The 72,089-nt window shown below is 36.4% G+C and overlaps 2 protein-coding genes across 2 annotated transcripts in view; one reads left to right on the top strand and one right to left on the bottom strand.

Annotated features, from left to right (window-relative positions):
• Positions 1–4,025, top strand: part of htr6 (5-hydroxytryptamine (serotonin) receptor 6) — an 8,933-nt gene extending 4,908 nt beyond the window's left edge. Inside the window, exon 3 of the mRNA XM_056449586.1 lies at positions 3,565–4,025. Within this exon, the coding sequence (XP_056305561.1) occupies positions 3,565–3,924 (360 nt within the window). The 3' untranslated portion in view covers positions 3,925–4,025. The remainder of the gene's footprint in view (positions 1–3,564) is intronic.
• A 7,433-nt stretch (positions 4,026–11,458) lies between these two features.
• On the bottom strand, positions 11,459–49,580 carry tmco4 (transmembrane and coiled-coil domains 4). Its single transcript, XM_056449796.1, is given in 14 exon segments — positions 11,459–12,233; positions 26,156–26,273; positions 29,692–29,809; positions 30,033–30,117; positions 32,897–33,033; positions 35,372–35,536; positions 38,243–38,362; positions 44,633–44,776; positions 45,454–45,551; positions 46,408–46,537; positions 47,601–47,628; positions 47,723–47,758; positions 47,760–47,898; positions 49,459–49,580. Coding segments are annotated over 14 exon segments (2,004 nt in total). The 5' UTR covers positions 49,575–49,580; the 3' UTR covers positions 11,459–11,663.
• Between the last annotated feature and the right edge of the window lie 22,509 nt (positions 49,581–72,089).

Below are 72,089 nucleotides of genomic sequence, written 5' to 3' on the forward strand. Positions count from 1 at the left end.
CAATGGGGTAAGCAAAATAATCTGCTAATGGGGTAAACAAAATAATTTGCCAATGGGGTAAACAAAATAATCTGCCCATGGGGTAAACAACATAATCTGCCAATGGGGTAAACAAAATAATCTGCCAATGGGGTAAACAAAATAATCTGCCAATGGGGTAAACAAAATAATCTGCCAATAGGGCAAGCAAAATAATCTGCCAATAGGGTAAACAAAATAATCTGTCAATGGGGAAAGTAAAATAATCTGCCAATGGGGTAAGCAAAATAATCTGCCAATACGGTAAGCAAAAAAATCTGCCAACGAGGTAAACAAAATAATCTGCCCGTGGGGTAAACAACATAATCTGCCAACGAGGTAAACAAAATAATCTGCCCGTGGGGTAAACAACATAATCTGCCAATGGGTTAAACAAAATAATCTGCCAATGGGGTAAACACAATAATCTGCCAATGGGGTAAACAAAATAATCTGCCAATGGGGTAAACACAATAATCTGCCAATGGGGTAAACACAATAATCTGCCAATGGGGTAAACAAAATAATCTGCCAATGGGGTAAGTAAAATAATCTGCCAATGGGGTAAGCAAAATAATCTGCCAATGGGGTAAACAAAATAATCTGCCAATGGGGTAAACAAAATAATCTGCCAATGGGGTAAGCAAAATAATCTGCTAATGGGGTAAACAAAATAATTTGCCAATGGGGTAAACAAAATAATCTGCCCATGGGGTAAACAAAATAATCTGCCAATGGGGTAAACAAAATAATCTGCCAATGGGGTAAACAAAATAATCTGCCAATAGGGCAAGCAAAATAATCTGCCAATAGGGTAAACAAAATAATCTGTCAATGGGGAAAGTAAAATAATCTGCCAATGGGGTAAGCAAAATAATCTGCCAATACGGTAAGCAAAAAAATCTGCCAACGAGGTAAACAAAATAATCTGCCCGTGGGGTAAACAACATAATCTGCCAATGGGGTAAGTAAAATAATCTGCCCATGGGGTAAACAACATAATCTGCCAATGGGTTAAACAAAATAATCTGCCAATGGGGTAAACTAAATAATCTGCCAATGGGGCAAGCAAAATAATCTGCCAATAGGGTAAACAAAATAATCTGCTAATGGGGAAAGTAAAATAATCTGCCAATGGGGTAAGCAAAATAATCTGCCAATACGGTAAGCAAAAAAATCTGCCAACGAGGTAAACAAAATAATCTGCCCGTGGGGTAAACAACATAATCTGCCAATGGGGTAAACAAAATAATCTGCCAATGGGGTAAACAAAATAATCTGCTAATGAGGTAAACAAAATAATCTGCCAATAAGTCAAGCAAAATAATCTGCCAATGGGGTAAACAAAATAATCTGCCAATGGGGTAAACAAAATAATCTGCTAATGAGGTAAACAAAATAATCTGCCAATAAGTCAAGCAAAATAATCTGCCAATGGGGTAAACAAAATAATCTGCCAATAGGGCAAGCAAAATAATCTGCCAATAGGGTAAACAAAATAATCTGTCAATGGGGAAAGTAAAATAATCTGCCAATGGGGTAAGCAAAATAATCTGCCAACGAGGTAAACAAAATAATCTGCCCGTGGGGTAAACAACATAATCTGCCAATGGGGTAAACAACATAATCTGCCAATGGGTTAAACAAAATAGTCTGCCAATGGGGTAAACTAAATAATCTGCCAATGGGGCAAGCAAAATAATCTGCCAATAGGGTAAACAAAATAATCTGCTAATGGGGAAAGTAAAATAATCTGCCAATGGGGTAAACAAAATAATCTGCCAATGGGGTAAACAACATAATCTGCCAATGGGGTAAACAACATAATCTGCCAATGGGGTAAACAACATAATCTGCCAATGGGATAAACAAAATAATCTGCCAATGGGGTAAACAAAATAATCTGCCAATGGGGTAAACAAAATAATCTGCCAATGGGGTAAGCAAAATAATCTGCCAATGGGGTAAACAAAATAATCTGCCAATGGGGTAAACAAAATAATCTGCCAATGGGGTAAGCAAAATATTTTAGATTTTTTTTATAAACCTAATATTTTAGGTTTGAAATAGGGCTGTGTAGTATGGGCAAAAAGAAACCTACAGTATCATGATTTTCTTCAACAATATTTTTTAATCACGATTTTGTCACAGACAGACCGAATCTGTGTTTACAGTGTGAATCTGAAACATATTTCAAAAGAAAAACCATTAGATCTTTATCAAAGACCTGTAGCATGTCTCCAAAACAGACATAAAATAAAATGAACAAACTATCTTTAGAAAAGACCTATGGTAAAACAAATGTGTGTGTGTGCGCGAGCACATGCGCCGTCAAATTATAACTATAAACTATAAATAATAGACCTTTTTGTGACACTGCCGTTAAATAGGCCGTTCACATATTGCGTCTTTTGCGCACACATCTCTAATGGAGGCGAGTGGATTGCATGCACATATTAAGAGCACGCATGCGTATTCCAGGTGCCCCAGCTGAAAACATCTCCTTTAAGACAAACTTTAAAAGGAACTTTTCAGAATGCCGCACCGCGAGTCACATAACAAGAACTGACTGATCAGCTTTATACTTTGTATGGAATATACACCTTTGGTTACCTCAGACAAACACAAGACACCCGAACACCTTTTTAATTTTTTTCATACATAAAACTTGTATCAGAGCTGCAGCAATGTTTTTTTAGGTTGTCATCCTCTGAGAAAATGGTTGATGGTCATTGAGCAATGACAAAGAAGCGACCGCAAAGCCTGTTGAAAATGCTGAAGGAATTGACGCACTCATGCTTTCCACGCACTTTTAGACACAATCTATGACTGACCTACAAATGACCTGGCTATTCAGTCTCCTGTTCTCACTCTATTTAGGCGCGCTGCGTTATGATTGGTTGCAATACCATACTGCTGGAAAATTGTGCTGTAGGGCGATTTAGAAATCGCGCATGTCCAAATGGCGATTTCGATATGATTTCAATTAATCGCACAGCCCTAGTTTAAAATAAGAATATTTTACTTACCCCACTGGCAGATAATTTAGCTTATTTTAAAGGGGATTTTGTACTTGTCTTGAAAATTGATTTAAGAATTTTAGATAACAGGACAAGTGACAAAATCTCTAAAGTAAGAAAAGCATTTTTTAGCAATGACTCAACCAAGATCAAGATAAACCTTGGCCTCAACAAGCATGCAACAAAAAAGACGGCGAACTTAATTTCAACACCACAACTTGACAATAAAAGAAGCTTCTCATTTAATTCAGTGATGATTCCTTGTCCTGCTCTCAAGCTTTAAATGATCCCGTCCCCCATCTGTGTCCCTCACTTTGCTCAGATTTCAAGCTTCTGGGCAAGCCTGTCTCTAGCCCTCCTTCACACACAATATGGTGTGTGAATAGCACTCCATCTCCGTCTCCTACTCTCACTTTCTATATTCGCGGTCTCTCATGAACTAGACATCTTTGACCTTTTCCACCACTCCGCTATTGAGTCTCTGTATTGACGTTGTGCTCTAAGACCTTTTCTTCTGTGCATTCAGGCGGTGTGTGAGTGCGTACCACCTTCCTTCTTCGATGCCATCACCTGGTTGGGTTACTGTAACAGCACCATGAACCCAATTATTTACCCGATGTTCATGAGGGATTTCAAGAGGGCTTTGGCAAGGCTTCTACCCTGCTGCTCTTCATCTCAAGCACCACGTAGGCCTTCGCTGCCACTTTCTCTTTCTCTACGCAACTCAGGGGAGCCACAACTACCCAGCGAACCCCCCTCGCTCGTGTCTGATCCGCCTCAACTACCTGCAACGGCAACAGATGCAGTTAACCTTCTGGATGCAGAACACGCTGGGATCGACCTGCCGCTGTTGTTACCCAACCAGGTCGATACTTTGGACGATTGATACGTGGATTGAAATCACAAATACTGTGGACGGAAAGATGTGTGACTTTTGTTATTATCAGGGTTCCTGATCAGGTCATAGAATTTCTGGAATATGATGTCATTTTGAGAAGGTCTATTCCAGACATTCCAGATGTTTTTGATTAAAGTTATGGAATATCAGGGATTTTAGTCTGTCATTTAAGATGTTGCCTAACATTGATCAAGATTGAGGGGCCATTCACATATCATGTCTTTTGCGCATACAAGTTTGTTATTTCCAATGGAGGCACCCGGCTAGTTTACCCAGCTAGTCAGCTTTTCAGATTGCCGCAAGTGCACTGTGAGTCATGTGACTAGAACTAACCAATCAGCTTCACACGTTTTGCATCGAATATACACTTTTCAGTAATATTCATTCATTATCCTTTGGCCTAAGGCTGATTTATACTTCTGCATCAAGCGCACGAGTATGGTCCGGCATGGCCTTCGCATAGTCGCATACCGTTCGCCGTGGCTGACACCCATAGATATATACACTAGATATCATATACGAACCCTGAGCATGCGTCAATAGCGCCGCCACATTTGCACAGTGCTCCCAGGACATATGTCATTCAACCGCACTAGTCAAGACTAAAAGCCAATGTGAAGATGCTGGACTTTAGCGCTGTGTACGGGTGTAATAATGAGCAAACAAGGAAAATAAAGCACAAAGGCAGAACATTTCATAGGTAAGATTTCGATTTTTACGATTTTTGTATGTTATGAATTTTTGTGCTTAACAAGTGTTGATGATAATACAGTCTCTTATGGCACTGATCACAAGGCAAAGTAGCCCCAACTCACACTAAATACTAGGCTTATGCTAATTTGGTTGAATAAAATCAGCAAACAATGTAAATGAAATACGACAACAACACGTTGTGGTGCCAGAAACTTGTATTATTGTCGGCTAAGCGAATGAGTTGTTTATAATAGAGATTCATTCACATACAAATCGCTCTCTTCGTTAGAATGAGAAGTGAAAGCAGGAGAAAATTTTACAGGGAGGAAGAATAATACATTTCCATAAACACAAACACATGCTCTTTGTCGGCAATGCCCGTGCAGTCACTGATCCGTCAATGTAGAAATGTGATGTAAAATTTTCATAATAAAAAAAAGATTTGCATACTGACCACCGGGTCAACTCCTTATCATAGATATATGTATACATGTGTATATATCTCTGGCTCTGGATGGCCAGTCCTCCACTGCACCTTGGTCCCACATTCATTTCAAAAAAGCGCTACCCTGTACTAAAATGGCGGCTCTATTGACGCATTCCTTCCAATAGACACCAATAGCGTAGGCGACATCTAATTTAAATATCTATGGTTGACACAGACGTGCACCTCTCAAAATATGTAACTATGTCACAACGTCTCGAAGCGCAAGCTTAGTGTGGGTGGTGCTGAGGGCCCCGCAAACCTGTTGGAGCAAGTGTTTACAAGTGTTGAGTCCCGTGAAGGAGCTCCAGATAGAAAACTTTTGTTTTGTGTTTACCTTATGATTAAAGTTGTTGCATGTCCGCCAGTTCTTGCCTCTGAATGAGTGAATTTGAGCCACTTGTACTTTAAGGTAGCACTCAGAAAAAACAAAACACCAATGAAGAAAGAACACAGAGGAACATAAATACCTACTGCTAGCTAGCGGTTCGGAGGTGTTATTGCAGAGCAACACACACAGCACACAGAAGTATGAATGCATGGCTACACGCAAGGCATGCGTCGGGTCGCGCCGATCACTCGTCGCAGAAGTATAAACCAGCCTTTAGTCCTTGATTTATGAGGGGAATTAACTGCCAACTACTCTGGCATGTGTTTTACGCAGCGGATGCCTGTCCCAGCATTGTGTTGGGGCTTTTTAGTAATAATGGTTGACTAATTACCTCAGACAAATGGAGCACACCCATACGCTGCAGTGCTTTTTCATTTTCTCCTTAAATCTTAAAAAAGCTTAAATCCGACTGCAGCAATGATTAGTCATCCCCTGAGAGAATTGTTGATGGTTGCAGATACCACGGTAGCACAATGCAAATCACATTAAAATTGGTGAAGGAAGTGATGCACTAGGGCTAAGCGATAAAATCGGTATCGGTATTTATTGGCTGAACACCATTGTCAATAATGATAAACAAAAGTTTGGCATGAAGTTTCGGTATGAAGGCTATAGTTTTATCAAAATGTGGCTGCTGAGTGCGCATTTTAGAAGGAATGCCAATAAGCTTTATGCTGTGTTCAGAAGCGCAAGTGATTATGTTAAGTCAATGCAAAGGCGAGAATAGACATCATGCGGCATGATCAGCGCGAATGATGCAATTCGCACGAATGAAGCAGCGCAAGTTGAGCATTTTGCGCGATTGACGCGCTTAACGACGCGCTTCACATTCGTGCCGCGTTAACCAATGTGGAGCTGTAATTCACATCTTCATTAAACAAGCCGCTTCTAATGAAAGAGGGCAAATGGTACACACAAAAATACTGCCAGTGAATTTGACGCGCGAATGAAGCGAGTAAGCAAATATCGGGATTCATCCGCACATTCCGCGTCTGGTGTGAACACAGCATTAGGGTGTAAGTTTGTCATTTCCAATGGAGGTGCTGCATGCACATTTTCCACCTAGTTGTAAATATCAGCTTTTCTGAATGCACCGAGCGCACCGCAATTCATGTACAAGAACTAACCAATCTGCTTCACACTTTATATTGAATATACACATTTCAGTAACGTAATTTAGTAATTTACTATGATCTTTTATGTGAAGCTGCTTTGACACAATCTACATTGTAAAAGCGCTATACAAATAAAGGTGAATTGAATTGAATTAACAGTACACTAATTACCTCAGACAGACATAGCGCATCCAAACACTGCAGCGCTTTTTACTTTTCTCCATAAGCTTGCATCAGAGCTGCAGTAATGGTTTTTCCATTTGTCATCCTCTGACAAAATGGTTGATGGTCGCCTAGTTATGAGAGACGCCAGGGGAGCGCGAGCGCAAAGCCCAAAATGGTCAAGGAATCTACGCGCTCGCGCTTGTCACTTCAGGTCAGAATACCAACACATGCGAAAAGGAGTGCCGTATAGCAGCAGTGAGGAGATTGTAAATAAAAAAGATGTAAGGATGTCGCCAGATTAGCTTTTTGGTTTCTTTTCTTGTGCATCCCAGCCACTAGCTCCCTATCTGAAAGAATTTATAGCTTAGGGCAGAGATGTCAAACTCAATTCCTAGAGAGCCGCAGCCCTGCACAATTTAGTTCCAGCCCTGCTTCAACATACTTACCTGTATAGGTTTCAAACAAGACTCAAAGACTTAATTAGTTTGATCAGCTGTGTTTACCTAAAGTTGGAACTAAACTGTGCAGGGCTGTGGGCCTCCAGCAATTGAGTTTGACATCCCTGGCTTAGGGGTAATATGGTCATCCAGCTTCACAATTTGTAATGCTGCAGTATGTATTTGAATAATAATAGCTGGTTCCTTTACTTGAAAGCTCAGATTTGATTATCATAATTTGTTTTGTTTACAGAGTTTGAGGTTTACTCTATCATTATTATTGACACCTTACAGATGTTGATCTACCTTGACCATTGCACACACTCTGAACATTTTATTTATCAAGTTTAAGAGTCTCTTTAACACTTATGTTTATTTTATTATGAAGAGATCAGATATTTAGTTTAAATATTTTGGTTTTTGACTGTTGAAACTATCTGCCTTAGTAATATTGGTAAATTAAAATAAAAAGTCCTAATATTCCTAAATATTTTGTAAAAAAATATTCAATAATTATCGATACCGAATAATATAAAACATGATACTGTGATCTTTTTTGCAATATCGCCCAGCCCTACGATGCACCTTGTGCTATTAGACATGATATGTGAAAGGCCTGTAAATATATTGATTTGGCAGCAAATTTACATGAATATTTGCAGGGTTTCTTGAGTTATTTTGCTGTGAAAATAAACACAAAGTTACACATCTTAGTTCTTAATGACTTTTTTGACCTCAGGAACCATTGGTCTCTTTCATTCATATAAAGGGAATGCTGAGAGAAACAAAGAGAGAAAGCATTTACCTTTTAACCATATAAAGGCCTACTGCACCATATTTGACATGACTCTAAATCAGTGTTTCTCAACCACATATCTCCTTAACCAAACACACCTAATTCAGATCATCAGCTCATTAGCAGAGACTGAAAGACCTGTAATGGGTGTGACAGACAAAGGAGACATCCAAAACATGCAGTGTTGGTGGTCCTCCAGGGACATGGTTGAGAAACACTGCTCTAAATGATGAAAATAAATGATTAAAATCTAAATCTAATGGAACAATTGAAATATAATCGTAATATAAAACCATGCAGATGGTGTGGAAGGAATTTGAACAGTTTTCTTGATGGCCAAAGGATAGAAGCAATTAAAATATAATAATAATGTAATTTAACGCTTAATTTTGAGCAGAATCATGGAGATTCAGCATTTTAGTCATTGAAAGTGAGGGTTAAAGTCATGGAATTTGACATCTGGTTAAGAGTGGGAACCCTGTATTATTTGATTATGAAAAAAATGTGTTAAAATCTGTGGGATAAGTGTTAATGGGATAATAATGGCCAAACTGGAAGGCTGCATCGCTCCTTAAGGCAGATCACGGAGATTGTACATCTAGAACAGATTCAACACGCATCCCATTCATTACCATAACAACCAAAACAACAGATGGATAAAGCAGACGAGAGGGAAAGAAATCGCACTAATACCTCACACAATGTCAAGTGGGTTGTCTGTGGAGCTGTAATTCACATCTTCATTTAACAACAAGCCGCTTCTAATGAAAGGGGGCAAATGGTACACACAAAAATACTGACAGTGTTCACACAGCAGTTTGCGTTTTGCTGTGCTATTCAGTCTAAATTAGATGATATCCAGTAATAACTTTAAGGGGTTAGTTCACGCAAACATTTAATTTCACACTCAGCTCATTCCAACCCTCTGAGACCTTCATTTATCCTCAGAATACAAATAAAGATATTTTAGGTAAAACCTGAGAGCTCCCTCATTCTCCATATACTGCCATAGGTTACTGACTTGTTCAGAAAGGTACCAAAAACATCCTAAAAACAGACCATATGCCTTCAATGGTTCAATTGGAATATTATCAATCTACGAGAATACTTTTGTGCACATAAAACTAAAATATCCAACTTTTTACTGTTTGAAACTAAGCACAGGTGTATCCGGGGTAATATGCCAAAGGTACAGCCAAGCACAAAACATGAACACATGTCCTATTGATCTTATTCTTAACTAGGGTGATTCTAGGATTTTCATTTAGAGCTGAGCCCCCAGTGGGGAGTGGGGGGTTGTAGAGTGAGTATCAATGTGGTGGTGGGGGACTTGTGGGGTTGGTGAAAGTTTTAGGGGGGCTGAGTAGAAATATACAGCCCCCTTAAAATAGGTCTACCAACGCCCATGTTCTTGACGTCCGAGCGGGTGCAGCCATTAGAACCTTTTTGGCACGAGACTTCTGGTCTCAATCACTTCCATTCATTTTTAAGTGTTAAAAACAGCTCGTTATGCTGATTGACGTTGCACACTGGTCATTTATAAAAGTGTAATGTAATGTGTGTATTTCTATAGCCTGTTTATCATGTATGGCCATACACCCAAAGCGCTTCACAAAATTATGTGGGGAGAGGGTCTCTCCACACCACCACCATTGTGCAGCATCCACTTGGATGATGCGACGGCAGCCACAGGACAACGGGGCCAATGCGCTCACCCCACACCAGCTATAGATGGAGTGGAGAGACAGTGATATAGCCAATTCGATGGATGGGATGATTGGGAGACTATGATGGGTGTTATGAACCGCACAGTTTTGCGTGTATGTTCTTTCTGTCTCTATCCGTCTCTCTCGATAATTTTTACAGGTACCGCCTACTTCGAAGCACTATTGGCTGACAGGACTGTCAATCTAAATCAACCGTGTGATGACGACTTCTCTCTCTGCCAATAACGCTTGTTGCAGAGCCCTTTAAATAGGAAGCGGCAACGGAAAGAGAGCTGCTGCTGCTGCTGTTGTTGTTGTTTTGGCGTGTTGTTTGTTTGGTGGGGCCAATGGAAGGACACCCCCACCCCACCCCCCCATTCCTCTTCAATTTCATCCGCAACACACAAATCACCCCCGCGACAGTGACTTTTTCCTTAAACATGTAGAATAACCTGCCAATGGGGGAAGCAAAAAAATCTTGTTTCTCCTTTTGACACAAGATCATTTCGCTTCCCCCATTTGGCAGATTATTTTTAAGGAAAACCCACTTAATTTAAAAAAGTTTTAGATATTTGGACTAGAAACAAGACACAAAATTCGAGCAAGAAAATCATGTTTTGCAGTGTACGAGATTATTAACCTTCTTCTGCTAAATGTCTTTATTTCCAATACTTAATCTCTTTATTTATTTGAATCTGACACAACCATAGACCCAACCATACCCTTAATAGCAGCAAATTCAACTCTCAGAAGTTTTACATTCTGTGAGTGAAATATGGAAACAAGTCATGATGTTTTAGTTTTCATCAAGACTACACTGCAAATAAATCTTTCTTGAACTTTCTGTCTTGTTTCTAGATCAAATTAAATATATATATATACATATATCTTAAATCAAGGGCATTTTCTAGACAAGCAAATAATATTGTCTTGTTTTCAGAAGTAATATGCCAAACCCCATTCCCTAAAACAAGCATAATAATCTGCCTATGGGGGAAGCAAAATGAAATTGTTTTTCTTTTGACATAAGATTAAGTTGTTTACCCCACTGGCAGATTATTTTGCTCTTTTGATAGAAAAACTCACCTAATTTTGATTTATTATTACTTAAAACAGAGTGATATGTTTCACTCATCTAGAAAATGCGTCTTTATTTACATTTTTTTTACATATTTGGACTAGAAACAAGACAAAAAAGGCATTTTTTTTTGCAGTGTACACCATTTGTAAATTTCAAATTCCAAGCCATGTTTGGGTGGTGTCAAGATGGTGGTGTCAAGATAACCCTACACCCAACCATACCCTAATAGCAGCAAATTCAACTATCAGAAGTTTCTCTAAAATAATTCACCATCCAGATCCACATTCTGTGAATGAATTATGGAAATAAGTCATGATGTTTTAGTTTACATTAAGTCAACACTACAAATAATGCTTATCTTCAGTTTATTGTCTTGTTTCTTGTTCAAATATCAAAAAATCAAGAATATTTTCTATAGACAAGCAAAAAATATTGTCTTGTTTTAAGGAATAATCAGCCAAAATTAGGTGACTTTTTCTTAAAACAAGCAAAATAATCTTGTTTATTTATCTTTTTTAATAATCATACAATTATAATCAATTATTTTGGTGTTTTAAGGAAAAACACTTAATTTAAGAGTTTTTAAATATTTAGACTAAAAACAAGACCAAAAAAAAGTTTTTGCAGTGTACCTTTTACTGCTAAATGTCTTAATTTGCAACACACAAACTCTGTTTATTTGCTTCTGGCACAAATCTATGCCCAACCATACCCTTAATAGCAGCAATTTCAACTCTCAGAAGTTTCTCTGAAATAATTCACCATCCAGATCCACATTCTGTTTTACAGTAGTTTACATTACGTCTACACTGCAAATAATGCTTATCTAACTTCAGTCATGATGTTTTCGGGTTTTTTTTTATCTTGGCTCAGAAATAGCTGGTTTACCATTGCCTAAATGGTCTTGTGCTTGAATGTGGCTTGTGTTTGTGCATTCAGTAGTCCAGTGTGTGTCATCCCAGTCCCAAGACTTATGCTCAAAGTCTGCATCACTTTCATCTTCTCTGCCTGTTTGCTTCTGATCCTGAGATAATTCGACATGATCCTTGCCTCCAGGATCACAAGGAGAATGTGTATTCCCTCCAGAGGCTTCAAGGACGCCATCAGATTCACTAATGGAGTCCAGTAAATCCGATATATCAGGGATATCCCAGCCATTCTCAGAGTCCTGCCTCTCGTACCGCACTTCACTCTGCTTTTGGTTTTCATCAGCATTTACATCTGTAGTGTCTGAGATATCCCTGATGTTTAGAGATGGTGTTATTTTACCTCCGCTCTGACCGGCTGATTCTGGAGCGTCTGCTTTTTCCTGAGATAAATGTACCAGCTGTAGTTTGCCACTCATTGCTCCAGTTTCTTCCCTAGTAGGAACCCCCACTGCTACGAGGATGGTGTCCATCTGACGCATATAATCCAGATGTCCTTTTACCTATGAGGTGGATAGAAAACATACTCAGTATTCATAAAAATATGCATAGTGTATAGTGTGCCATTTGAGATGCAGCTTTTACAGAGTTAGCTTAGCAAAGCCTACAGCAAATGAATTTGGGGACTACAAAAAAATACAACCCGGTTAATGAGATCACAAGGGCTTCCAGTTATGTGCATTCACCTCGCGCACACACCCAGCGCAGCGAATGTTAAAGCAGTGAAAGCTAAAACGCCATCCAAACGCTGCTATTTCCACAGAGCTTCTTCTGTTTCTGTATTTGGGCTTCCGAGGGACACGACACAAAGAGAGAAGTGCTTACAATTTAATTTTATTCCAGAGAATTATAAAAAATATAGCTCTAGCATTTGACAAAGGAGATCTTCCAGAATCTCTCCCAGCTCAGTGCTGGATTCGGCTAAAAACTCCTTCACCTGACGAAGCTGTGGATTGTGAGCCACAACCTGCAAGTGTTTTTATTTGTTAAAATTGATCAACTACAATCTAAAGTTAATGGAGGTTTAGGGCTCTCAGATTTTCAATTATACTATTGGGCAGCACAAACAAAAAATATTATACGCTGGGTAGACCCTCGGGAAAATGCACAGTGGACTAATATTGAGAAACAAGCCATTTATCTAGTATCATTAACATCATTAACCTACATTACAATAACATAAAGCGGGTAAATAACTGCGTGAAGACATTTGTTATTTATAATATACTAAAAACCTGGCAAAAAAATAAAAGATTTTGTAGCTTGCATTCAAAAATTTCTATCTTGTCACCTCTGTCTTATAATCCAGATTTACCATCCTCTATAGGAAGAACAGTATTTATTAAGTGGAAAGAGCAAGGCGTTGTCTCTTTTAAACATGTTTTTAAAGAGGGCACACTTAAATCTTTTTCTGAATTAAAAAGTGAATTTGATATTGACAATAAAGATTTCTACATGTACCTACAACTTAGACACCTGATAAATTATTTCCATGCAAAGGGTCATATTTCATTGGAGTTATCTAAATTAGAAAACATTCTAGAGAATACTTCAATGTTGAAGGAAAAGACATCTGAGATACAGTTGAAGTCAGAATTATTAGCCCACCTTTGTTTTTTTTAATATTTCCCAAATGATGTTTAACAGAGCAAGAAAATATTCACAGTATTTCCTATAATATTTTTTCTTCTGCGGAAAGTTTTATTTGTTTTATTTCGGCTAGAATAAAAGCAGTTTAAATGTTTTTTTTAACCATTTTAAGGTCAAAACTATTAGCCCCTTTAAGCTATATTGTTTTTTCGATAGTCTACAGAACAAACCATCATTATACAATAACTTGCCTAATTACCCTAACCTGCCTAGTTAACCTAATTAACCTAGTTAAGCCTTTAAATGTCACTTTAAGCTGTATAGAAGTGTCTTGAAAAATATCTAGTAAAATATTATTTACTGTCATCAGGGAAAAGATTAAATAAATCAGCTTTTAGAAATGAGTTATTAAAACTATTATGATTAGAAATGTGTTGAAAATAATCTGCTCTCCGTTAAACAGAAATTGGAGAAAAAAATAAACAGGGGAGCTAATAATATAGGGGACTAATAATTCTGACTTCAACTGTATATGCAATCTTAAGAGACCAAGCTGATTCTTCTTTAATCTCATTAAAAAAACGTATGGAAAAAAGACCTCGGTTGTAATTTTGATGATGATCAGTGGGATGTTGTATGCAAATGTGTCTCTTTTTCATTTTCTAGAAACAAAATAATTGAACAATATTACAAATTCATACAAAGAATATATTTGACCCCAGTTCGCCTCAGTAGGATATATCCCGATGCTTCGCCTTTATGTAACCGATGTAAGAAACATAGGGGCACCATTATGCATATTTTTTGGAACTGTAAAAAACTAAATGAGTTTTGGGATTCTGTACATGAGTTTTCTGTGATAGTCCTAGGAAAGAAATATCACAAGACTGCTTTAATATATCTTTTTGGGGTGGACTTGAATGAGGTATCAGACTTCAAAAGGGTAAGTCTAATTTCTTATGTATCTAGGAAATGTATTCTGTTAAACTGGAAACAGGAACTCCCTCCAACAGTTGAATTATTTAAAAATATTATAAATGACACACTGCATATGGAATATTTATCATATAGCTTAAAAACAAAACACACATATATTTTTAGAAACCTGAAATATTTTTATGAACCCTTTATAAACCCTTAGACCTGTGCCTACATAATACCCATTGTTATCACACTGACCATTCATATGCTGTTATTTGATTCCCGTTTCAATCAAGTAACATAAACTGGATTTGTTGATTTATATTTGTATACTCTGATGCTACTTAATGCTTAATATTCTTTTTGTCAATTGTGTTGTTTGTTATATTGTAAAATGATAAATAAATAAATAAATAATAAGAATAAAATGATCAACTACAGGCACAGTTTCTAGTGTTAACAGTATGTTGTAGCGAGGACATAAACAAGGATTTAAACAACAGGAAATGCTGACAAATTAGCTACAAATTCATATTTATTAGTCAAACCGCTGTAAACACACACAATCTTCAGCAGCACGTGCAGTGTCTCTCTATGCGGCTCTCACTATGTGGACGCTTTCCCTGCATTCTATATGCCAAATAACAAATTCGCAAAAGATATATTACTTACACATGCTTATTCCAAATATATGTGAAAGACACTTGTCAGATTTTATTTTAGAGAGCAGGCGTGAGCTGTGTGCTCTTCATTTCTGTCTGATTCAGGTAGCTAATGCTGCTAACAGCTGCTCTGACTGGACTGTTTACCCAGCGTTAAAGCAAAACTAAGCTTTAAAAATACACTGTGGACTACCCCTTTAAAGGCGAGAAGATTTTTTGGACGCATTTTTAAACATGATAGTTTTAATAAGTCATTTCTAACAACAGATTTATTTTATCTTTGCCATGAATGCAAAACATAATATTTCACTATATATTTTTCAAGATACTAGTATTCAGTTTAAAGTGCCATCTGAAGGTGTAACTAGGTTATTTAGACAAGTTAGAGTAATTAGGCAAGTTGTTGTATAACAGTGGTTTGGCGGTGGGGTTGGGAGGAGGAGAGTTGTTGAGGTTGATCAGGCCAGATTCACGATTGGTGCTCACCAGTGCTCCCTATGGCCAGGACGCCCCAGTATATATAACTCAAAGAGAAACACAAGTTACCATTGGGTTACAAGTCCAACTCACAAACCATTAGGCCACAACTTTGCCCTATAAGTGAACGAAGTGGCAGAGAATTCAGAACATTGTTTACTTAACTAAGGCCCCGTTTACACTAATATGCTTTAGTTTTAAAACGTATAACGTTTGCTACGATTACGCCTTCACTCCACACTACCCTGGAGTTTTCGAGGCCCGAAAATGGAGCGGTTTGGAAATGCTGAAGAGGTCGTTTTGGTTTTAAACCATTGCTGCTCCATGTCAGTGTGGATGGGGAAAACGGAGACATCTGAAAACAGAGACGGGGTTGCAGACATCTGATTGTCGCTTTTTCTCAATATTACGTGTCCAAAGTTCGGTCTTGCATCCTTTCCTTGTAAGTTCAGACTTCACAAGTTTATTATGGAAAACAAACTCCCGAGGACACGTCAGGTAAATCTTCAAAGGGAACAGTGGACTTTATAACCTCATTCGCATCACCCTGGCTATGTTGCTTCACTATCTTAACAATAAAATAAAAACATGATATAAGGAACTGCCTATTTTCATTTTGATATTAACAACTTAGACACCAAAAATGTTGAGGCATTGTGTAGCTGCTTATTCACAACAAAACGAAGCCTATAACACAACTGCCTCCTTTGAATTTCATTGAAAAAATACAAAACATTCCCTCTCTTTTGCTGAATATCAGTTTTATAATAATGGCCATTATAAAAGTATAACATACAATAAGTTTATACAATGTAGGAAATAAAGGCAAGCAATCAGACATGTGCAGAATCAGTGTACGTGGTTACATAAATTAATATATTAAGTTATCTTTGTGCTCAGCCAAAACATTACCTGAGAACAAGTAATAGATTCAAAAGACAAAAGAGTCATCAGATATAGACAAGATGAATTGAATATCACGTTTAACAACTACAGCAGTAGATTATTGATTAACTGCCTGACGTGCGCTGCTCTCACCTGAGGAGGTGTGCTCTAAGCACCCGCTGACTGTCTGGAGCTCAGACATGTGCATACGCTGCAGCACATACCAGAGTGTGTGTATGGTCATGTGATGTGCGTTTTTAGTGGTGAAAAGGATGGTTTTCATTCTAAACCATTTTAAAACGTTTTAAGGGTTAACGTTTTAGTGTTAACTGAGTCAGTTTAATGGTGAAGGGATTGATCCAATAGGCCTATCGATGCAAGGTTTGTGCAGAAATGTCATGCTCCCTTGTAAAACTATTTTGTAGTTAGAGCGATCAATTGAAAAGTAATCGAAATCAACATTCAGAACCTACAATCAATCGATTTTTTCCAGGTCAATTTTTTTCAATTACTTTCCCTACCGTGTATAAAGTCATGTGACCCTGCTCTGTTAAGGCTACTTTATATTTCTGCGTCAAACTTCGTGCTGTTGCATATTTTTGTGAGCACATTACATGTGAGCATATTTTCTGTACAAAACTTAGAGTTAGGTGAACTTTGAGGGTCAAAAAATAAAAATTAAATAAATAAAATAATCGTTTATCAATCGTAATCGAGTTAAAATGTTCAATTAATCGAGATTGAGATTTTAGGCTAAATCATCCAGTCCTATTTGTAGTATTTTCAAAATACAACAATACTGTATTTTATTTTGTAGTTTATTTATTTGTTTATTTTGATACACTTTAAAATCGAGGTATTTGATATGTTTTTTAAAAATACATTTCAATGTATTTTTGCCCATCCTTGCCTTAATACATTTACAAAATGCACACATTACATCTCCCACTGGCTAATAATCACCATTTCAATGAGCCACTGCAGTATTTGCATAATAAATTGTGACGGATGATTATTGGACTGATTTCACTACATCTGCCTGACACATTTGGGGACATCTGCTGACTGAGTTTTAGATTCAAGTGTCTCTAAATCTAAAACTCATACACTATTCCTGCGCCGCTTTACAGCCGCTGCTATTTATTTCAGGGAATGCAAATTTAGTAGCTCATTAACATTTCTTCACATGCCAAAATGAAGGTGCAATTCTTCACATGCCTCGCATTGCAGTCACATAACCAGAGCTCTTAAACTAAATACCTTCCCATATCTTCGGCTGTTTTATCTCTGAGCTGTATAATTAACATGGAAATCGTTTTACTGCAGGAAAACATGAAGTTGAAGTCGAAATTATTCACCCTCTTGTGATCCCTTTTTCAAATATTTCCTAAATCATGTTTAACAGCACAGAAATTTTCACAGTATTTCCTATAATATTTTTTCTTCTGGAGAAAGACTAATATGTTTTATTTCAGCTAGAATAAAAGCAGTTTTACATTTTTTTTAAACCATTTTAAAGTCAATATTATTAGCCCGCTTAAGCAATATATTTTTTCAATTACCAACAGAACAAACCATCGTTATACAATAACTTGCCTAATTAACCTAAATAACCTAGTTAACACTTTTTATTGGCCTGTTTCCACCAACTGGTACGGTACGTTTTTTTGCCGTTTCTACTGTCGAAAGGTACCAAAAAGCAAACTGTATCATACCACTTTTTGGGGACCCTTTTGAAAGGGTACCTAGCACAAAAAAAGGTACCAAAAGGCGGAGCTAGACGTGCAGCTGAACGCTATTGGATCACAGAGAAGCGTCACTCGCACGAACACAAGCTAGGAGAATGAAAACAAAGAAAGCGACATTTTTAAATACACAGCTAACACAAAACATCGCAATACTATATGCATACAATAGCAAGCCATGGTCGACCCGAGCTCAAACAAACCTTGTCGTCATCTTGATAAACAGCCACAAAGCCAAGAAGAACAAAATCTGCCGTGTCCTGTTTTTGTTTTAGGAGGTTGTCTAAAAGTGCGAGCGGTTTCATTTTCTCAGGAGAGCTCGTGCGCATGTCTATATTTGAAATAAGGAACTTCTTGAGCTGATGATAATAATGTGCGCGTGATTATTGAAGCGTTTCTGATATCCTTTCAGAAATGGACAAACGCATGAGTGAAGTGCGAAAAAACAAAGGAGAAGCCGGAAAAAACAAATGAGCAATTCTTTCAGCAACCTAAACATGAACAAACTGCCATGTTTAAATATTATCATCACCTTCTGGACTATTATGAACTTGGAATGACCGAATTTCTCTCTAACACATGTGGTCACATGTGCTGATGAAGATTAAAGCTACAGATGAGAGGTTTGCACTGACTGTGGGCTATATTTTGTGTTGTTTTTGAACCCAAATAAAAACTAAATGTATGTTGTGTGTAGTTTTTTCTGTAATTGGTAACATATTGGGAACTGTAAGAGGCTGTATGTGTTCCTATATATTCATTTATTTTATATAATTACAGATGTTACAGTAGGCTATTTCGCATTGACCTGCAGTTATAATCAAATCATGCTCATAGAAAGTTTGTAATGAACATTTATACACAAGTATTTATGTGTATAAAGCACCTGTTTTGTGAGAAGAGCTTCTCATATGATATGTGAATGACCTGTACAGCTTTACAGTAGCCATTTCCTTGAGCGAGAATGACGTCGAATGAAACTTTCTGTCGTACATCAGGCCCACCAATATGTACCATTGGTACCCTTTCGGCAGTGGAAACGCAAGCCTGATAAAGGTGACCCGAACCAACCTGTACCAACCCGGCCATTAATGTCAATTTAAGCTAAATACTAGTATCTTGAAAAATATCTGGTCAAATATTATGTTCAGTCATCAGTTATTATGAAAGAATATCAGTTATAAAAGAAATGAGTTATTAAAATTATTATGTTTAGAAATGTGTTGAAGAAAATCTTCAGAAATTGGGGAGGGCTAATAATGCTGTGTGTTATTTCTGTCCTGCATTAATGGCACTGTGATGTAACCTGTATTTGTGTGTGTGTGTGTGTGAGGCAAGAAATATCTCAGTGTTGAGTGTTTTGTTTACAACATGTCAGGGTAGATGACGAGATTATTTTATCTCTGTGTATCTCAGAAGGGATTGTTATTATGAATGAATCCTTTTTGTATATTTGTGCATTGCTTCCCCCCCATTTTGACGAGGTAACCGCGCTAGATTTAAGTACTCCACTTGAATATCAAATAGCAACTTCCTGCGATGGTAATTACAGTAATTGTCGTCTTTTCTGACTGACAATTTAACAATGCCCTTTCGATTCCCAGCACGGGGGCGTTCTGGAAAATCATTTTTAGCCATAAAAAGTAACTTCAGATGACTTAAAGCCTTAACCAATGGGATGGAAATTAAACATCAAATCTGAGATAATATAATGTCATGACATTATGTTGAATCATTCCACTTGAATTGAATCTGAATCTAAATGCATCTCACAGACACAGAGAACATTTACTTTTTAGAGTTTCAGGGACTTGAAGGGATAAAACTATGGTCTTCGGTGTTTTATAAAAAGGAAGTCAATGGCTATTATTACTTTGAAAGGCAATAAAAAAAAACATATAGAGGCAATAGAAATTTAAAGGGGTTGTATTTTTAAGGCTTGGTTGTGTTTATGGGGTACAAAGCAATGTGTGCTCATGCTTCATTTGTCGAAAATCACGTTACTTTTTCATATATCTGACTTTAATTAAATACTGCTACTCAGCTAACATGAAAACGACTGTTATACTTCCCAGTTTGTCCGAAAGCCTGCCCTTAAGAGGCTCTGATTGGTCAGCTAACATAATGTGCTGTGATTTGCGGATCAGCTCCATGTCACCAGAAAGCATCTCTGCTGTAACATTACAGTATATCTGGTCACGCCCCTTCACTGAAAGCCTGAGAGGTTTATGACATGATTAGCCCGGATGTATTTGTTTGTAGTCCCTAAACTTCGTTCGCTGTAGGCTTTGCTAAGCTAACTCTGTAAAAGCTAATGTCTCCCTTTGCATTGAACTTTAAGCGCCTTACATTCAGAGGTGTTGTTTCTGTTCGCACAGCCACATTACACATCAACTAAAGTTTAAAATATGATATCGTAGTGGACCACCCCTTTAAAGTAAACCTATTATCCATAAATTACTTTTATTAGGGGTTTACACACAGTTGTGTGGCAACAGTGTGTGAATATAGTCAGCCTCTAATGGTAAAAGTGAATTTATTTCGTTTTTTTAAATCAGACTTGACTAAAAAAAAAAAAAGTCTGCAGAAACACTTTGGTCACACTTACAATGTCAGGTCTTGATGCCAAGTTCCAATTTGTTGCCTATATCGGATTTTTTCACCTGTCCGTTTACAAATTCTTTTAATTGTGAGCCATATCCGATTAATGTGTTTACACTTGCCATTCAATTTTAGACGTTGCGCATGCATTGTCTTGATTTTAGCTCAGCGAAATATATCCGCCCAACTTTAAAATGATTTTGAGGCAGAGGAGGAACTTATGCACCTATGGTTTATATATGTTGTCCTCTAGGGTTGGGTCGATCGACGATGCCATCGTCCATTGCCGTTGGACAATAGACATCACGATGCTGAGCTGGCATCGCAATCCTCCGCCCCGCCCCCGTCGCAAACGTTATAAACTTATTTTGAGAGCATCACGTGCTTATGATTAAACACGGCTGGCACCGCATTAGCTTCGTATTTTGCACCAATCAGATGAATACTGACGCATTATAAATAATCTGAGTTTTCCGCTCCAGTTATCTTCGTCTTGAAGAATCCCCTCTTCCATCCCTAATCCTCCCCTCTTCTGATAGGGCGGCCCAGAGGTTAGCACTCTTGCCTTGCAGCAAGAATGCGCCTGGTTCGTCCCCTCACCTGGATGGTTGGCGTTTCTGTGTGGAGTTTGCATGTTCTCCCTGTGTTCGCGTTGGTTTCCCCCGGGTTCCCCAGTTTCCTCCCACCATCTAAAGACATAAACCATTAGCCAATTGACTATTCCAAATTAGCATCTTAAGACAACCCTTAGCGAGACACTTCTCAGCACACTGACAAGCAGGGGAGTTCTCGAAACCTACCTGAGCTCAAACTCCCCTCTCGCCTTTCTAATGGGAGGGAGCCACGGGCTCGAGGATATTTTGAGCTCAGGGCTCTCTCCCGGGACAGCATGCCAAATACACTTTAACAATCATCAGCTAAGTGTGAACTCTTGGATATGTCTGTCTTAGTATTAAAATAGCATTTTAGAATGAAAACGATCCACGTCCACATTGGTGTTTGTGCCCCAGAAAAACCCCAGAGAGCAGTGCACGTTGGACAGTTTATCAAGGATGTACTGCTGGATCATGTCTCACTATAGTTGTTAAACGTGATATTTAATTAATCTAGTCTCTATCTTACGACTCTTCTGTCTTTTGAATCTATCACAGCATTAGTACACTGCTTCAATCTTTTGTTTTCATGCTTGTACTTAGTAATTTTAGCGAAAACCTTACATACTGTTATATATATCGCCAAATTGACAGCAAATTTATGGGAATTACTGCCACAAAATCAGTCATTAGGGGGTCTGGACTAATACGTTTTAGAACAAAAATGATCTCTGTCCGTTTGGCTAAGCGCAAAGATAAGTTTATATATTATTTATGTAACCACGCACACTGATTCTGCATATTGACTTATTGCTTGCCTTTATTTTCTATATTGTATAAACTCAATGTAAATAATACTTTTATAATGGCCATTATTGATTATTAAAACTGCTGTTCAGCAAAAGAGACAGAGTATGTTTCATATTTTTCAATGAAAATAAAAGGAAGCAGTTGTGTTATAGGCTCCATTTTGTTATAAATAAATAAAATATGCATACAGTGAAGATGACGGTCATATAAATAAGCAGCTACATGACACCTCAACATTTTTGCTGTCTGTTAAGTTAATATCAAAATTAAAATAGGCAGTTCCTTATATCATGTTCTCATTTTACTGTTAAGATAGTGAAACAACATAGCCAGCGTGATGCGAATGAGGTTATAAAGTACAAGATTTACCTGATGTGTGCTAGGGAGTTTGTTTTCCATATCAAACTTGTGAAGTCTGAACTTAAGGGAAGCATGCAAGACTGAACTTTGTGTACATGATATTGAGAAAAAGCCCAAATCAACGGCTCCGTTTTCAGATGTCTCTGTTTCCACTATCAACACGGATACGGAGTAGCAGCGTTTTAAAACACTCCATTTTTGGGGAGCAAAAACTCCGGGGGAGTGTGGACGAAAGGTGTAACTGTAGCAAAACTTATGCATTTTAAAACTAAAACATATTAGTGTAAACGTGGCCTTAATTTACATATTGTAAAAAGCTGCATAACAGGTCACCTATAATACTTGTGGCTCCTGACAAGTGTCATAAAAAACTGCTCATATACCTAGTATCACATGTTGTTTTACTTGAAAACGCAAAACATGTTTTTTATTAATTTCTATGCTCCTGATGTTGTGGAATTTGTTCCTCGTGGTATCGAATATCGATATTATTCAAGGTATCGTATCGAAGTTGGAAATTCTAATATCATGGCAACACTGGTCATTACAGCAAACCGAACATTACTGCAACATTATTACCTTTAATTCACAGCCTCTTGCATGCATTCTTGACAGCTTTCTGTCATGTAATGACGTATGTAAGGATGAAACATGATCTCTGGATTGTTTAGAGAGGCTGTGGATAATAATTCTGTAAAACAGGGGTCTCAAACTGCCGGCCCGCGAGCCATTTGTGGCCCGTGCTCCTCTTCCCTCCGGCCCGCAACTGATGTCAAAAATATAATGAGATTCGGCTCATCAAACATATATTTTTGAACCTCTATCATTATTGTGCAGTCGCATCTAGCCACTTGTGATTTTGACACGCAACCTAGTCAACATTTAAAGTACTGCATTCAGATTAGTTTTACTTTCATTTTCTCTCAGAGTATGGCTCTATATTTGTAAAAAGGGTCATTTGATTATTATCAATTTTATACCACTTGTATTTTGTTGTACAAACACTTCTTCATGGCTTACACATAATGCTGGTGGTGTAAAAAATATGATCATTTTGCTAATAGAGTGGAGGAACTATGACGTCAATTTGTATGCAAAAACCCAAAAGCGAGTTAGCATTTTAGCAGTTCCGGTTCCCTCGTCCCGAAGTCAATGGGTTTTTTCAGTGGAATTTCAGTAAAATCACTTAAATAAGGTCCGTGGCTAACACAAACTCAAGATACTTTCACGTTTTGTTCTACAACATAAAACACACTAGTTACAGCCCACTCTTGATTTTTTAAACTGGTTACGCTTCTTTTAAAGACGGTTGCTATCAAGTTGCTAAATGAGACTACAGGCGGTGTCGGAGACATTATACGTCCTCGAGCTGAACTGGTCTGGAGTGCAGCTCGCTTGTGTTGGGCATTTGGATTTGTCTGTTATTGAAGTATTTTCATGAATAGTGTTTTATTGTTTGTAGTGTTTTTCTAATTAGGAATTCATATTGTGTGTAGATCATTCCTTCATTTGTAAAGACCGTCAAGACAGATTAATTTGTTGATTATTTTAATTAAACTATATTATGGGGATACAGCTTACCAGTGCAGCCTGTCTCTTTCCTGCTCTCAGTAAGTTTTTGCAAACGTGTGAATACTGTAAATGGGTAAGAAATACATAAATATTAACTGTCATTTTAACGTCATCAATACATTTTTCGTCGTTTTTTTCTTCATCTGAACACATTTACTCTGTCATAACTGCAATATTTACACTCTTTAAAATGTATAGCATATGTGACTGTATGGGCTGCTTTTCGCTGTAATTCGTGACAAAAAAGAATATTGAATGTTGTTCTGTGCCTATGACGGGACTTGCAGGCATAAAGACTTGTCCCTCACGCCTCATTTCTGTCGTCTAAGGTAAGCCGGCTGTGTGCACGCGAGCGATACACTGATTTAAATATGTCATATGATAATACTATGTAGGCACATTTATACATAGAGTTTTAAAACTTTTACAACAACCGCAAAGCGAAACAAAATGTATTTCCCACGTGAAAAACTATCCAAAAGGCACGTAGGTCTATGTGTTTTTGCGGATATATTTGTTTTAATATGTAGCATGGATTATAATATAATAAACCGAGAGAGTAAATCTTTGTTATGGACCATATTTCTAAAAATAAGCTTGAAAAGTTGTCTGTAGCAGCGTGGTGCTGATGTCACAGGCGAGCACCCTGAAGGCACTGTAGTCGTTTTATAGCCTAATGTTAGCTTTTCAATTCTTGCGTTCGCATTTAAGACCCAAAAGTTATAAAAGTAGTATTTTTGTGTGAGGATTATCCGGTTGGACAAAACATGTAAGTATAATGAACTGTGTTTGAACACAGAGCTTATTATTTGCAATCTTCGAAAAGCCTATGGGAAAATCCTATGGGGATTTTATCGAGGGAACCAGTTTTATGCTAGCAGCCGATTAGCCTACAAGCTGACGTCATAGTTCCTCCACTTTATATTCAATACAAATGGTTTGTTTAATAGCTTTTCCTCATTTGCATATTAAGATTTGCAAAAATAATATGGACATTAGTAAAATTGTACAGCTAGTTGAATTGAACTTGTTAGAGTAAATGTGAATATGTACTTACTTTCCCCGTCTTTGTAGTAGTTTTACAAAAAAAAAAAGATATTAATAAGAACAATTACCAGTAAAGATTATATTATATTAGATTAGATTCGATTAAATTCAACTTTATTGTCATTACACATGTACAAGTACAAGGCAACGAAATGCAGTTTCGGTCTAACCAGCAGTGCAATAGCAGCAAGTGCAGGATACAGGTATAAGTTATAAAGTGCAGTTATAGAAAAATTATGGTGATATTTACAGATGGATGTACTATGAACATTATATACAGGTTGTATTAGCTATGAACAGATTTACAATAAATGAAGATATGTACAGGATGCTATTAATAGCAGAAGTGTGCAGACAGATAAACATAATTACAAATGTCCATGTGCAGTGGAGTCCATGTGCAGTAAAGTCACTAAAGTTACCCAAACTGCTTTCTGCTATTCCTACGCTATTGAGACAATACAACTGGTTGGGAGAGAATAATAATTACTATGCCTATTATTTGTAGTATTTTCATAGCAATTTAAACACCCCTTCAATATGTACAACAAAAAAACAAAAAGCTTGAGTTTTGACTGCACATACTCTGTGGAAGAATGACTGAGTGTGTGTTTAATGCTCTGCCATACACACAACAACCACACATATACTTCAGCAGCCGATGTGCGACACGATAAACGTGCTGATTTGCATTACCACTGGTGACAGGTAATGCTTGAAATATAAACGTCATGTCTGTTGTCCTAAGATGCATCAATTATGTCAGGTTTCCACTTATTCTTGTACTTGAATGTTAAAATGGCCCTCCTATGAATTGTCAGTCACTGAGATGGCCCCCTGACGATTTCAGTTTAAGACTGCTGTTGTAAGAAATGCTCAGTTTCTTAAACAGGTAAATCATTTCACTTCATAAGGACTCAATGTTACATCAGGAGCCACAGGGATTACTTTTGTTGTGTCTGTATATGTGTTTGTTTTTTGACTCCTAAAGAGCCAGTTGCCATGAAATTGTATTTTATGAATTAAAAATCAACGTCTCAGCTAAAGATCTTGTGTAATGTTTTACTGAAGAAAACAAGTAACCTACTATACATCTTGTATGGGTGGAGGGTGAGTAAAATACTGCTTCTTTAATACGCAATGCACATGTGCGTTTGCTTACCACTGATGACAGATCCACATTGACTATTTTGCGGTCTTTCGAACTGATTGGCTGAAGTCCGGCAACACACAGCTGGACTGATGAACTTCTGTACAGAAATCCAAGCAGCCAATCCCCTCTGAATAAAATCAAAATAAACAGATATTAACAAACATGTTCATGTAGCACTGTGAGTTAAAAAGAAAAAAACAATGTCACGAAGTGTCATATTTGTTAATGTTTGACACATTCTGATACGTTTTAATAAATGAATAAATAAAATACTTCAAATCAGTGATATAAAACTGTTACTGTAAAGTAGGTCAGGGTGGTATGATGGTATATATATCGGTGCAAATTGTCACCCGAAATGAACTTTTATCTATGATTTAAATTCATTCTTTTGGATTACGGACTTGAAAGGTCAAATGCGAGTACAGAATAACGCTGTGTACAATATACCTCACTAAGTCACTTATGTAGCTACAGAACATTAGCTACAGGCTCTACCAACTAACAGCCTCCCCAAAACATGAAGTTCTTGTCTGATACATTAATCAGAATATTTGATAAAAGATTGGCTTTATTTATTTATTTACTTTATATATATATATATATATATATATATATATATATATATATATATATATATATATATATATATATATATATATATATATATATATATATATATATATATATATATATATATATATATATATATTTAGAGAAAAGAAATAAAGAAAATCAAGTCATAATACATTTGACGTACATTATCACAAATTGTTTACAATGACATATTCAGACCATTTTTTCCAGTACTTGTTATACTTTTTTAAATCAAATCTTAGATTAAAAGTCAGTCTCTCCATACAGTGTATTTTCTTTACGATTCCTATCCATTGAGCCCTTGTTGGAGGATCAGCCTGAAACCATTTTGGAGTTATGGCTTTGCTGCTACATACCAAAAGAATTTGAATTAAGTATTTGTCAATAGTTGGAATAATTTCTGGTATTTTCCCAAGGTATAATGTAATAAATGAGTAGTAAAATTCTTCTAAAGTTCTGTTTTTTATTTCAGTCACTATTTCATACCAGAAGGTTTGTATTTTTGGGCAAGCGCAAAAAACGTGAAAATGGTTAGCCATTGAGGTTCCACATTGACTCCAACAAGAGCCCAAACTTTCAGCACCTGTACGCAACGCAGACAGTTTAGGAGTTATGAAGAACCTCATCAGATTTTTCCATCCAAACTCTCTCCAAGCTCTCGAGTTTGTGGTTTTTGCATGTGTGACACATATCTCTCCAGTCTTCCTCTGTTATTTGTTGGTTTGACTCTTTCTCCCATTTTTGTTTTATGTAATTTGATGAATGATTCTTACTGTTTTGTATGCATTCATATAATTTAGAGACCATTTTTTGTTGTTTTCTTTTATGTATGCATCCGCAAATACTGTGATTGAATTAGAATCATCCTTAAATTTATATTTTAATTTTTTTATTAAAGTAATTTCTGACTTGCAAGTATCTGTAAAAGTCCTATTATCTGCTTTATCTATGCTTTTTTTTTTACATTATCACACCCAATCATCCTCCCGCTGGGTCCTAGTGCCTGGCCAATGAGAAATGTATTTAACTACCTATTTAAATAACTCTATTGTGAAATAAATTGTTACAGTGAAATTAAAATTACTCACACCTTAAAGCTGAATTTTGATCATATTTCAAATTAATTTCGATCAAATTATTTTGATGCCATTTTCAAAAGAAATGTCTCTTTAGCCCTTTTTGAGTTTTCAATGCATTTCTCTCATTGATGTACAAGACTATGGTCATGTAATCACTTCTACATTTCTAAACTGAATTTCTAAACTTCTACATTTCTAAACTAAAGCTGAAAACTACTAACTAGGAAACTAGTGCTCTCAACCACAATAAATGCATACAGTAAATTAATAATATAATTCAGAAAAGATGCATTAAGTAGATCAAAGTGACAGTAAGGACAATTATGATTGAACATTTAAGTAAATGTTAATTTATTTATTAATAAAGATATGAAACAACACAACTTTAACATTGGTAATAACAATAATACTGTATTTCTTGAGCAGTAAATTTGAGAAGTATCACGTGACTCTGAAGACAGGAGTAATGATGCAGAAAATCATTTTAAATTTATATTTAAAAAATACTAAAACTATTCACTGTAAAAATGCTGGGTTTCACATAATTCCTTTAGGTTGTCCCAACACAAATCAATAAAAGAGCCCCTATTCTGGGTTTTTGAAAATGACCTTCCATGCAGTGTGTAACATCGCTCTAAGTGAATAAAAACTGAGGTTTAAATCTAGAAGTGCAGCATGTTTAAAGCTATTGATTGTTCATGAAATAGTTGACTCAAAGTTGAATAAACGAATCGAGTTGTTTTCGGATCTTTTGTTTGATCGCATCGACATCGATGCGGTACATCACCAAAACCAGTTTCTTCTTCATCCGGATCACAACATGTAAGTGTAATTAAAATTGTTGCCTCGTTTTGCCTAGTTTGCAAAATATATTTAATTGTGTGTTATAAGTTGTAATCACCCCGAGCGGCTTGTAATCAAATATCAATTATAGATCAATGCTTGTACTGTATCTCGCAGGTTAAATCTGTATGGGCTGTTCACATATCGCGTCCAAAACTACGTTAAAAACGTGACGCGTGCTTCTTCCTTTACCAATTTAAATGCGTTTCTGAACTGGCGATTTCTCTGCCATTTGTCTTTACTATGACCACCATCAGCTGTTCCTCACACACGCCGCGGTCAATTTTCAGAATAGTTCAACTTTTGCCACTGTGTGGATTAATACTGAATGTGTGTCGTTATTACTTGGGGTTAGGTTTAAGTGTAGAGTATATGCTGGTGTTTAACTGCATTGCTTTATTGCATTCCTGCAGTGGGCTCTGTAGCTATTGTAGCCGTGGTGGGCATTTCTTTTTGTCACGTGCTGAACCCAGTCGACCAGTCTCAACAGCTTGGGTCATCAGTCCAATCAGCGCAGATTAGCTTTGCGCAAAGGAGGGGTTTGGGGAAAAAATGACTCGCTGAACGAATCATATGGGAGTTGTTGGGATAATTAGACAAAAATAAAAGCATATAACAAGACAATGAAAGTGTTTTTTGACCTTGCACGCATATCAGCATGTTGTTGGAGACCCCCAAAACAAAAATATGACTGAATAGTTTTTACAAATTTAAGTGGATTGAACATAAAACAATTAAGCGCACCTCCCCCTAAAAAAAACTCAAGAATTGAGTTAATTCAACTAATTTTAAATAAGTACTTTGAACAAGCAGCAAACATAAAAACATTTCAATGTTTCAATTAAAATTAGCCTCTTTTTGCAGAGGCATTTTAAAAGTCCCTAATGACCTCAATTATTTGCATGATAAATAATTTACGTTTAAAGCGCTCAATTGAGCAAACTCTTAAAATAGACAAATATAATGGCCAATTCAACAATTAAAAATGTAAGTAATATAACTGGCGTAAAATTAATACCATCTTACCTGCAATAGCCGTTAACAATCTTCCCAGCAACTACTCTGGATAATCTCTGCCAGGCTTTCTCAGACCCGTCCACAGGAGCTCCCAGCAGCACCACGTCCTCCACCACACCTTCACTACCTGACGATAATAAGAGTCTTTCAGATTCTCATTTACAGCCTCACACCTCTCAGATTCACTCTTTCATTAGCTGACAAAGAGATCACGACTCCAGTCCGGCAGGCAGGAAATTTGGCCATGTTCAGCTCTGTCTTACAGACACTTTTCGGAGAAGCAAGGTCTGAAAGACAAAAGGATCTTCCCACGTTATCTACGACTCATTAAAATGAATGGAAAATCTTACCTTGATCATTAGCCAGCTCCTCAAGGCAGAAGTAGATGACACGAGCTCCCAGGCTAAAGCCGATTAGATTGACAGGACGCTTTCCCTGCATATAGAAGAGAGTGAATAATTGAACACACACACACATATATATATATATATATATATACACATATATATATATATATATATATATATATATATATATATATATATATATATATATATATATATACATATATAAATTAAGGTAACACAATGTTAATGTACACTCACTGGCCACTTTATTAGGTACACCGGGGTCCAACTGCTTATCAACACAAATTTATCAAAAATCAGCCAATCACATGGCAGCAACTTGATGCATTTAGGCATGTAGACATGGTCAAGATGATCTGACGTTCAAACCGAGCATCAGAATGGAAAAGAAAGCTGATTTAAGTGACTTTGAACATGGCATGTTTGTTGGTGCCAGACGTGCTGGTCTGAGTGTGTCTGAAACTGCTGATCTACTGGGATTTTCACGCACAACCATCTCTAGGATTTACAGAGAATGGCCCGAAAAAGAGAAAATATCCAGTGAGCAGCAGTTCTGTGGGCACAAATGCCTTGTTGATGCCAGAGGTCGGAGGAGAATGGCCAGGCTAGTTCGAGCTGATAGAAATTATGGGTTTTATAAAATGACCTTCCACACTGTGCAACACAGCTCTAAGTGAATGAAAACATCCAGGTTTAAATCTGAAAGTGCACCGTGTATTAAAATATAGATTTTTTAAAATAAAAGATTTGACTCAGAGTCATTTAAATGATTTGTTGTTCGCCTGGATCTCTTGCCTGCTCATATCGACGTTGACACGAAACAATACCGAATTTGAATTGCCGGATCCGGTAAAACGTGAACACGCCCTTCCCTTCAAACACTAGTGCTGGTGTGTCTGGCACTGATCATATCTGAAGATGAGAGAACATTAACGAGTGAACATTCTGGTGATTAATGCAATAATCTACCCTGCAGCGAGGGATTCGTCGGCTGTTTGTTAGTCGAAGGACCAGAAAAAACTTTTGATGTATGGGACTTTGTCAGAGCTTGACAGGAACTTTATCGGTACACAGTTTATGGGCCAGTTTCTTCCTCCATTTCACAAGTGTAAGTAAGTGCGATTGAAATGGCTGCCTCCTTGTTTTCTATAGTTTGCAAAATATGTATTTAATTGTGTTTTTCTAATTGTAATTGCTCCACGTGGATTGTGCTGTATCTGGTTAACTCTTTATATTCACATATTGTGTCTAAAACCACTTTGAAAACGCAGTGCGTGCTGCTTCCTTTACAGATTTAAAATTCGTTTGTGAGCTTGCGATCCTCTTGCTGTTTGTCATTGCCATGGCCACCACCAGCTGTTCTTAAACATGTGTGGCGGTCAAGTTTCAAAATAGTTCAGTGGATTATAATTTGTGGATTAATAAATGTGTGCCATGGTTAAGAGTATAGCAATATTTTGGTGTTTAACCGCATTGCTTTAATGCATTCCTGCATTGGGCTCACACATTAGATTAGATTAGATTAGATTCAATTTATTGTCATCACACATGTACAAGTACAAGGCAACGAAATGCAGGTAAATGGAACCCCCCGACCGTGCACAGACATCACAACTCCAGGGAAGACAGGTCACGGGAGGTGGAACAGGAAATAAAATAGTCAGGAAAAAGAGGCAAAAAAAAAGTCCCTCTCACCTTGCTCTTAAGTTAGAGCACCGTGAGATCAGGGATAAGAAAAAGCCCCAGCAATCTAGCACAAAAACACACCGACAAGACATAACATTGCCACAGGGGATGGGAACAGGGGGTGTGGAAATAGTCCGGTAAGGGCGGGCAGCCATCAGGTCCTGCAGCCATGGAGGCGCTGGTCGCAGACCCGCCCACCCTCTCCAGTGGGTGAAAGCATACGAAGGCGTTGGATTTGGGCCAGGAAGTGTCGTGCTGTGTATCTGTGTGTGTGTGTGTGCATAAGCCTGTATAGTCCAACAGGTGTCCTTGACGGGGAGCAGGAATTTCAGAGCGTCTCCTTATCTTGCTATCCGGGAGAAGTTGTTTTCCTCCAGCCGAGGCCGTCTGGCAGGAGAAAAGAAAACTTCTCGTCGAGAAGATGGTGTCAATCGCATTCAGAGACCAGTTGATCAAATCCATAATTCCTTATTTGTTTGGATAGCAGGGCACGGAGAGTCTCAGAGATAGAATAAGACAAAGACAAGAGGACAATATACCCTGCATTCTGACTACTTCAATGTTGATAAGCCATGGTGAGTGTTTCTTTCCGTCTTGCCCTAAACGCAGTCGACCAATCGCAAAAGACTGGGTCATCGGACCAATCAGCGCAGATTAGCATTGTGCTAAGGAGGGATTTGCGAATAAATGAATCTTTGAACGAATCATATGGGAGTCGTTGGGATAATTAGATAAAAATAAATGCGTATTATAAGACAATGAAAGTGTTTTTTGACCTTGAATGCATATCAGCCTGTTGTTGGAGACCCCCAAAAACAAAATATGACCCTTTTAATGCATAATAGGGGCTGTTTAAAGATGCAGAAAAACTGTAATTAATTGTCATTTTTAATCTTTATATTTTGCCACTATTCTTCAACCCACTAGGTCTTGTCAGCAAGAAGCTAAAAATTGCACAGTATAAAAATGAGAACAAAATCTATTGTGCGAACATCCATTGTATCAAGCACATTTCTAAAGGATGAGTGTGAGAGAGTGTGTATTATTACTGACAAGATGTCACAGATACTATTCTCTGAGGATGCCTTTTACCCATAGCAATCCTTCAATTAGTCATTTGAAGCCGTGTTGAGCTGAAAGTTGACTGATATGTCTCTGACCTGCTGTCGGCTGCGAAGGACCTGTGCAAGGTGTTTGCCCACTTCAGCTGAGCGGCTCAAGCAAACTCCCCAAGGGTTGTCGATCACACTGGCCACAGCTAACAGAGATGCAGGCCACGTCAGAGCGGTCACTATCCCTGAGGATGGACCAGAGAAAGAGCAGTCAGGGTGTTAGTGGTGTAACGAATCTCAAATGTCATGGTTTGGATCACATTTTGGTTTTTAAGTCACGGATTGGACTGGCTATTTAATGACATATTTTTGATGGTTGTTTGTCGCCACCTATTGGTTAAATAATGTAAATCCTTAAAATGTGTAGATGTGGCAAACTGTTACCTGAAAGTTCCGTCCCACAGACTTTACAGGAACGCTTTAGTTATTTTCTTAGCAGACTTGAAGCCAATGGAAGTCTTTTATCCACTCTTGGAAAAGTGTAGATGGTGGATTAACATTCACCACGTGATCAGTAATCAGATGTGCCATTATTTGTAGCTTTAGCTGGTTTCTAAAACTAAATCTGTCAGTGTTTAATAAAGGGACTAAGCCGAAAAGAAAATGAATGAATGAATGAATATTGTGATTAGAGCTGTGGTGAAAAATCATTCAAGAAATCGATTGGCATCATTTCTGAGAATTTCAAAATGCATCACTATTCTCTCTTGAATCAATTCTGAGCTTAGTTTTAACAAGAGGTGGCGCTCTAGGCTAGTTTTAACAGCATATGGCGCTCTAGGCTAGTTTTAACAGCAGATGGCGCTGGCTAGTTTCGACTGCAGATGGTGCTCTAGGCTAGTTTCGACTGCAGATGGTGCTCTAGGCTAGTTTCGACTGCAGATGCCGCTCTAGGCTAGTTTTAACAGCAGATGGCGCTCTAGGTTAGTTTTTAACTGTAGATGTCGCTCTAGGCTAGTTTTAACAGCAGATGTCGCTCTAGGCTAGTTTTATCAGCAGATGGCGCTCTAGGCTAGTTTTATCAGCAGATGGCGCTCTAGGCTAGTTTTATCAGCAGATGGCGCTCTAGGCTAGTTTTATCAGCACATGGCACTCTAGGCTAGTTTTAAAAGCAGATGTCGCTCTAGGGCTAGTTTTATCAGCAGATGGTGCTCTAGGCTAGTTTTAACAGCAGATGTCGCTCTAGGCTAGTTTTAACTGCAGATGTCGCTCTAGGCTAGTTTTAACAGCAGATGGTGCTCTAGGTTAGTTTTAACTGCTGATGTCGCTCTAGGCTAGTTTTATCAGCAGATGGCACTCTAGGCTAGTTTTAAAAGCAGATGGCGCTCTAGGCTAGTTTTAACTGCAGATAGTACTCAGGGCTAGTTTTTAACATAAGAAGGCACTTTAGGTTACTTTTATCAGCAGATGGCGCTCTAGGCTGTTAAAATCCAATCAGCAGATGGCGCTCTACGCTAGTTTTAACAGCAGATGGTGCTCTAGGCTAGTTTTAACAGCAGATGGCCCTCTAGGCTAGTTTTAACAGCAGATGGCGCTCTAGGCTAGTTTTAACAGCAGATGGCGCTCTAGGCTAGTTTTAACAGCAGATGGCGCTCTAGGCTAGTTTTAAAAGCAAATGGCGCTCTAGGCTAGTTTTAACAGCAAATGGTGCTCTAGGCTAGTTTTAACAGCAGATGGCACTCTAGGCTAGTTTTAACAGCAGATGGTGCTCTAGGCTAGTTTTAACAGCAGATGGCGCTCTAGGCTAGGTTTAACAGCAGATGGCGCTCTAGGATAATTTTAACAGCAGATGGTGCTCTAGGCTAGTTTTAACAGCAGATGGCGCTCTAGGCTAGGTTTAACAGCAGATGGCGCTCTAGGCTAGTTTTAACAGCAGACGGCGCTCTAGGCTAGTTTTAAAAGCAGATGGAGTTCTAGGCTAGTTTTAACAGCAGACGTTGCAGATGTTTTAAAACTTTTTAAGACCCTGAGCATTTTTTCTGAACAAACACACATTATTTCATCAACCATTCAAGCACAGTGAACCAGCAAAAATGAGTGCACAGATTTGTCAGGAAAACACCCATACAGCCTCTGAATTGATATTATTAATGGGGGAAGAATGGGATTGGATGGTGGTTGGGGCTTGCATGTGAATATCAAGTTTAAAAAGAACAGCATTTAAGAAAAAAACTAAATAAAAATCTTTTACAACAGTTTAAAACATCTTTTCCGTCACACAATTTGAAGCATTCTTGCAGGACAAAAGTATTAATTTTATCTTTTATCCGCATCAATCTGAAAGTGTGTGGGAGAGAATGTTGCCGCTGGTCAAAAGCACAAGAACCACTCAGCAAAACAATAGAAATTTCAGCACAGTCTCGTCAATCATTTTAACACACTCATGCATGAAACTCAACTATAGCATTTCTACTGTTTTAGACACATCTCTTCAAAAAAAGAATGGGAACTTTAATAATAAAGCCAGAGAAAAAAGTATGAGACATGCTTATTTGTGTTTTATAACAGCAAAATCAAACCTACCTGAAAGCACGGTATATTTTAAGGCCTCTTGCGCTACGACGCTAACAAGCCCATCCCATAATGAGTCCAGAATAGAGCCCAGGTCCTTTAAATACCGCGATTCCCATTTTAGACAGTACTGCTCACCACAGGCTCCTAGACTGGACCAGGGAGCCTGAAACGAACCTGTCATAAGAAAATTTATTAATTGTTATTACATAACATTTTTTATGGGCGCTCGAGGCTGCAGAAGGCAATATAGGCTCATTTTAACAGCAGATGGTGCTCTAGGCTAGTTTTAACAACAGATGATGCTCTAGGCTAGTTTTTAACCAGCAGATGTCGCTCTATGCCAGTTTTAACAGCAGGTGGTGCACTAGGCTGGTTTTTAACAGCATAAGGCACTCTAGGCTAGTTTTTACCAATAGACGGCTCACCTAAAGCAGGCAAGTTTTTAAACAGCAGATGGCGCTCTAGACTAGTTTTTACAGCAGCCAGCGCTCTAGGCTAATTTTGACAGCAGATGTCACTCTAGACTAGTTTTTTTTTTCCAGCAGATGGCAATCTAGGCTAGTTTTAAACCAGCAGATGGCCCTCTAGGCTAGTTTTTTCATCATACTTGCATAACATTCTTGCTTATCTGCTTGTTTTGAATGCTTTTATTGAGTTTTGTTGGTTATAGTTTTACTCATCATTCATTTCAACTTAACGTTAATAATATCATAGAAAATCATGTATACTGTACCTAGGATGCCTTCAGGGTGTGTAAATTATGGGTTAATCATCAATTTCAACTATCCATTTAAAAGGCACAATAGTTAAGGTATTTTATTGTTAAAAACGTTTGAAAAAAGGTATACTTTTTTGCTGACTTACACTTGCACTTATATCATACCAAATGATTAAAAGGAATGTCCAGATTTTAACTAGTGAGACAGAGTGTGCTGTGTGTTCATGCAATTAACTTCACACGCTACTAAAAGTCCATGACCTTTCCAAGACTTTCAATAAAATTTTCATGACCTAATGTTTCTTGTAATGTCTACGTATATGTGGTTAAATTTATTACAGCATGTCATAAAACATGCAACAATCTATTTAGTTACAATTTATTTTTATATTTATGTAAAATGCATTTAGATAATGCTTACATAACTAAGAGAATGTGATTCCACACTCATGGCATCATCAAAATAGTTCTTTGTTTGTCATGAATACACTCCCTCTAGTGGCGAAAATGATGAACTGTGCCCTTAAAGGGCATCTATGGTAAAAAATCTACTTTTCAAGCTGTTTGGACAGACATATGTGTATGTATGGTGTATAGACCATCATATTGGGGTGATATAAGCACACCCAGTGCTTTTTTTTTTCAATTTAACAACATAAAAAACGGTGGACCAATTGGAGCGGTTTTCAAACCGACCGCAACTTTAAGTAGGAGTGCGGTCCACCTGCCCACCAATATTGATTGACAGGCGCGTCATCTTATCCTCAGTTTGTTGACTCATGTCCGCATTTTCAGTGCGAGTCGAAGCAATATCACTAAAGGAACACCCTTGCTCTATTTTTAGATGCAAGGCTCATTGGGCTCAACACAAGATCAATATTCTCCACATTATCGCTCCAATCGGAATTATTGGTTGTATCTTTAGGTAGGTTTGCAAACATGTGTACTTCTCATTGAGTCTACCTTATACTTCAGCCGTTTGCATTTCTCGCGATCCCAGACGCTCCCTGTGATCTTAACTAGCATGCTTTTTAGAATTCTAAACATCGGTTTCTGACAGGGTACATTCAAGTCGGCGGCTGGGCGCCGCGGACCGCTGCAGAAACCTATGTTTAGAATTCAAAAATGCGTGGCGCGACGATTCAGGACACTTCATGTTTCTGCCGCGCCACAGAGAGTGTCTGGTGTGCCGTGTCGCGGCTTCGAGCAGCGCATCCGGTGCCTCAGTCAAAGTTAATTTAGTGTGTGTGGTTATTAGTTTCTGTGTACAAGCTCGGCACTTGAAACTAGCACACAGTTGGCTGTAAAACTGTACAAAGACACAAATGATTTTGTACTCTCTGCTTGGTCTGTGTCAGAGTCGTACATGTACGACTGAATGCGGATCCTCTCCTTCTCTAAGTCTGCCTGTCTGTGTTGCAAACACAGAGCGGGAGAGCTCATGGCTCCGCCCCCTTGTTACGTTGGGCGGGAAGCCAAAACTAATTTACATGTGAAGCAACACACCCATAAATCAGCGAACTGTGGACACGCCCCCAACATGACACTTTTTTAACACAATATGTGTTTAAAACAATCTGAATTGTGTTTTAAACTGAACCTAAACTGGCACACTCAGAAGAACCATAATATTAATATTAAATCATAAAAAAGAGGTCTACTATGTGCCCTTTAATGTTGCAAAATCACATTTATTTTCACATGCTGTACATTTTCGTTGCCTCTCTGATTGATTTCCACTTTCATTCATTTAATCATTTCCTTCGGCTCAATCTCTGATTTTTTAGGGGTCGGCACATTTCTCACAAAACAGAAAACTATTCCAGCATGTTTTACACAGCGGATGTCCTTCCAGCCGCAACCCAGTACTGGGAAATACCCATACACTCTCACATTCACACACTCATACACTACAGCCAATTTAGTAATTAATTCACCTATAGCGCATGTGTTTGGACTATGGGGGAAACCGGAGCACCTGGAGGAAATCCACACCAGCATGAGGAGAACATGCAAACTCCACACAGAAATGCCTACTGGCCCAGGGACTTGAGCCAGCAACCTTGTTGCTGTAAGGCGACATTGCTAACCACTGAGCCACCGTGCCGTCTCGATTTCCGCTTTCTACAGATTTAATGATGATTGGTAATTGGTACACTTACTGTATTTGCCGCTGCACAGCCAGCCAGTCACGGCTATGGTGAGATGAAGATGCTTTCCAGAGCTCATCGGAAGAAACTCAAACTCCTCGATAGCACCAACACGCTTGTTCATTTTATAGCCTGCAATAATTTGTCAAATATACTCAATTGTGACCATGTTCAAATATACAACCATAAACATACAGTTAAAGTCAGAATTATTAGCCCCCTGTTTATCCCCCCCCCCCCCATTTCTGTTATCAGCACATTTCTAAGCATAATAGTTTTAATAACTAATTTCTAATAGCTGATTTCTTTTATCTTTGTCATGACGACAGTAAATAATATTTTACTAAACATTTTTCAAGATACAAGTATTCAGTTTAAAGTGACATTTAAAGATTTACTTGATTTAATTAGGCAAGATGGGAAAAACAAATAAAAACTGCTTTCTCCAGAAGAAAAAATATAGGAAATACTGTGAAAAATTCCTTACTCTGTTAAACATCATGTGGGAACTATTTAAAAAAGAAAAAAAATTCATCATTTTGACTTCAATTGTATATGTAATGTACGTAAAAGTAATGTTTAGCAATGTGGAAAACCTATCAAAGCATCTCTAATAAAAATGAAGTTTCTCAAGAAGAAAAACAGTGTCGGAAAATATAGATACAGTACTAAAAATGTACTTAAGCAAAAGTGAAAAACACAATTAAGTACAATTCCTGAGAAAAAACAAACAAACTACTCAATTTCAGTAATTTGAGTTTTTCATTCAGTCATTTTCATTCGGCTTATTCCCTTATTTATCAGGGGTCGACACAGCGGAATGAACCACCAACTATTTCTCTATATGTTTTAAGCAGTGGATGCCCTTCCAGCTGCAACCCAGTACTGGGAAACACCCATACACACTTGTTTTCGCGCGCACACACACTCATACACTACGGCCAATTTAATTTATCCAATTCATCTATAGCGCATGTGTTTGGACTGTGGGGGAAACCGGAGCACCAGGAGGAAACCCACGCCAACTCGAGAATAACATGCAAACTCCACACAGAAATGTCTACTGGCCCAGCTGGGATTTGAACCGGCGACCTTCTTGCTTTAAGGCGACAGTGCTAACCACAGAGCCACTGTATTTGAGTTTTTGTAATGTATTATTTTACACCACTAACAAAAACTAACAAAGTCTCAGAAGTTTGAAACCATACGAGGGTGAGTTATTATTGACAGAATTAAATTTTTTGGGTGAACTAACCTTTTAATCTGCTCACCTACACTGTAAAAACCCAACAGTCAACTTTATCAAATGAAATGAGTGTAGTTAACTCAAACTCTACTAAAAGTATTTCTACTCATTTGAAAAGAGTTTTGACTCTGGCAATGAGTTAATTAAGCACCTCGTTCCTTCAACTTAAATGGAGTACGTTCACAGTACTCAGATTCGTTTTTAACTCAAATAGTTAGTAGCAATCGGTTTCCTCAAACGGTTTGAGTTTCCTTAACTTACTGGGTTTTACTGTGCTCAAATTACTTCATTTACTGTATAGATCAAGTTAACACTACTCATTAGGATTTGTTTTTGAACTTAAATGGTTTGTTGCAATCGGTTTCCTCAAATGGTTTGAGTTACCTTAACTTTTTGGGTTTTACAGTATATTAGCTATATAACTGCAAGTTAACTATGTTTATATTTAGTAACTTTAACTGTTAAAAGCCATGCGTTACTAGCAATTAGTTATTATACTTTATACAACAGTTCTGTCTGGTTCTCGAATCTAATTGGCTGATAGCCTTGATATATTTAAGTAATATCAGCACCCGTACAGCCTCTTTACCCTTTGTGTATTACTCCGCCCCATACAGCCAGCAACAAGCAGAGACACTACAGTTTGACAAATATTACTGCTGTTAGACAACAAAATATACTTTTAGTCGAGGCTTTAGTCGAGACTGTTGTTATTTAGATAGCAAGTATGCAGTTTATTTGTAAGAATAGTGCCTATTTTAAAATATTTACAATTTCTGAGAGAGCTCGTCGGCAGCCATCAACCTGCCATAGTATAGTAGACCAAAGACGGTTGACGTTTTCTATCCACAATATGGCGACAGAAACACATAATAAGCCCTTATGCTTAGAAGCTTATAACAGTCTGATTTCTAACAATAGCAGATCAAATCATTATTAAACTGGTAAGCATACCAACATTCCCGTTTTTCCTGGGAGTATCCGTATTTCAGACCAATCTCCTGCAACCATCCCGTTTTTTATTTCTTCCGGAAAACTCCCGGTAAATTTCACCCACCCACTTTGGTACCACTTTGGTACAGTCTGCAAACACCCCCGGGTTGCCAACTTGAGTACAGTACCCGATCGCAGCGGCCGCCCAAAACCCGCTGCATCCTATCCTGGTTCTTAACAGTGTTCACCCCCGAACACCTCCTCCTCCCAGTCTCTCGGATTTTCAGAGACATGTTGGCAGGTTAGATGATCTCTTACTTTTGTATGTTGTAGTGCTGTATTTATACCGATTTGCTCGCATAACAGGAATGTGTGTTGTGTTGGCAGAAAGAAAGAAGCAAAGTCTGCAAGTGTTGAGCGTTTTTCCTTAACACAAACACAGCAGCAGTCTGGTAGTGATTGCGTTGCTGTTTTTGGGCTTAATTATTGTGATATCCCGATTGCAACAGAGAAATACCGTAGAATGTAACACTGTAAGAAGATATCTCTAGTCTTATAATCTTAAAGTGTGAGCAAAATCAGCTGTTTTGTCATCACTTTAAACATTAGGCTACAGAGAGTCATTCAAACACTAGCTCTAAAGTGGCGTTGGTGAATTAGTAACGGCTTCTGCTGTTTTGACATCGGCTGCAGATGTGAATGAATGGCGGAAGAAAGTAGTTCCTAATAAAAAGGGGTTTTCAGACTCTTTGTGTTTGATTTTCTTATTAATATACACGATTGTGCTGTCGAACTGTTGTGTAAAAGTAATATCACACTCGTAGCAGTGAGATATGGCTGTACTGTATATAAGCACTGCCAACGCATGCCTCCCACCAGTGCTGATATACAGCCATATCTCACTGCTACGAGTGTGATGTTGCTCATATATTATACTAACTTTATACTAATAAAGTTAAGATAACTAATAACCTTGACTTTTCCCAATTTGACAGTAATACAATAATCTACACCTTTTGAAAAGCGCTATACAAATAAATTTGAATTGAACTGAATTGAATCTGCAAACAGAAAAAAACAGCGTGCACATACATACATACACAAGCTCCACTTTAAGAACTATACCCTATAAGAAAAAATATCAAGCAACTCCAACAACCTTGAGCTCGGCACACTTTGAATAGCAGCTGACAATGTGCTCTGCTGGAAATCAAGATTGTATAAAACTCTATTTGAAGTAGAAGACGAGCTGCGACTTCATTATTGTCATTTTGCTTATTCATTTGCTCCTCTTTTGATTCTTTAGCACGTGCTGATTAAACGTGGCATTGAAAGGCTTGCAGGAATCATGCAAGAGATGAATTGAAGCACTTAGTGGAACAGACTCTTCTACGGACAGACTGAATTGAAGTCATGTTATGATGTTAATTCAATAAATTAATGAATAAAAAGGTATGAGGAATAAATGATATCTTCAGCTCTTGGACAATTTGTTCATTCTCACAATTCCCAATAACCTTCAGGAGTTTTAGTGTTTTTATTGTTTCATTTTTATGTCACTTCTACAGTATCGCTGAGATCCTGCTGCAGTTTTTAATATTGGTTAACATTAGTTTTTAATGCTTTCTGTTGGGATTTTAATTTCAGTTTAAATCATTTTGTGCTTTTTATCACTTTATTTATATATTTTGTCTGTATAATTTTCTTATTACTTTACTATAAGTTATCATCAAATCATTTTTATTTTAAATTAAGATCTAGATTTATTTAATGTTAATAAAAATGCTTAAAACCTTTTTCAACAATTAACCTGTAAGAACACAAATTATACAGTAAAGTTCTATAAATGGATAATAATAATAATAATAATAATAATAATAATAAATTTAATAACTAATAATTTAAGGTATAAATATTTTTTTATTTCCATTTAATTACCAAATTTTCTTTAGTCAACATGAAAAAATTTAAGTAACATAATAAGCTTAATACTCCACAGCATGGTTGCCAGGCAATAGAGGAAAATAATGTAATAATATACATTTTAACAAATTTTTTATCATAATTATGTGTATATCAGCAATTTTAAAAGCCAGAAAAATAGTATTATATTTAATAAAAATAATAGCAACAGTAATAATTAGAAGCTTAATTTTAATATTTCTCTATATTATTCTTATATGAAAATAATGTATTCTGGCTTGACTGTGTGTTTGTGTATGTGCGTGTGTTTGTGTGTGTGTGTGTGTGTGTGTGTGTGTGTGTGGTGGTGTAATGGATCACAAATCTGATGGTTCGGATGACGTTATGATTTTTTTAGTCACAGATTGGACCATTTTTCAGATCAGCCAAAACAGAGAGGTGACAAATGTAATTTGCTTTCCATTTATTACAAAAATATTATTGCAACAGCACTGCTGGTTTTAACAAACAGAACTTAAAATCTTTAATTTTATAAAAAATAAAATGAAGAAATAATCAGCTGAATACAAATAAATAGTAAAATATTCAGTACTGTGAAAAACTCACTGTTATTACTACTGTTGCTGATAACGCTAAATGTAGAAATCTAACATAATAATTTGTACAACCCATATTTATTTTCAGTCTCATTTTGAATAAATGGATCAGTTATTCACTCATAAAACGTCATGCTTTATTGCTAGATGGATCATTTTTGAAGAATTATTCAGTGGCATATTTTAAATGTCTGGCTGTCGCCACCTATTGGTTAAATAATGTAATTGCTGCCTACAACTTTCATTTGAGCATATGACGGTGATTTTAATCTTTACTATAAACATTAGTGGTTATATCTAAACTATAAACTGTTATCCCAGTACTCCTGCGTTATTTGATTGTTTGTAACTTCATAAGAAACTCAAAGGACTAAAGACTCAATCGATTTCTTCATTTTTGCGTTTTTTTAAACAGATTTGAATGCAGCAATTCGAAGGATTAATAAACAAATGCAAATTACCATCATTTATAATTTATGTTGCGTAAATGTTGAGATCCTGATCTAATAATGATTATTCATGCAGTTTACACTGAATGGATTAACGCAGATTAAACAAGTAGTGACAGAAAACACCTTTAACGAAACCCACCACACCCCGAATAACCTACCGTGGCTTTTTCTGTCATCGTTACATTTTTTCTGGGAAAACGAAATGCTTTCATACATGTGATTTGAATGATGCGAGAGGTGATCTCTCTGTGATTTTTACAAATTTAGGATCTACAAGTAAAAAAAAAATTTATTAATCCACGGGTCACGTGTGTTACGAACTGTGGGTTGTGATTAGCCCCCCTTTAATTTTTTTTTCTTTTTTAAATATTTCCCAAATTATATTTAACAGATTCAGGAATTTTTGACAGTGTGTCTGATAATATTTTTTCTTCTGGAGAAAGTCTTATTTGTTTTATTTCAGCTAGAATAAAAGCAGATTTAAAAAAAAAAAAAAAACAATTTTAAGGTCAAAATTATTAGCCCCTTTAAGTTATTTTTTTCCCGATGTCTACAGAACAACCCATCATTATACAAGAACTTGCCTAATTACCCTAACCTGCCTAGTTAAACTAATTAACCTAGTTAAGCCTTTAAATGTCACTTTAAGCTGTATAGAAGTGTTTTGAAAAATATCTAGTCAATTATTATTTACTGTCATCATGGCAAAGATAAAATAAATCAGTGATTAGAAATGAGTTATTAAAACTATTATGTTTAGAAATGTGTAGAAATGTCTCTCTGTTAAACAAAATTGGGGGAAAAAATAAAATGGGGCTAATAATTCTGACTTCAACTGTGTACATTATATATACACATCACATACATATATACTGTATAATATATAATATATATATGTATATATATATATATATATATGTATATATATATATATATATATATATATATGTATATATATTATTATATATATATATATATGTATATATATATATATATATATATGTATATTATATATATATATAATATAATATATATATATATATATATATATATATATATATATATATATAAATAAATCATCATTATAATCAACATTATAATTATATAATTAACCAATCTATTAGTATGTTTACTAAAAAATTTAAGTATGAATAATTTTAAGGTAACAATATTTAGTGCATTGGCCACTTCGGAGTAAAAAAAAACTATTGTAATGAATGTTTTAAAACTTAGAAATGAGCATTGAGCTCACCTGTTAATCCAGCACCTGCAGCTCCAAACAGTGAGGCCATGATGGCGATACCTGTGGCTGATCCCAGAACAGCGGCTCCACCTGCACCCAGCACTGCTCCAGCTCCAGCAGCCACCAGAGGAGCCGCCAATCCTCCTGTAACCCCTGAAAAAACACACACACACACACACACAAATAAAGATATAAAGAATCATATAAAGAAACTTGATAATTAAATATCTCTAACCAACATATAAATTATAATAAAGAAGGGCAGCATGGTGGCTCAGTGGTTAGCACTGTCGCCTCACAGCAAGAAGGTTCCTGATTTGAGTCCCGACTGGGTCAGTTGGCATTTCTGTGTGGAGTTTGCACGTTCTCCCCAGGCTCGCGTGGGTTTCCTCTTGGTGCTACGGTTTACCCCACAGTCCAAAGACATGCGCTATAGGTGAATTGAATAAACTGAATTGGCCGTAATGTTTCCCAGTGCTGTGTTGCGGCTGGTAGGGTATCCGCTGCGTAGAACATATGCTGCATAAGTTGGCGGTTCATTCCGCTGTGGCGACCCCTAATTAATAAAAGGACTAAGCCAAAGAAAATGAATAAATTAATAATAAAGAAATAATAAATTAATAAATTCTAAATTAATGATCCTTTAAATGGCCCCCCAATAAACAAAAAAGCAAATCCCAAAATGCTTAATTATCCTAAATAAACTTGATTTAATCAATCAACCAACCAATCAAATCAACTAATCAACCAACCAATCATTTAAAATCAAGCTTTATTTCCTCCATGCGTGTCTTTATTAACATTGTTCTTCCCTTGACATTCACACTCACCGATGACTGTCCCTCCGCCCACAGTGGCCAGCCCGATGAGCAGGTACCGCCGCAATTTACGACCTCGCTCTTTCTTCTGCCTCCTGGAAGACTCTTCTCTGTGGAGGGAAAGTCAATCTGATTCATGACAGGCTCCAATGTGAAAATGAATAAGCACCAAACTGAAAGGAAAAACCTTGACCCTTGCATACTCCGCATACTGCATTGCACATCACACAAATTAAAGACAGAATGAACAAAAGCATTCGAAGCTTGTGTTCATGTCAAACATACTGGTGTGCTTTCATTGCTTGTGCATTGAGACTGATGAGCATGCAGTATATCTGTCTGATCGGCGTTAGGACATTAGATACAATTACTCTATAACATACTCACTGACTACTTTAGTAAGTACATCCGTCCAACTGTAATAATCAGCCAATCACATGGCAGCAATGCATTTAGGCATGTAGACATGGTCAAGAAGGTCTGCTGCAGCATCAGAATGGGGAAGAAAGGTGATTTAAGTGACTTTAAACGTGTTATGGTTGTTGGTGCTAGATAATTTGGATAATATGGATAATTTTTATTTTATTTTACTTTTTCAATCAGTCAATTAATTTAACTATATATATATATATATATATATATATATATATATATATATATATATATATATATATATAATATATATATATATATATATATATATATATATAGTTAGATTAATTGACTGGTTGAAAAAGTAAAATAAAATAAATTTATCCATAGATTAGCCCACTCTAAAAACTGTCGACAGAGGCAGTCCTAATCTGTATCGACTTTTCCTTTGTGAATGTACAGATGGAAATAATCTTGTGTAAAATAATCCATCCAGCAGTGAAATCAGCAAGCAGCTCTTGCTGAAAACCTCCCTAAAACCCTGTACGGAGGCAGCAGCTGATGATGATGATGATGGGAGGAAGAGTCACTCACGCGCTCTCCTCTCCTGCCTCTCTCAATTTCTCTCCGAGAGTCTCTTCAAAATCCTCCAGCTGCTGTTGGGTCACTCGCAGCAAACAGCTGACATGGCGAATCAGCACACGGGCACGGGCATCATACTGTCCTGCAGAAGGACAATCCACAAGCCGTCAAATACCTTATAATGTAAAATTTTTGGTTTAAATTCTATGTACAGATAATGTACATGACTATAAATCTATCTATCTATCTATCTATCTATCTATCTATCTATCTATCTATCTATCTATCTATCTATCTATCTATCTATCTATCTATCTATCTATATATATATATATATATATATATATATATAATCTATTATCATTTTTCTCTGACTCTTGTGTGTATGCTCAGAAATTTTACTTTTATAGTGACGAATAAGTTCTTTTCATTGCCTTTAAAGTGAAATATTTGAACATAAACCTTGGAGACTGAGGAAAAAAAAAAAAAAAAAAAAAAAATATATATATATATATATATATATATATATATATATATATATATATATATATATATATATATATATATATATCTATATATGGTCAGGTTCATAAATATTGGGACATTGACACAGTTCTAATATTTTTGGCTCTATACACCAACACAATGGATTTGAAATGAAACCAACAAGATTGCTTTAACTGCAGACTGTCAGCTTTATTTCGAGGGTATTTACAGTTCAGGTGCACGCTGTGGAATTAAAACAGTTTGCATATACAAGCTTCCCACTTGTTAAGGGTCCAAGAGTAATGGGAAATAATAATAATCATAAATCAAACTTTCACTTTTTAATACTTGGTTGCAAATCCTTTGCAGTCAATTACAGCCTGAAGTCTGAAATGCACAGACATCACGAGACGCTGAGTTTCATCCCTGGTGATGCTCTGTAACCAAGTATTAAAAGGTCTGCAGTTAAAGCACATCTTGTTCGTTTCATTTCAGATCCATTGTGTTGGTGTACAGAGCCAAAAATGTTAGAATTGTTTAGAAATGTTGTAAAAATAAAATAAAATATGTATTACTTTGGAGGTTCAAGTATATTCATTATTTTAAATAATAAATCACTTATAAACTAGTGTTGTAGAATAAAAGATATTGCGATGCAAATTTTCATTAAATTTAAACAGTTTACTGATCCTGAAATTGAGTGTGTAACAGCAACTCACCATCTTTAACTGAGAATGACACGAGATCCTGTAAAACAAAAACAGTGTTATACAAGCAAACATCACAAACATTGATTTGCATAAGCATCGCAGTCGTCAGATGTGTGATCTAACGTCTGTACCTGAGTGATGGGTAAAGCTCCCGCTCTGAGCAGCGGGCTCTGCTTGAAGGATGGAGAGAAAGGTGTCAGAGCCTTCGAACCCGAGCCCTGTCAGAAACGCCTGCATCACTGGCATCACAGACTCATCCAGATTCAGCCACTGCACCAGAGCCTCCAGATACGACTCACGAAAACTCCTGCATTGAGAAAACAACCCCAAACCTCAATAAATGTGTGGGAAGTTCATTTTAAAAGACTTTGAATCAACAAGGACGCATGAAATAGATTAAAAGTGCTAGTAAAGTTATAATATTACAATATATACACAAACATGCAATATTCTGCAATATCAGCCCTCGTACAGCCTCTTCACCCTTCTGTATTACTACAAACACAGTGACAGCAGATCAATAAACTTACTACAGTTTGACAAAAATAGCAGCTGTTGGACAACGTAATGTACTTTCGAGGCTTTTAGATGAGAATGTAGTTTGTTTAGATTGCAAACTATGCAGTTTATTTATAAGGAAAATGCCTATTTTAAATATTTATCGTTTCAGAGATGCAGTGCATTAGTATCCATCAGCCTGTCATACTGAGCAGAGCAAAGACAGTTGACATTGTCCATCCATAAAATGTAATATAATATTATTTCCTATTATAATTTTCTTGAGAAGAAGTCTTTTTTTGTTTGGCTTGGCTGGAATAAAATAATAAAATATTGATTTATTTTTAATCTGGCAAAAGTCAATATTATGACCCCCCTTAAGGAAATATTATTTCAATAGTTACAAACAACCCAGTGTGTCCAATGACTTGCCTATTAACCTAGTTAAGCCTTTAAATTTCTCTTTAAGCTGAATAATAGTTCATCATTTTATTTTCCTTCAGCTTAGTCTTAATTTCAGAGGTTGCCACAGCAGAATGAACCGCCAACTATTCTGGCATTATGTTTTACGCAGCGGATGCCCTTCCATCTGCAACCTAGTACTGGCAAAGATCAATACACACTGATTCACACACACGCACGCACGCACGCACGCACGCACACGCACGCACACGCACGCACGCACGCACAGCACGCACGCACGCACACACACGCACACGCACACACGCACACGCACACGCACACGCACACGCACACACACACGCACACACACACACACACACACACACACCACACACACACACACACACACACACTTCATACACTAGGGCCAACTGAGTTTATTAAATTTACCTGTAGTGCATGTCTTTGAACTGTGGCAGATACTGGAGTACCCGGAGGAAACCCACGCCAACACGAGGGGAACATGCCCAGCCGGCACTTGAACCAGCAACCTTCTTGCTGTGGGGTGACAGTGCTAACCACCGAGCCACCGTACTCATTCATTTTCTTTGTGGCTTAGTGCTTTTATTAATCAGGGATCACCACAGCTGAATGAACTGCCAACTTTTCCAGCATATGTTTTACACAGTGGATGCCCATCCAGCTGCAACCCAGTACTGGGAAACACCCTACGCACTCATTCACAAACATACACTACAGCCAATTTAGTTTATTAAATTCACCTATACCGCATGTCTTTGGACTGTGGGGGAAACCGGAGCACCTGAAAGAAACCCACGCCAACACGGGGAGAACATGCAAACTCCACACAGAAATGCCAACTGACCCAGCCGGGACTCAAACCAGTGACCTTCTTGCTGTGTCGCCCCCCTTTAGCATACTTATGATGATTATAAATTATTATTACTTTTGTTCAGACCCATGAAACAGCTGACCCAGAGACACTCCACATAACCCAGCGTAAGCAAATCGTCCTGGTTCACTCAGCTGTCGGCCAAACACGTCTCTGCCGATGACCGTCATGTTTCTGTCCTCTCGATCTGTAACGATAACAATGGCAAAATGTAAAAATTAATATGGTAATTACATACTTTTAACATCAAATACAAATCTAGTCCTTCACATTTTCATTGCATGTTTATAATCGAGATTCAAGAAGAGGTCAGTCGTCCTTTCATTCTATAAACGGGTGACATTTGTGTTTACAGCACTTGATGAGATGTACAAAACATGTCCTACAATATGATTCCAAAAGCTTAAACTTATTAATTCAAGGGTTTTTGTTTACATGATATATGATAAAATACATTATTAAAGAGTAGCAATTTTTTATTCATTCATTTTCTTGTCGGCTTTGTCCCTTTATTAATTTGGGGTCGCCACAGCGGAATGAACCGCTAACTTATCCAGCATCTGTTTTACGCAGCGGATGCCCTTCCAGCCGCAACCCATCTCTGGGAAACATCCACACACACTCATACACTATGGACAATTTAGCTTACCCAATTCACCTGTACTACATGTCTTTGTACTGCGGGGGAAACCTGAGCACCCGGAGGAAACCCATACAAACGCAGGGAGAACATGACAACTTCACACAGAAACGCCAACTGCCGAGGCTCGAACCAGCGACCTTCTTGCTGTGAGGCGACAGCCACTGCGTTGCCCGCAATTTTTTTATACTTTATGATTACATAAAACAATTTACACGTTCGCATTGACTATCCTTGCATCTGCACCTAAAATATTATCAAATAAGCTACCTTTCCTACCCACCAACTCTTATTGTTTCAGGTTTATATGTTGTCCTCTATTTCTATTAGATATATTTATTGAAAATGATCCTTATTTTATTTTTGTAAATATTTCATGATTTGTGGTTGTCCCTCAGTTTGACTTACAGTACCACCCCATCACACTAACTTTGCTTTAATGACATAACAAAACAAGAACTGACATTACATGGCCCTGCACTCTGCAAATGTAAGACTTTTTGATGAATTAAATTTTAGACTCATACAGGGCTAAAGTAAACACTAAGGAGTTTTTTGAATGGCCAGTTGTAAAGATTTTATTTGCCCTGTCAACTTCTTTTTTTATACTTTAATACATGTAATAATAATTTAAGTTTAAAAAAAATATTAATTATATAATATATATTTTTTTTATTCTGAGGAAAATCACTTTAATATGTGTCAAAACAAGCAAGCTCTAGTTGTACAAATACATTTTTTTTTCAATATAATCTTTCTTTAAAAGGTTTTAAAAACATATAATAAACTAAATGTATGCACAACAGTCTGTCCAGGTTGGCGTCCTCAGCAGTAAATACATGAAGACCTTTTAAACAAATGTTACTGTAAGGTAATTCATAAATAAAAGTTTATTGAGATGGATTGTTGGTGATTGTATGGGTGTTAATGGCCATACTGGGTTTAAATTATGACCTGTTTAAAAAAGATTCAAGACCTACAACACAACATTTCAGTATATTTAAGACTATTTAAGGCATAAAATATTGTTTTTGAGATATAGACATTTTAGGCCTTTTTAAGACCTCGCGGACACCATTTATTTACAAAATGTACAAATTAATTTGGTCATTTATATAGGTTCAACATCAAATACAAATCTAGTCCTTCACATTTTCATTAAATATTTATAATCGAGATTCAAGAAGAAGTATGATTTTTTTTTAAGAACACGTTTTGTTTCTTAAGTTATTAATCACAATTATGGTATGAATTAGTGCTGTGGTTGCATAGCAACGAGTACATCATTTTAAAATATGAATACTCAGCCCTGTTGACCCGTTTGATCTGCAGTCTTAATATTTTGCAACGTTCTTCATCTCTTGAAAAGCAAATCTACCTCTTTGACTCAGTTTAATGCGTTTGATTGTCTGTTTATGGACTTTTTAAAGATGCGTACAGCTTGTGACTGGAAGGCTGCAGCTTCCAGATTAAATAAACTAAAACATCAAAACATTTGGCATTATATGATGACACTATTATATTATATACTGCTTGATGCTTTAATACTATATATTTAGGATGACTCTATATTTGTAAAAGTCCCTGAAAAAAAAGTGTAAAATCCTGCATGTGTCACTGTGTAATGTTTAACTTAAAAATGCCATTGTTTAGTCAAAACATGTATTAGGCCTAAATCTAATCCTGGATCTGTTATTAAAACCTAGAGCAGCTGTTATCAGACACGTATACAAATCTAAGAAAACAGCATAAAAATATTGCATAAAAGTCTCAGTTTAAGATTTATATAGTACAAAATAAGTATCAATAGATATTTGAAGCTCTAAAGAATAAATAACGTTACACCGAAGACTCTTATTTTGTTGTTAAGTTTTACACAAGACTTCAATCTTTTCAAAGTAACGTTAACGTTAGTCTACAAATAAAACCCCACACGTTAGTCCAGTCACTGAATACCTGGAGTTAATTTCGCGTCCTCGTTGTTGTTATTTGTTGGTTCCATTAGTTTATCCTCAGTAATTTACTTCAGATATCTTCTCTCCATGTTGGAAAGTTACTTTGTTGTCGTGACAGATGAAAGTTCAGAATAGTTCTTGAATGCCCTCTATCGGTCATATCAATCCACGAATCAGGAAGGACTGGTTCATGAATATTCATAACGTAACACGTGATTGGCTGAACTGCAGCAATTTGCGAATAGAAAGTGGAGGTTTGGTTTATGAATATTGATGCAATATCGTCATGTTCGCCCAGTTGGCTTCGTGGTTGGATGAATTGTAGAAGTTGGTGAGATTTCCCGTTATTAAACTGGCAAATAAGTAAGCGAGCGGGTCGCAAAAGCCAGAACTGAAGGATTGGCTTATGAATATTAATTACGCAGCGACACGTTCGTCCAGCTGGCCAAAACGATTGGCTTGAACTGCAGACGAGAACAAAATGGATTGTGATTATTAATGAATATTAATAAAATAACGTGACTTGACACCATCGGAATGTTTCAAAGAAACGTCAACAAGTAAAACGACGTATTTTAAATCATTTAAAACGACACAAGAGAAGAAATTAATAATTTATGCTATTAAATGTTCACGTTTTACCTGAAAAATATCTTAAAGTTGCTTTTAATGTTTTAGTACACATTCGTTTGAATAAATAGAGCTATTTTCCGCTGACTGGTATTGTCACATGTTAAGTTTTGTGACTTACAGACGCTTGAGGAAGTTTACCGGAAGTTTATTTGATGATTTAATGAAAATTTCGTTATTAATTGATGGTGAATTTGTGGTTTATAAATATAATTAGAATTTATAAAATAAAATTGTACTTAGAATGATAATAAATACATAAACATGCCCTCCAGAAATGTACATTTCCAGATAAAAGTCCACTCGTGTCCAGCAGAAGGCGCTACTGGTCTAAATAAAACTGTCTACATGGAGATTTGAAGACATTTTAAGAGTTTAAAGACCTTCAGGATACACAAATTTAATTGATTTATTTATATCCTTATGTAATGGATGATAAAAAAATAAATGTGTAAATAGTTTTTTTGGGAGGGGGGGGGGACGTTTCTCTCATTTGTTCTTATCAAAACAGCTGGATCAATAATGCTTAAGTCTTGGAAATCACCCCCCACCCGCCTACAGTCATGTATACATTATTGCTATTATCATTCATTGATTAATTTTCCTTCGGCTTAGTCCCTTTTTCATCACGGGTCACCACAGCGGTATGAACCACCAACTAATCCGGCATATGTTTTACACAGCGGATGCCCTTCTAGCTGCAACCCAATACTGGGAAACATCCATACACTCAAGCACACACATACACTATGGCCAATTTTGTTTACTCAATTCACCTATAGAGCATGTCTTGGACTGTGGGGGAAACCGAAGCACCCAGAAGAAACCCACGCCAACACGGGGAGAACATACAAACTCCACAAGGAAATGCCATCTGACTTGAACCAGTGACCTTCTTCCTTTGTTATTATTGTAAGATATACATTTACTATTGCTATTATCCTTATCTATTTAATATATTACATATAATTCTACCTAACACACACACACACACACATACACACACAAGTATACATTACATATATACATAAACAATGGATTTATGTTTTATAGTTTATTTTATCTGTAGTTACACTTCTTTTTGAAATGAAACATGATTGATTATAGCAATTTGTCCGAGTTGCATAATAATGCAGCCTGTAATAACTCTCTTTATGACACCTCTTGCATATTTTTAGATGAATTGAGATTCTTATCCTGTGTATTATTATCTTGACGGCTGCTGTTATATAAGCTCTGTTTCTTGTTGCTGTTTTTACTGAAAGCCCATATTTGGGAGGATCCAGAGAATGATGAGAAGAGTTTGTGAAATGCAAGATTACATAATTGTCTAAACCCCACTATATAAAGCATAACTACTGTATGAACAAAGATCTTCATAGAGAAATGACTATATACTGTGTGTATATATATATGAGAGTGTTCAGGTTTGAGAGTCTACAGAAACATAGACACATTTATTGATATTCATATTCATTATTTTTACATTCAATACAATATATTATTATTATTATTATTAATAACAAAAACATGAACAACAATCACAATAAACATTTCTTCTATAATCAACTGTACTATGATGTTACATTGGTTACACATTATTGATTTGTTTAGTGTAAAATCACAGTATGGTTCATTATACAATACATTACAATTATTATTATTATTATTATATAATCAACCTTACTATGATGTTGATGTTACGCATTATTGATTCGTTCAGTGTGAAATCACAATACAGTTGATTATAAAATATAATGTATTATTATTATTTGATGATTATATTTATCTTGTTATTTATTTCACTTGTAGTATTAATTTAAATATTATTTCTTCTTATTAGCTATTACTTTTATTATTATTTATGGTCTAATATTACCTGTAAACAGCCGTAATATGATGTTACACTAAAGAATTAAATAGACTATTATTATATATTCAACATTTTACAACAAAACATTCCTTTTTGTCAATCTGTATTTTATTATGTATAAAGTTTTATGAAGTAAATTGAATAATAATAAATGATTACATCCATCTATAATTTATTATTATATTTGTCATGTTTTATTAAACTATACAAAAACAATGATACAAACATATCTTTACAGTAGTATTAATTTTAATACTATTTTTCCTTATTAGCTATTATTGTTATTATTATTGATAATAATATTTATTTTCTATTATTACCTGTAATGATTTGTTCACATTATTGATTTGTTCTGTGTAAAATCACATTACAGTTGATTTAATAATAATAATATAAAATAATAATATATAATAATATAATAATAATAATAATATCATTAATTTATTCATTTTCTTTTCAGCTTAGTCCCTTATTCCCCCAGGTCATTATTACCTGTATTCAGCTGTATATGATGTTACACTAAATACAGTATTATTTAATATAACAACAAAATTCAACAAAAATGTAATTGACCTGTTTTCCATCATAAAGTATAGTTTTATAAAGACAAATTAAATAAATAAGTAATGATTACATTCATCTATAATTTATTTTTATTATATTTGTCTTGTTTTATTAAACTCGACAAAAACGATACAAACAAATTTTTACAGTAGTATTCATTTTAATATTATTTTTCCTTATGAACTTATGTTATTATTACTGTTATTATTATTGTTATTATTATATATTATTATTATTATTATTATTATATTATATAATAATAATAATAATAATAATAATAATATTATTACCTGTAATCATCTGTAAGGATTTTTACATTATTGATTTGTTCAGTGTAAAATCACAGTTGATTATAAAAAATAATAATAAAAATATATATTATTATTACTATTAACAACAACAACAATAATCATTTATAATGATAATAATAATAGTATATTAGTATTATTATTAATGATGATCATTATTATTATTATTCCTATTATTATTTTCAGTCATTCATTTTCTTTAATCCAAGGTCGCCACAGCAGAATGAACCGCCAACTTATCCAGCACATGTTCTACGCAGCAGATGCCCTTCCAGCAACAACCCATCCCTGGGAAACATCCATACACTCTCACTCACACTCGGTCAATTAAGCCTTCCCAATTCACCTGTAGCGCATGTCTTTGGACTGTGGGGGAAACCGGAGCACCCGGAGGAAACCCACGCGAACGCAGGGAGAACATGCAAACTCCACACAGAAATGCCAGCTGACCCAGCCAAGGCTCGAACCAGCGACCTTCTTACTGTGATGCGACAGCACTACCTACTGTTATTATTTTTTTATCTGTAATCAGCTGTAATATGATGCTACACCAAACAAATAAATATACAAATACACAATTTTATATTTATATATTATTATATTCATATTATAACAAACATTTTTGTTATGGTCACCATGAATTAATTAATACTACAAAAGTACTACAAATACTACAAAATACTACATCATCATCAACATTGACAAACTGTGCTCCATTTTCAATGCATGTAATTTTAGTTTTCCCCTTTTTTTTTTGATAAAACCTTCTGCCACACATTTCTATCTCCTATCCACAGCTACAAAATACTACAAAACTATGTTGCTTTTGGAGCTAAATATAATAAATAAATAATAATTTGTATTATATTTGACCTGTATCTAAAACTCAAACTCAAAAAACAATGATATAAATGTGTCATTACAGCTTCATGGACATGCCTATTCATATTCTTTCCATAACACCTACCTGTAACAGCTGAAAGTGATATGAATGTGTGATCATAATATGCACTTCTATAATGCGTCACGTCTGTACTTCTCCATGTCTGTTTTCTCTCTCTCTCTCTGGTATGTGTCCTCTTTACAGAGATGAGAAGTTAAGACGCAATGAAAAAAGAAGGAAAAGCTAGATGTTAAGATCAACTGGTAAGCCCTGCTCTTTCATTTACACTAATAAATGTCAGTGAAGAATCTTACGTTTGCGTGTGAGCTCCAAACATCCTTGTTTATACACTGGTGTGCATTACGGGACATCTTTATATTTATATGTTTTTCTCCATTTCCACTCAAGTCGTCTGCAATCTGAGAAATAAAGAGCAAGCAGACATCATTAATGTTGACAGCCACACAACATTTCCACTATCCACAGCCTATAGAAACTGAAATATATTGATAGTGTAGTTACATTCATTAAAAGCATGCAAAATATTGATTATACATTAAATAGATTACAACAATACTAAATAACAACAATTATTCTTCATATATTAATATATTATTATTACATCTATTGAATATATTGTTATTACGCAACATAGAAAATATAATATAGAAATAAAAATTAAAATATTGCAATTATTAGTTTTGTAATTTAATTATATAATTATTTTTGATCATTATTTGATATATTGATTAGAATTAATTTTCATAGCATTCTATGAAGTTAAAATAACTAATAACTAATAATCATTTATTCTATCTATAATTTATGATTCTATTGATTTTGATTAACTATGATTATTATTTTGGAATGAATATATCATTATTTTATTCATCAGCAAAATGTATTTTTTATATCTAATTTAAATTGTTTATTAAAAAAAATGTAATTATATTGTAATTGGCGTGGGCTTCCTCCGGGTGCTATCGGTTTCCCCCACAGTCCAAAGACAAGAGGTAAGGTGAATTGGATAAACTAAATTGGCCGTTAGTGTATGTGTGTGTGAATGCCAAGAGTGTAGGGATGGTTTCCCAGTACCTGGTTGCAGCTGGAATGACATCCGCTGTGTAAAACATATGCTGGATAAGTTGGCGGGTTCATTCCCACTGTGGTGAACTCCCTGATGAAGAAGGGACCTAAGCCGAAGGAAAAATTAATGAATGAATGTTATGCTAAACAAGTACAGTAAATAAACAATTACCATTATATTTTCATAATACAACATTGTTATCTATATATAATATTCTAAACATTGTTATTGCTATATTAACAGTATTAATTATAATAACATTGTTATAAATTCTGTAGTCTGCATTTCATTATTTTAAGTATACTGTTTCTGAGTATTAAACCAAATAAATAAAAAAAATAGGTGTTATTTTGGTATTATTACGAAAACTTTTAATCTTCATTTCTTTATTTCAAAGCAGTTTAATGAATTTTAAATAATAATAATATTATTATTTATAATATATATTTTATCATACTTTGTTAAACAGACAAAGAAAAAAGAAAGAAAAATAGTGTAATAATAATAACAAAAATATTTGTACACTAGTGTTTTCTTGTGCAATCTAATAAAATTTATTTAAATTTTAAATAAATAGTATTATCTATATTATACATTTATTATTATGCTTTGTTTTGTTAAAAATGACAAAGTTAGAAGAAAAATAGTACTATATTATTAACTATATTATAATAACAATATTATTATATTATTATTTATAATAAATCATTTTTCTTCTATCTTTTAATTTTCATTATTATATTTATAATACTTTGTTTGGTTAAATATAACAAAGAAAAATAAAGAAAATTTGCATGTATAATTAATACTAATATAATACTAATAATAACTATTATTACATTATTATTATTATAATAAATACATTTTTCTTCTCTAACTTTTAACTTCCGCTATTATATTTTATAATAGTTGTTTTGTTAAATATAACAAAGAACCACGAAAGAAAAATAGTATTAGAATAATAATAATTATAATAATTAGTATAATGAAAAAAATAATAAAATATAACAGCAAATAAGAATGTACACCTAATGTTTTTGTGCAATATAACAAAAATGTATTTAAATTTACAAAATAATCATTATTAATATTGTTATTATTATTATTATTATTATCTATATATATATTTGAATATTATGCTTTGTTTGGGTTTAAAATGACAAAGAAAAAAAGAAAAAATATATTTATAATAATAATAATAATAATAATAATAATAGTACACCTTGTGGTTTCCTTGTGCAATCTAATAAAATGAACAAAAAAAAACTACGACAAATCCATTGCTTATTTAAATGTATCTCTGTTATTCTCTAGAGACTGTATCATGTTGACTCACTTCATTATTGTTTGTTGATCTTGCTTAGTGTTTATGAGCTTATACTGTAGTTAAATGAGTGCTTATCATTTTCTCATATTTCAAGCACATCTGTTTGGATCTGGGTCAGTGGCAAACATTCACCTTTCTCCACGCTAATCACACACACATTGGTGTACCCTTAAACAGAGCAGAAAAACACAGGAACGGTGTTAAAGCTGTTTGTTCAAAAGCTAAAAGTGCAGTGGGGTTTACAGTCATCGACCTGTCATCAAGAGATCCTGACATCTGTTGAGAGATAACAGAGCACACACACACACACACACACACACACACCACACACACACACACACACACACACACACACACACACACACACACACACACACACACACAACACACACCCACCACACACGCACACGCACACACGCACACACACACACTTATGAAATCTGTTTTAGCAACCATTGTTCTTCCAGTAAGTGTGTGTTTTCAGCAACATCCGCAGCCGAATCTGTCGAGACAGGTCTTCACAGCAAAGGGGGATTCTTGGGGAATTTGGCATCCAATCAAAGCCAATATAAAACTAAATACACCCTCTTGACATCCGCTTAGTCAGATAAAGTAAACACATGAAAAGAAAGATCACAACATGTGCTCAAAATAACTACCAAATCCAAAACTGCATATATACACTGCAAAAAAAAAACAAACAATCAAAAAAGTAATGCCTAATTAGAGATTATGTCTTGTTTCTAATCCAAATATCTAAAATTCTTAAAACAAGAAGCATTTTTTCATTCAATTTATTTTCCTTCACCTTAGTCCCTTATTTATCAGCAGTCGCCCACAGCAGAATGAACCACCAACTATTCCAGCATATGTTGTACACAGCAGATGCCAACCCAGTACTGGGAAACACCCACACTCTTGTATTCACACTCATACACTAAGGCCAATTTTAATTTACCCAATTCAACCTATAGCACATGTCTTTGGACTATGGGGGAAACCCACGCCAACACGGGGAGAACATGCAAACTCCACACAGAAATGCCAACTGGCCCAGCCAGGACTCAAACAAGTGAACTTTATGCTGTGAGGCGACAGTGCTAACCACTGAGCCACCGTGCCACCCAAGAAGCATTCACTAGAGAAGTAAAAATGCATAGTTTTATTTTCAGACCCACTGAAGAAAACAAAAAAGGTGCATTGGATTTACAAAATTTTTTTAAGTGGTTGCAAACAACTTAAATGGGCTAAATTTAAACAAATCAAGTTGAACATTACTAAATCTAATGTGTTTAAATTCAGCCCATATAAATTATTTGCAACAGAATACGTTTTTCCAGTGCATAATAAATTAAAATTAAGGATTTTTTTTTTTTAAACAACAATGATTTTTGCTACTTGTTCCAATTAAAATGAGCTTAATCAAACCATTCTTGAGAGTTTTTTGGGACAACTTAATTTTTTTACGTTCAATCCACTTAAATTTGTGAAAACAATTAAGTTAACAATCAACTTGACTTGGGACAACATGAAGGAATTAAGGCCCAATACCAATAGACCTTCTCCATACCCCTACCCTTCATTTGGCACGTTAACGTGAAGGGGCAGGGGTATCCCAATTCTCTTTAGATTGAGGCGTAGATTTAGGGGAAGGGCTAGACAGCCCTTGAAATGGAGATTTTTACAGGAACACACTTGAAACCAAGGGGTAAGAAAATTTCCCAGAATACACCATCTACACTGGCAGCATGGCTGCACACGGAGGTCAGGAAATGCACAAATTAGTATTTTTTGTCATTATTACAAATTTATAAAACACCACCAGCACATGTTTTATTACATTCATAATGACGTTCTTGTTTTACCATCATGCTTATAAAAAATCTCTAAATTTCACTATCATTTTCCCAATGATAATAACTCCTGTTTAGTAGTCCTAAAACATGCATTCACAATACATACATTCACATCTGTAACTCGATGACACTCAAATACGCTGTCAGAAAAGTCTAGTGGCTGGAATACCCTTTTCCCTTCACACTGTTTCAAGGGCCAAGGGAAAGGGGTAGGGGTACAAAAATAGAATTGGGGTTTATTTGTTTTTTACACATTTACATCGATTGAACAAAATCGTTGTCCCCCCCCTCAAAAAAAATCAAGAATTACATTGTTTCAGCTCATTTTATACAAGTCGTTTGAACAACGGCATGTTTTCCAGGTTTAACAAACAATATATATAAGTAAAATATTTTAATTTCAAACCAAAAACAAGTTTATTTAACTTTTTTCCATATTGTTTGGCAGATTATTTGGCTTATTTAAAGAAAAAACTTTAATTTTGACTTCGTATTTCTGAAAACAAAACACTATTTTTGACCTTGGCTTCTTCATTAAAGACTTTTAGATATTTAGAATATAAACAAGACAAAAACCAGTACAAAATGTAAGAAGATAATTTTTTGCAGTGTAATGATCAATAATGTTGTGTATTCTCAACTCCAACATGATGCTAAAGTAATTCATTATTCATTATGGTTTACTACATTACAGCAAATTATAGATAGAATTCATCCATTCATTTTCCTTCAGCTTAGTCTCTTTATTCATCAGGGGCCACCACAGCGGAATGAACTGCCAACTATTCCAGCATATGTTTTACACAGCGGATGCCCTTCCAGCTGCAACCCAGTACTGGCAAACACCCATAAACCACTCATTTACACACATACACTACGGACAACTTTGTTTACCCAATTCACCTATAGCGCATGTGTTTGGACTATGGGGGAAACCGGAGCATCCGGAGGAACCCACGCCAACATGGGGAGAACATGCAAACTCTAAACAGACCCCAACTGGCCGTCGGCGCCAATAGCCTAGTGGTTAAGTGCGCCGACATATAGCACCATGGTGCTCACGCCGACCCGAGTTCGATTCCTGGATCAAGGTCCTTTGCCGACCCTTCTCCTCTCTCTGCTCCCAATACTTTTCTGTCTATAATCTACACTGTCCTATCCAAATTAAAGGTGAAAAACCCCTATAAGAAAAAAAAGAACTGCCAACTGGCCCAGCTGGACTCAAACCAGCAACCTTCATGCCGTGGGGTGACAGTGTCAAATACTAAGCCACCATTTCGCCTTATAGATAGAATAACTATAATAATTTTATTATTATTATTAATATTTCTATTAGTTGTATTCATTACAAGCATGCAAAAGATTATACATGCAGTAAATTACAACAATTACAATCAACAATTCCTCTTAAAATAATCAACAGTGACAGTAACATGATGCTAAAATGAACATTAGTTATTACAGTTAATTAAATATAGAATTAATACATTATTATTATTACTATTATTATATTCATTAGCAATAATATTTATTATCTATTATCAAATGAATTCCTGCAATCTATACAAATTTATGCTACTTATCTTTTTCCCAGGGCAACACAGTCCAAAGACACGCTATAGGTGAATTGAAGAAGCCAAGTTGGCTGTAGTGTAAGTTGAGTGTATGAGTGTTTCCCAGTGTTGGGTTGTGGCTGGAAGGGCATCCTCTGTGTAAAACATATGCTGGATAAGTGGCGGTTCATTCCGCTGTGGCAACCCCTGATTAATAAAGAGCATAAGTCGAAAAGAAAATGAAGGAATAAATGAAATTGATCGTAGTGTATGTGTGTGAGAGTGTATGGGTGTTTCCCCTGTACTGAGCTGCAGCTGGAAGGGCATCCACTGTGTAAAACATATGCCGGAATAGTTGGCGGTTCATTCCGCTGTGGCGTCCCCTGAAGAATAAAGACTCTAAGCCAAAGGAAAATGAATGAATGTGAGCAAATGAATCTTTTTCTCAACATTAATCTGTATTTCATCATTTTGAGAATATTGTCTTACGAACCTAAACGGAATAAATAAATATTACATCTATCTTTAAGCTGTTTGTATTATATATTAGTTTTTAGTTTTGGAGAACGTCTACATTTTCGTGCACTTGAAGGAAGAGTGTTTTTTTTCTGTGTGTGATTGTGTATATGTGTGTTTCTATGGAAAAGCAGGCAGCTGCTGCACAGTCTTTTGGGAAGGACGGGGGTGGAGAGTGGAAGAATGGGTCATGATATGTCTAAGGAGAGATATAAAGGAAACCGCAGCTGTATAAAACTGCAGCCAAAATGAGGAAAAAAAGCTGAATTGCATTGAAACGCATGAAAGCATGTGAGGAACTAACAATGATTTGGGGAAATGGGAAAAATGCAGAACAGAGTGAAAAAGGGGTTCCCATCATCAATTTGGTTGTTTTTAATATGTCCATTTTTTCAGAGTCATCGGTCAGAATAAATGAAGATTTATTCCTTCTCAAATGTCTGTTTAGGAGAAATTATGTCAGAAATTACAGTCAGGGACAGCAGTCTTCAAATGAACAAGTGAAATTTGATCACACTGCGAATTGGCAGCAATTTGCACAGTCTGTGTAAAGATGACAAATAATGTCAGAACACTGACAGCGCACACAATGAATTAATACATCACTAACAAACCAATATAATTATATTTGTGTTCTGTATTCGTCACAAATAAATGCCATGTTTGTGTGTATGCACTTTTATGTAACATTTGCTAATATTTGACTCAACACAGGCTCATTAGAAATACCAGCCTGATCTCACGAGAAAACATAAGTATTTTACGTTTTGTCAGTTTAGTGGCTAATTCGTACGAATTCGTACGAAATTGAATGATTTTAAAAAGGAGGCGTGGCACCTAACCGCACCCCTAAACCCAAACCGTCATTGGGGGATGAGCAAATCGTACTAAATTGTACGAATTAGATCGTACGACTTCGTACGAATCAGCCACTAAATCAAAAAGTTACGAACTGCCGTGAGATTATGTTGGAAATACGGGCTTTAACCTACATGTTTTGTAAAACCATAATTCAACATACGTTTGACTGTAGTTTCTAGGTTAAATGAACACTTGGGGGCAGTATAACAACAACAGCTTTGGTTCCTTTTCACACTAATGATCCATTACAATATTATTGATAAATAAACGATTATTTTCATGTAGTTCTTTGAATAACACTGAATAATTACCACAAAACAACTTTATTGCTGTCAATGATTTATAATCGAATATGTTTGTGCCACCCATCTATCTTTATATGGACAATTGTTTCTGGTGTGGTCAGTTTGCTTGGTAGCTCATTATGTATGGTGTTGTACCCATACCCAGAGCAACACATTTCTGGTTTCGCAAAAATGTAGACCAGGGCATGCATTTCCAATGAGCCTGGGCTGATTTTATTGGTTGTTATGTTAGTTGATGAGTTGGCACAGACTGTGTGTATTAATTGACACAACCAAATTTTACACAAAACTTTCATTAATTTTCCTTCAGCTTAGTCCCTTCTTTATCAGGGGTCACCACAGTGGAACGAAGCACCAACTATTCTGACATATGTTTTACACAGCGGATACCCTTCTAGTCGAAACCCAGTACTGCGAAACACTCATAGACTCTCACATTCACACACATACACTACATCCAATTTTGTTTACCCAATTCACCTATAGTGCATGTCTTTGGACTGTGGGGGAAATCGGAGCACCCGGAGGAAACCCACACCAACATGGGGAGAACATGCAAACTCCACACAGAAATGCCAGCTGGACAGCCGGGACTTGAATCAGCGACCTTCTTATTGTAAGGTGACAGTGCTAACCACTAAGCCACCGTGCCACTCAACATAAAACATGTTTTATTAAAAGATTTTTGACTCCGATTACCTTCCATATTAAAAAATAATCCATTATCATTGACAACACATAAAAAGATGCTAGCATTTGCATGCAGTAAAGCATTACAATAGACTCTCAAAATTGCTGGGTTATTTTTACCCAACTGTTAGAATTTGTTACACATTCTGACACTAAAATCAAGTATCTTTGCTGCTGTACCAAGGCTGAAGCAAAAGCAATGATATTAGGCAGATACTAACTGGTGGTGTAAGTGTAGGGCCTGGTCATGGGGACTAATTTCAGATGTTATATAATATCATTGTGCCTGGTTCAGCCAGCAAAGTTTGTTGATTATTACACCAGAATGAAAGTATAGTTCCTAGCCATATCAGAAAATAACAACTTCTAATTTCCATCAGTCTTAGTACACAATGTAACTACCGAAGAGTAGCAGAAGAGCCTTCTCGTACATGGCCCCTAAACTCTGGAATAGCTTCTCAGACTTCTTCAAAGTGCCTTCTGGTCTGGTATACATAATAGCACAGTAAGACTTTTAATATTTAAAAGCATCTGTTTTCATGTTAAGTGCTTTTTTTATTAGGATTCTAGTACTAGATCTCAAAACTCAGGGTATCTGGTAGTAACCATAATGACAAAGTCCACTAAAGGAGGTTGAGCCTTCTCATACATGGCTCCTAAACTCTGGAATAGCCTTCCTGATAATGTCCGAGGCTCAGACTTCTTCAAGGTGACTTCTGGTCTGGCATACATAATAACACGGAAAAACTTTTTAAATTTAATAGCATCTGTTTTCATGCTACAAGTACTTTTTTATTAAGATACTAGTACTAGATCTCAAAACTCAGGGGTTCTGGTAGTACCCATAATGTCAAAGTCCACCAAAGGAGGTTGAGCCATCTCATATATGGCTCTTAAACTCTGAAATAGCCTTCCTGATAATGTCCGAGGCTCAGACTTCTTCAAAGTTACCTCTGGCGTGGTATACATAATAACACGGAAAAACTTAATATTTAAAAGCATCTGTTTTCATGCTACAAGTACTTTTATATTAAGACACTATTAGTACTAGATCTCAAAACTCAGCACTTTTGGTAGTACCCATAATGGCTAAGTCCACTAAAGGAGGTCGAGCCTTCTCATACATGGCTCCTAAACTCTGGAATAGCTTTCCTGATAATGTCCGAGGCTCAGACTTCTTCAAAGTGACTTCTGGCCTGATATACATAATAACACGGCAAGACTTTAAATATTTAAAAGCATCTGTTTTCATGCTACAAGTATTTTTTTATTAAGATACTAGTACTAGATCTCAAAACTTAGGGTTTCTGGTAGTACCCATTATGGCAAAGTCCACTAAAGGAGGTCAAGCTTGTACCATGGCTGGAGCAATGGTATTACACAGATACTAAATGGTGGTGTAAGTGTAGGTCTTGGTCATGGAGACTATTTTCAGGTGCTGCATAATATCATTGTGCCTACTTTAGCCATGGTACAGAAGCAAAGTTCCTTAATTATTACCGCAGAATGAGAGTATAGCTCCTAGCCATATTGGCCTAAAAAATAACAACTTCTCATTTCTGTCAGTCTTAGTACACAATGTAACTACAGAAGAGTCCAGCTTTAAATAGGAAAATTATCAAAACTTTGGTTATTTTTTGGAGTGAGATGCTAACGGTCTAATCCGATTTAATGATCTATGCTAAACTAAGCCAAAAGTGCTCCCGCCAGACTCTAGGGGAATGAGTCTATTTTCAAAACAAGTTGAGGGTTCCTTTAAGAGAGCAAATAAAATGTTGTGGTTTCCAACTTTTTACCACAAATGATGCTGCTTATGCTTCATCTGTACTGAATCCTGAATGCCCTAATAGCAGTAAACACCATTGAATGAATACCATAATGGCCCAGTATAATTCCTCTGGATGCAGCACAAGTGTTCAGGACATCCTCAGGCATTAATAAACAGCCCTCTGAATAAAAACTCTTTTGACTTTGGACTCTGTTTCTGCTCATGGGAAAATAAGCTGTCACCCACTGACATTTAGTCAGCTAGCGAGTCCGCCTAGTGCCCTTTATCCACACTTACTGATGACTAAATCTGAGCTGAATGAAAGAGATCACGGGCGTTTACTAGGTTTAACCCCAGACATTATGTGGTTTCCATTCAAAACGATCAGTTCTAGCGCAAACACGCTCTAATAAAGGATCTTTCAGCAGACAGAAGAAGAGGACACAAGGGCCTCATTGTATTTGTCTGGATATAATAGTCTTTTTTTGGGAAATTCCTCTTCCACTGAGAAATTCTTTCCAAGCTTTTCAGAACGCTGTAAATACATCAGGGATGTTCGTTCACGGTTAGTAGCTGCAGTTTCACAAATGCTGTCGCAATTTGGGATGGATGTGATGGATTGATTCCTGAACTACCGCTGGCAGGGAGAAGCGTTTGGGAGCGCTGCATGGAAAACTTGTAAAGAGGGTGTTGGCGCTGTTAAAATTGGGAAACTCTGAATGATGAAACCGTGCTGCTTTTTCCCCCCTTGAAACCTATAGGGATGGAAAAACAGCTTTCCAATATACCTCTAAAGCCAATAGTGATTTTCCATTCAAAGTTGCACATTAAAAAAACTGATGTTGGATAAATCATTTGTGATTAAAGCACTGTTTCCATCACATGATTTAAGGAAAGCAAAATCACCACTTCAATGGTAAACTGGCACAACTATCAGTGGATAAATAACTGAGCCTCACAAAACATCTTAATGGGGAAAGTAGCTTTTAACTTGCCAAATTAGGAGAAATCTTGGAAATAATGTACATGTCAGATCTACATTTAGGATGGTTGTTACGATACTGGAATTTGGTACCAATCGGTACTGAAATTTTAAAATGTCCATTTCCCGCTAACATTTAAGTGCTGTTGAGTGCATTCTTAAACAGTGCTGATTTGACATTGTGTTCACATGCTCAACAGAAATGACTGTGATTGGCCGTGAAGGTCATCAGTTTACCAAACTCACCACTGTTTAGTGAGTGTAAACACAGATAAAGGGACACTGGAGCGTGTCAAAGTCACGTCAATCAGCTTGTTTGTCTATGAGCTGACATAAAAGCGATCCGCAGATGAATCTCGGATTTAAAACACTCCAGTGTTCCTGTGGTTACACTCAGTAAACAGTTGTGAGTTTGGTGAACTGATGACCTTCACTGGCCAATCACAGTCATTTTTGTTGAGCATGTGAACACAATGGCAAATCAGCGCTGTTTAAGAACGTGCTCAAATGTTCGAAGGAAATGGACCTTTTTAAAATTTCGGTATCGATTGGTACTGAATTCCAGCATCGTGACAAACCTTGTTTAAGACTGCTAAAATTTTGCTCTAAGGTCACACTGCACTTTTCGTCCCATTGACTTTCATTTACACTCACGCGAATGTGACAGACCAGAAATGCTATCCCTTGCAATAAGTTTCTTATTTCGCTGCATTCTGAAATTCAAGCTTGGTGACCTCTGAAATCGCATCACGTGATTGCGTGAGACATAGAATTTTTCAAATATCAAGCAATCGCTAGCTTTATCAATCTCTAATCCTCTTGTCATCATCCGACAGATTTCCTCAACCTCAAACTCTAGTTTGACCACGGCTTAATTTTCACATAGCATTTCAGCATTAAAACTTGCTACTAAATCTTAGGTTAGGAGTAGAGAAGACAGACTCATTAATCACTAAGGCCAATTCAAAAACTACCCTAAAATGGTTGCTGCCAGAAATCCGCATAGAAAACCATACATTTTAAAAACATTTGACCACAATTTATTTCAAAATACACAAAAAAACAGACAAAAATACATATTTTCAAAAATACATTTAGGCAGATATACATATGTTCTGTAAATAATTTTTTTTTTTTTTTTTTTTTTACAAATTTTCCTTAAATAATAATAATAATTTTTTTATCTTTATTTAATGTCTAAAACATAAAAAAATGTCAGCAAATTGTCATGATTACCAGCAATCTCTAACCACCAGAGGTTGCTGGTAAGAACTCACTTTCACATGGACTACATCTTATGAACTACAAATTCAGTCATGCCACACACACACACACCTGCTCCAAGTCTCCACTGATTGGACTCCCACAGCTGATGCTGCTTCTGGACTAATCACACACACTACTTAAGCAGCACACACACTCACTTCCTGGCCGAGTCTTGTTTACCTGTAAAGTGACAATTCAACGCGGTTTCCTTAGTCTTGTTTCTCCGTGTTTTGACCCTTGCCAAGTTTGTCTGTTTGTACATGTTCACTGCCTGCCTTCCGACCTCTCGCCAGTTATAGTGACTACGATTCTGGATTTGCCTTTATTCATCTGTTTGCACCTGTGTTGACCCTTGATTGACTGACTACTGAATAAACCTGCACTTGGATCCTAACGTTGTCTCTGTCATCCACGTGTTACACAAGACTCGGCTAGGAAGTGAGTGTGTATAGTAGTGTAGTGTGTGTGATGAGTCCAGAAGCAGCATCAGCTGTGGGAGTCCAATCAGTGGAGACTTGGAGCAGGTGTGTGTGTGTGGCATGACTGAATTTGTAGTTCATAAGATGTAGTCCATGTGAAAGTGAGTTCTTACCAGCGACCTCTGGTGGTTAGAGATCGCTGGTAATCATGACACAAATATTCATTAATTTTCTTTTCAGCTTAGTCTCTTTATTAATCTGGGGTCGCCACAGAGGAATGAATCGCCAACTTATCCAGCATATGTTTTACGCAGCGGATGCCCTTCCAGCTGAAACCAATCACTGGGAAACATCCATAACACTCATTTACACACATACACTAAGGACAATTTAGCCTACCCAATTCACCTATACCACGTCTATTGGCTTGTGGGGGAACCGGAGCTGTATGCAAATATATGATCTTTGAATATAAATTTGGCCATTTTAAACATTTTGTTTACAATATATTTATATAAAAAAAGATTTGCTTAGTTATTTTCCAACAAAACACAATGACTTGTAACAAGACTTTAAAAGCAATAAAACCAGCAGTAATTTTTTGAATCTAAATATTCACTTTGCCATTTGTAAACCTTTATTTGAACATGAAGCTCTACAGAGTTTTTATGAATACATTTCAGACAGAGACTCCTCCCCCTCCCCCAATCACTGTGTGCATAGTTAGTAATCATGCTGACATCCTTCATAGCAACAAGATAACAACAACACCGCCCTTACACTTAGCTTAAACTTCTCTACAATAAAAGTTAATCTCAGCAGATTTTTGAGTCGCTTAGAAGAGAAAACTCTTAGCTTTAAACATTTACTGCTATTCAGCAGAACTTTTTGTTGTACGATAAAAAAAGTTTTGTGAATACAGTCCTAGAAGTCATACTGCAACTGAGGAAAACACCTTTTTCCTCCATAATAATTAAGCTTCACCACAGAGCAGCAGACAACACAAATCCAATCAGGTTTTCTAGTGTTCAGTCTTGCTTTACGGTTTATTTGTTTTTTGTTTATTTTTTCTTTCTGATCTTGTGAATCAATTCTTGGAGTCATTTAACCAAATTATTTTAATAGCAGGCTTTGCCCCAGGCATTTCAGAAAACATGATCTGAGAGAACACTGAGACCGATCAATTAGCTAGTGCAGTTAATCCAATCACATGAGCGTCCTGAGACAAAGTCTCATGCAATGTTTATGTGATGAATACAAACAGTGTTTGATTGCAAAGTGACTTCTGGCCTGTTAAACATAATACTATGGCAAGACTTTTAATATTTAAAAGCATCTGTTTTCATGCTATAAGTACTTTTTTATTAAGACACTATTAGTACTAGATCTCAAAACTCAGGGTTTCTGGTAGTGCCCAGAATGGCAAAGTCCACAACAGAAGGTCAATTTGTCTTATATATGGCTCCTAAACTCTGAAATAGCCTTCCTGATAATGTCCGAGGCTCAGACTACTTCAAAGTGACTTCTGGCCTGGTATACATAATAATAATACAGCAAGACTTTTAATATTTAATAGCATCTGTTTTCATGCTACAAGTACTTTTTTATTAAGATACTAGTACTAGATCTCAAAACTCAGGGCTTCTGGTAGTACCCATAATGACAAAGTCCACTAAAGGAGGTCGAGCCTTCTCATATATGGCTCCTAAACTCTGGAATAGCCTTCCTGATAATGTCCGAGGCTCAGACACACTCTCTGAGTTAACTAGATTAAAGAATTATCTTTTTAGTTAAGCATATGCATAATGCATCACAAAACGGTGATGCAATTGGACAGAATTAAACAAATATCTTTAAATACATTCTTGACATTAATATCGCTTGTTAAAATATTCTAAACAGAAGCTACGATAATTTTCTCATTTCTACATGGAGATGCCCATCCCACGGCCTCTAGAGATTGCATTCAAGACCTATGAAGAGATGATGCCAAACCTACAAGGCCTTGAAGATTTTATGCCAAACCTTTAAGGACTTAAAGAGATTATATAAACCCTACGACTTGAAGAGATGAACCCAAGCCTAATGAATGAGTACCAGTATTTAATTAATAAGAACTGGTATCAAATGAATAAATATGGTATCTGAATATGGTATATGGTATATGGTTTAAAAAAACAAACTGGGTTTCTGGGGCTGGGTCAGGAGAGAACCCACAACTTTCCTCTCCCCAGACACATCCTCCACCTCCTCCGAGAGATCCTGAGGCATTCTCAGGCCAGCTGAAAGACATAGTCCCTCCAGCATGCCCTGGGTTTTCCCCGAGGCTTCTCTCGGTATGACATGCCTGGAAACAGATGCCTGAGCCACCTCAGGTGGTTTCTCTTAATTTGGAGGAGCAGCAGCTCTACTCTGAGCTCCTCTCAGGTGACAGAGCTCCTCACCATATCTATAAGGGAGCACCCTGCCACCCTGCGAAGCAAACTCATTTCAGCCGCTCGTATCTGAAATCTTGTCCTTTCTATCATGACCCAAAGCTCATGACCATAGGTGAGAGTAGCAACGTAGATTGACCAGTAAATCGAGAGCTTTTTCCTTTCGGCTCAGCGCCTTCTTTACCTCAATGGACCGGTACATTGACTGCAGCCTCTACACCGATCCCCGTGTCAATCTCACGTTCCATCCTTCTCTCACTTGTGATCAAAACCCCAAGATACTTGAACTCAGTGGTGTAGTCCTTGCTATACGCACGTATACTCAGTATGCCTACTTTTTTCCACGAGCTGTTTGGGAATTAGGACTTCTGAAGATCATACTCTCGGTATACTCACTTGCTTTGGTGATTAGACTTCCCTAAGTTTGGTGTATTGAGTATTTGAGTTTTTCGAAGATCACAACAAATCAGCTGAATGATGTCTCGCAGAAACGTTCAAGTAAAATTATAAAACAGCATGGGCGTCGCTTTAGCCCTCCTATATTTCCATTCAACCCCCCTAACACTTTTGCGATTACCTGTACACTACTAAATGACCGCCTCAGTCCCCTTTAAATTTTATATAAAAAACGGCGGCAGAATCCCATTCCTGAACTCGTTTTTAGGTAGCCAGCAAACCACAGCTGTGCATATATATATATATATATATCAAATGAATCAAAGATACATTGACTTTCGTCGTTTCTTTGCCTACTTTTAAAATTTGGA

This window comes from Danio aesculapii, chromosome 23 (assembly GCF_903798145.1).
Source record: "Danio aesculapii chromosome 23, fDanAes4.1, whole genome shotgun sequence".
Taxonomy (NCBI): domain Eukaryota; kingdom Metazoa; phylum Chordata; class Actinopteri; order Cypriniformes; family Danionidae; genus Danio; species Danio aesculapii.